At 38.4% G+C, this 72,089-nt stretch overlaps 3 protein-coding genes across 5 annotated transcripts; 1 reads left to right on the top strand and 2 right to left on the bottom strand.

The window, feature by feature from the left end:
- The first annotated feature begins 27,211 nt into the window (after positions 1 to 27,211).
- Positions 27,212 to 32,891, top strand: LOC113355268 (probable E3 ubiquitin ligase SUD1). 2 transcript variants are annotated; one of them, XM_026598091.1, is made up of 6 exons: positions 29,428 to 29,870; positions 29,951 to 30,268; positions 30,516 to 30,673; positions 30,770 to 30,933; positions 31,030 to 31,176; positions 31,481 to 32,891. In XM_026598091.1, exons 2-6 carry the CDS (start codon positions 29,985 to 29,987, stop codon positions 31,871 to 31,873), a joined length of 1,146 nt encoding a protein of 381 aa, XP_026453876.1. In that variant the 5' UTR covers positions 29,428 to 29,870; positions 29,951 to 29,984; the 3' UTR covers positions 31,874 to 32,891. The 2 variants fall into 2 exon arrangements, with proteins under 2 accessions (XP_026453875.1, XP_026453876.1); XM_026598090.1 differs by lacking the exons at positions 30,516 to 30,673; positions 30,770 to 30,933; positions 31,030 to 31,176; positions 31,481 to 32,891 and adding exons at positions 27,212 to 27,550; positions 27,697 to 28,299 and having other exon boundaries at positions 28,901 to 29,560; positions 29,670 to 29,870; positions 29,951 to 30,092.
- LOC113355269 (probable protein phosphatase 2C 34) lies at positions 32,470 to 35,193 on the bottom strand. Of its 2 annotated transcripts, none has more exons than XM_026598092.1 (6): positions 34,905 to 35,193; positions 34,447 to 34,715; positions 33,981 to 34,289; positions 33,495 to 33,612; positions 33,161 to 33,384; positions 32,470 to 33,058 (listed from the first exon to the last, which is right to left on the bottom strand). In XM_026598092.1, the coding sequence occupies exons 2-6, from the start codon at positions 34,708 to 34,710 to the stop codon at positions 32,864 to 32,866; spliced, it is 1,110 nt and encodes a 369-aa protein (XP_026453877.1). In that variant the 5' UTR covers positions 34,711 to 34,715; positions 34,905 to 35,193; the 3' UTR covers positions 32,470 to 32,863. The 2 variants fall into 2 exon arrangements, with proteins under 2 accessions (XP_026453877.1, XP_026453878.1); XM_026598093.1 differs by having other exon boundaries at positions 34,447 to 34,718; positions 34,906 to 35,193.
- Positions 35,194 to 65,533: 30,340 nt separating this feature from the next.
- On the bottom strand, positions 65,534 to 71,998 carry LOC113358980. The gene is made up of 6 exons (XM_026602684.1): positions 71,814 to 71,998; positions 71,350 to 71,703; positions 67,683 to 67,781; positions 67,469 to 67,552; positions 67,198 to 67,385; positions 65,534 to 66,405 (listed from the first exon to the last, which is right to left on the bottom strand). Exons 1-6 carry the CDS (start codon positions 71,996 to 71,998, stop codon positions 65,534 to 65,536), a joined length of 1,782 nt encoding a protein of 593 aa, XP_026458469.1.
- Between the last annotated feature and the right edge of the window lie 91 nt (positions 71,999 to 72,089).

Here is a 72,089-nt window from a genome sequence, read left to right as displayed (position 1 = left end):
TAGTTCAAGAATGCTAAACATATATCATCTCATGGAACAACCAACAAGGCCAATATTAATCGACATAGTTGTAAGGTGCTCAACATAAGATACACAATGGATCCTTCACGGTAAAACATAACAAAATGGATCAATGAAGATCAATACCGTGGATAACATACAAGGATCTATTATATTTTCCATCACAATTTGCATAACAACATAATAGACTTTTAACCTTGTCAAACAAAAGATTTCATCCTATTTTCCATCAAATAAATGACTGCATAGGCATAACTTTTGTAATTGTCAAAAGTCCATTCGTCCTTTCATCAATACGAATATCAATTTATGAACGACTTTACTTTTGACACAATATGGGACCTTCAAGTTCACTGACGCAAACAATACATATCCCATAAAAATATTGCAATACTTCAAAACAGATTAATACTGCAATAATATCATCCTCCAAATATTTTTAGAATTTAAAAACCAATAAACCTATAAAATAACATAAGAAGATGAAAACAAAAATAGCTATGTGTAGCCACAATCTTCGCTATTCAAAACACTAGTTATTCTTCCTACTAAATAAAAAAGAAGACTTACTAGGTATTGTAGATCTTTCTCACGGAATCTACAGAGAACTCCTTTTTGTTATTGAAAAACCCATTAATTATGAGATCGTTCGATTCCTCAAAATCTACAGAAATATCAGTTAACTCACTAAGTTCCCTTTTTAGATCACGCAAGGTATTCTTGGTTAGAGACAACCTTTGTCCATAGTGAGTTATTTCTTCCACATAGGAAATGATTCGATATTTTAAATCATTTCTCTTGCTGATGAAGTCTTTCACCATTTCTCTAAAATGATTATCAGCACGACAAACAATAAAGAGACAGTTAGAGAAAGAACTTTTTCTATTGATTGTAGACTTCTTTTTTATCATCCTTGAGGAAGTAATTCCTTTGCACAGATATACGTTGACTGCTTTTACTGCATTACTTTTGGAAGCACCTCTAGTTACAGGAGCCATGAAAACGTATGAGAAGAAAAAAAAAAAATAAGAAGATTTATAAGTGTCAAACCCTAATCCTTGACACAGTCTTTCACAGTCTAAGGATCCACAATCAATATCATTAGCAGGAAATTTCCTTAACAGCCATAGATACATACTTGAGCCACAAGATGCAGAGCGTCAACCTCTCAAGCTAAGAATGAGGATGCAGGCGTCTCCGAGCTCAACCAGAGACAAAGTGAGCCAGATGCTCCCCTTGCTTATCAAGGCTTGTTGCATAAACACGTTTCCTCCTCCTTATGATTCTGGAAGCATTGGTTTTGCACGACCTTTGATTATCCAGATTCAACTTTTGCATGTTCTCTTTTAGTTTAGAAATTCTTTTGTTCCTCTGCTTGAACCTCCAACACGTGTTTTGAACATGATTTACATTTCCACAAAATGAACAAATCGGAGATCCTTTGTCTTGTTGAAGTGCCTTCTGTTTATCACAACTGCCAGCCTTTGTTTTCCCAAGACACTTAGGAACATAGTTGACGATACCTGCAGTCTTGCTCTTAAATCCTAAACCATTAGTGTTTCCAAAGGATTTCTGACCAAATAACATTGCTGAGATTTTATCAGAACTTCCAGATAATCGTTGAAGATCATCTTTGAGAGTATTAATCTCTTTTTCCTTTAGAAAAATGGTCCTGGTGAGTTGATCATTAAGACAATCTATCTCAATATCTTTCACTTGGATTAAAGATTCCAGTTTCTTTAATAAAGCTTTTAATTGAAGATTTTCTTGAAGGACCTCTTTGTTCAAGAAATCGAAAATTTCTGTGTCAGACTCAATTTCTGAATCAAATTTTGAGTGTATGGAGGTTTCTGCCGCGAGAGCTGTAGATTTATATCCAACAGATGTATTCAAGACGTCGACACAAAGAGATTTATCTTCCATAGAATCTTTAGAAGAAATAGCTGACAGGGGATGTTTATCACATCTAACGCTTCTCTTTATAAAATCCTTGATCCTTTCTGTTAACAACGGTTTATTGAATCGATAACAAGATGAACAACACTCATCAACCCAAGATAAGTTAGAGGATTTACTTGTCTCGGAAACAGCGTTGAATGCAACGGTTTGGACATAATTTGGATCACGAATTGTTACCTGTCCACATGAGGTATTCGTGGAAGGAGTGTTGAAGTTGTTTCGTCCATTGATGGAATGTTTCTTAGAAACGTATCTCTTGTCTTCAAATACAGTTTCTAAGATATCCCAAGCTTCTTTAGACTTAGTGCAAGTAGCCACATAGTACTGAAGATCTGGGGTAACGGCCTGTCTGAGAGCATTTAATCCAAAAGAGTTTTGCATTGCAACAAGAGATTCTCCAGGACTATAACTACCAACATCCTTTGGTATAGATACATCGTCTTTTGCATTAACCGGAGGATTATAGCCTTTAACAATACATACCCATGTTTGAAAATCACATGCTTGAAGATAATCACACATTGCAACTTTCCATGCTGAGTAGTTTGAGCCATCAAAGACTGGTGGTACGTTAATAGAGATAGCACCTCTGTCCATAGAGTCAGATCGCCACAAACACGGACTTGTTAGGTCTTAAACGTGTTTGCCTGCTCTGATACCAATTGAAAAAGCGGGGGTCTAACAACACCACCCAATAATTCGATTAGCAATCTGTATAGACAAACTCCGAAATACTTTGCTAGAGAATCAACTAGACAGTCAGACTTAATCTAGATTAAAGTATCTCAAGGAGTCAATATCTCGCACTTTTTTTCATTTACTCAAGCTAAAGCAATAGCGAGTCTTTAATCAAACACAAGGAATAACTTGGACGGTACCAAAGACCAATATCCAAGGATCAATCAATATCAATCAACAACCAAAGGTTGGATTTCCAATTGATGATCTTAACCCACAACCTGTATTATTTCAATTATATAAAATATAATGCGGAAAAGAAATAACACAGACACCAGAAGTTTTGTTAACGAGGAAAACGTAAATGCAGAAAAACCCTGGGACCTAGTCCAGATTGAATACACACTGTATTAAGCCGCTATAGACACTAGCCTACTCCAAGCTAACTTTAGACTGGACTGTAGTTGAACCCCAATCATTCTCCCACTAATTCAAGGTACAGTTGTACTCCTATGCCTCTGATCCCAGTAGGATACTGTACACTTGATTCTCTTAGCTGATCTCACCCACAACTAAGAGATGTTGCAACCCAAAATCGCAGACTGATAATAAACAAATCTGTCTCACACAGAAAAGTCTATCAAAGGATAAATCTGTCTCCCACAGAAAAACCCTAGGTTTTGTTCCGTCTTAAGATATAAAATCAAGGTGAACAGGAACCAATTGATAATCCAATCTTATATTCCCGAAGAACAACCTAGACTAATCAATCACCTCTCAACAATCCTTCTTGACTACACAAGAGGTTTGTCGAGGAATCACAAACAGTGAGACGAAGATATTTGTGACTTCTTTATCTTGCCTATCGGAGAAATCTCACGATCTCAATCCAATCAAAGTTTATACTCGTACGATAGAAGATGCAAGATCAGATCACACAACTACGATAAAAGTAGTATCGGTCTGGCTTCACAATCCCAATGAAGTCTTAAGTCGTTAACCTGGTTTTAGAGAAGAAAACCAAAGGTTAAAGGAGAATCGACTCTATCGAGCGCACTAGTATCACACAGACGTGTGGGGATTAGTTTTTCACAATGCTAGATGTCTCCTTTTTATAGCCTTCAAATCAGGGTTTTGCCTTAGTTACAAAGCAATTCATATTCACCGTTAGATGAAAGCATGATTTAGATTCAAGCTAATATTTCTCAACCGTTAGATCGAAAACTTAACTTGTCACATACACTTAGGTAGACGTTTACTGGGTTTGTGAAAACCATGCCCAAACGTGTACGTGTATGTTGGTTAAACATAGTAACCCAAAAGGTTAACCATATGAGAAATTCATATTAACCTAGTTCTTCTTCACCATAACTAGTTCAATTGACTCAAATGAACTAGTTTGAGAGTTGTTCAATTGCTATGAGATCTTATGTAACTGCACAAGACACAATTGAAACAAAGATGATTCGATTCGATGAATCGGCTCATGAACTTTATAGCCACGGTTTGCATAAGGCATTCCTTAGTAATTTAAGTTTCATGTTCAGAGCACATCTTTAAATCATAACCACTTAAGCTCAAAAACAAGTTTGCGGACTTAAGGCAACCGGCTGAGTTTTCCAAACTCAGCAGAAAATCTTGGCAAAGAGACTTCCGCCAGTTCACGGACTAGGTTCGCGGACTAAACACGCAAACGAGTTTTTGGTAAATCCAAGCCGAAATTCACGGCAAGAGAACTTCCGTCAGTTCGCGGACTGAGTTCGCAAACTTGGCAAAGCGAATTCCTCCGGTTTCTCTCAATCAACAAAGTTTGAAAACTTCGGATTAAGGAATACAGGGTGTAGATGGTGGATTTTCGACAAAAGCTAAATTCGTAAACTCATAATTATACGAAGCTCTGATTCAACAATCAGACGTGAGTATCGAGACATGGGTCTCTCATCGAATTCTCAACGGAGAGTACTTTCTCTCAGAGTACATGTAGATATGCAGTCTCACGACTGGACAACGACATATCTTATGAATACTGAATAGTTTCGGTGATTATTTCTATATAGCATCACGATATGGACGGCTCCTAGACAACTTTCTCTGCTAGTATAGAGCGATGACGTCTTCAGGAACAAACAACAAGTTTACCCTGACTATATAAAGGACATGACTTACCGGCAAGCTCGTATCAGGATAATTAATGCTCCTAGACAGCTTGCTCTGCTAGTATAGAGCCACAAAGTTAATTATTCCTAATTGCAATCGCTCATATTCCATGGTCGAATCCACGACTGGTCCCATGGAATGACAATAACAATTGTTCTGATTCTATGATCGAATCCATGACTTGATCTCATAGAATAGCAATAACTATATTATCTCATTACTCCGATTTCATGATCGAATCCACAACTGGTCTCATAAATGGTAATAGATAAATCTTAATTACTCCGAATTCATCATCAAAAATATCCTAAAAAATATTAAAAAATTATGAAAACTCGTGGGACCGGGCCCAAGCCGGCCGGCCATGCCTCCACGGTCCCACATGCCCTTGTTTTAATTATTTTAATATTTTTTGCTTCCCTGAACTCATGAAAACTCCTTCAGTTCATGGAAACTCCCTAAATTCATCAAATTTCTCAAAATTCATGAATTTTTCATAAAATCATCAAAATATTATTAGGGAAACTCGTGGGACCGGGCCCTATCCGGCCATGCTTTCCACGGTCCCACACGCCCTTAGTTTTATTATTTTAATATTTTTTGCTTCCTTGAACTCATGAAAACTCCTTCAATTCATGGAAACTCCCAAAATTCATCAAATTTCTCAAAATTCATGAATTTTTCATAAAATCATCAAAATATTATAAAATTAAGGAAAAGGCACCACGGGACCGTGGTCACGACCGGCCGACCATGCCTTGACCACGGCGGTCCCACGCCTCCTCATTCCTTATTTTATAATTATTTTTCATCATCTCATGGTGTTTCCTCAGTTTCGTCGAAACCCTAATTTTGGCATATTTTCTCGAATGGATGCTCAATTGCACGCCAGAAAATATCAAAATTCTCAGGACTGAGACGCGGACGCCTTGGGGACACGAGCACGCTATCTTGACCGACCAAGATTGGCTCTTTGGCTCACGGAAGCCGGTCCCATCAATTTTCACAGTTTTGACCTAATTTGCACAATTGCTCGTATTAGGTCCAAAACTCTCCCAAACACTTTGGATTTTCATGAAGTGATCGTCAGGCGGTCACGGACAACCCAGGGCCGGTTTCATGACTCCATGGTCGGTCCCTCGCCTCGTCATAATTAATTAGGTTTTCTCACCTAAGACGAGCATTTTGAATAAATGATTAAACCAGCATTTAATCATTCTTCCACCAACAAATCGTCAACTCTTCAGGAGTTCTTCGTATTTGCTCACGTGAGCATATGGACAACATGGTTGATCCACGGTCCCATGTAGTCGCTCCCTCCTTCGTCCCATGGGAAATTCTGACGAACCATGAATTGATCATCAATTGATCAAATTAGGGTTTCTGAATCCAAGGATCATCATTCCAGATTCCAACCTTAATAATTTTACGACGACCTCATGGTCATTAATTATTAATTATGCTCGGTTCAAACCAGTATTCTAATTAATATTTTGGTACGCTGCCAATAATCCATCAGATGAGCAACACATGCTCAGACGATCAAATATTCATCTTTGCTCAAACAAGGAATATTGGTTCAACAATCAATATTCAACGATCCATCGAATGAGCAATACTTGCTCACTTCATCGTAAGAACTATACCTCTGTCTCATGACATGTTCAATTCATGAGTTTCAGAACATCATGTTCAACTCAACGACTACATGGACTCATCGTCCCATCAAACCACGAAGTCATCAATTGACTAACAAACCACGAGACGTCAATCGTGTCACTTGGGGGATATCACTTAGGGTTTTGGTCTGGCGGTCTACGGCACGTGTGTTCAAACACACGATGGAATGTGAGCAAGTCGTGCAATCAGTTGAAGGAATTCACGAGGTAGTGGGTGGAAAATCGACCAAGTCTCCACACGTTGAGCAACTGGTTTCAAACACTCTCCACTTCCCCACTCCTTGATTCCATCAACTGTCACACTTCATGGAATCATGGTGTCTACAATTCCAGCAATATAAATAAGTCTCTGAATCATGATTGAATCATCATCAGTCATCAATCTCATTCAAACTGACAACACGAGATCATCAACTCATCAATTGAGCAACTACTCTCAATTGAGCAATTTCAATCACTCAGAGCTTATCGTATTCAGAATTCACACACCCACAATCTTTGATTACCATTGATTCCACACATTTCTCAGCTTCCCTCCTACAGATCAACCCATCCTCTCTTGTGACCGAATTTACTCTGGAACGGTCATTGTCTTGATTTAGGCCGGAGTACTACAGATTGATCTCTCGAATCTAAAGCACCCCCTTTGCAGCGGTGCATCTGTGTGAGGTTTAACATTTCGCTCGGTTCGAGGAGTCTCCTCCGTACGGTCGTCTCCTCAATTCCTTAAAAACCAGCAAATCGTTTTTCCCCATCTACAGATTGGCGACCACAGTGGGAGATCATTCTCTCGGTTGCAATCTCACAATTTCACAAGATGGTTGATCTCAGGTCAGGTTCAGTTACAATCCTAACACAAACCGTGCTAGCACTAGCAACAACAACAATCGAATATCCCGGAGACAATTCCGACCTCCAACACTGATGGTGGTGACACTACTCCTCCTCACGCCGAAGGTCATCCACTGTCCGGACGACACCCTGAAGAAGTCAGAGGAGATCCACCGCCTACCATTGCTGATCTTATCAAAGCGCAGAGACTCTTGCAAAGAACCAGACTGACATGGCTGCTACACAGAAGGAGCTGTTAATTATCTCAAAACTCTTACTGACAAGATGTCAGAGAAGACTCAAGAGAAGGGAAAGGAGAAGGAGAAATCCTCAGACGACGGTCCTGAAGTAATTCCAATCCATACAGTAGAAGACGACGAAGTCCACAAAACTGCTGCAGACAACTCATCAGCGAAGGGATCATCGAATTTCATCACTCGCGAGGATCTGGAGCACCTTTTGGAGAACCATGGAAAAGGCAAGACATCGCATGACCATCGTCATCAACCTCCTTATCCTGCCTACGCAGAGGATTCCACTCCCCAAAGGTTACGTTTCTCCAACTTTCACCTTGTATGATGGAACTGGCAATGCTCGGGAACATGTCTCTCGTTTTCTCGAAGCCTTGGGAGAACATGAACATAATCATGTCGTCCGTCTCAAGGAATTCTCAAAATCTCTGAAAGGCAGGGCATACACCTGGTATAACAACATCACACCAGGGACCATCAACAATTGGGGAAAATGGTTAACGCATTTTACAGGAAATACTTCTTCGTGTCAGAACAAGTCACCCTCTCCGACCTTGGAAGAATGTTTCAGAGGGTCAGTGAAAATCCCAATGATTATGTGAAAAGGTTCAGAGTCCAAGCCCTGGATTGTCATGACCCAAACGTCACGGAGCAACAACTGGTGGACTTGTGCATCAATGGCATGCTCCCGGTCTACAGGGCCTTGCTAGAAAACCTTCGATTCCAGACTTTCTCAGAGCTTCACGAAGCTGCGAAGAGGTCGGCAACCACTGCACCCGCTCTTTTGGAAAGAGCAAAGTCTACAAAGACTGAAGATTCAAAAGACACTCGAGGAAGCAGGCGTCTGATCAACAAGCAGTATAACCTGCAACCTTCAACAAATGCTGTCGCGGAAGGGAGTAAGCGAAAAGCAGAACCACAACAAGCAGACTTCCTCCACCCCTTCAAAGACACACAAGAAGGAGAATTCGAAAATCCCTCCTCAGCATACGGAAGATCCAGAAGCACCTGATTTTCCCTGTTCAATGGAAGAAGTTAATGAACTACTCGATGCCTGGATTCAAGACGGCGCAATCAAATTGCCTTATGTCAAGAAGGAACCAACTGAAGAGGCCATGGAAAATCCTCGGTATTGTCGCTTCCATAGATACGTCAGCCATCCCACGAGTGATTGCAAAATTTTGAAGCGCATATTCAAAGAAAAGGTCGAATCAGGAGAGCTCAACCTGGGGACTGAGGGGTGCACAAAAACCCCCTCCCAGTCAGAACTTTTACCATCTCCGAACCTCCTGTCAAGGAAACGGTCCAATCTCTGATCGAACATGTCTGCGAGCTGTTGTATCTTTCGAAAGCTCAAAGGAAAGACATGTTTGCTGCACTGAACCACATCGTGTCCGGAAGACGTCCGCTGATCCAAGAGACTACCACCGGACCTTCAGCCACCGACACAGAAATGTATGACTGGGGACTGCTCACCACAGTGCACATTAAAGGAAATGAGTTCAAGAGGGCGTTCATCGATGTTGGTACCGCCGTCAACATCATCCCTTTGAAAACTCTCAGAGCTGCTGGTATTACTCGACGGGAAGCCACCCACGCTCCCATAGCAATCAGGGACCACGAAGGAATCTCCAGAAACGCATACGGCTTCATCACTCTCAAAGTTACGGAAAGATCGATCTGCACTGAGGCCAAGTTTTTCATAATCCGGGAAGACCCTGGATACGACATGGTCCTTGGGAGAACTTGGATTCATGCTGAAAGGACAACGATGCCTTCAACATCCTGTCATCGACAAGGATTCCGAGTCGGAAGACGAAGCAGAGGACGCACCACCGTTTGAGCATCTGGAAGAAGTAAAAACTCTGATGGGACTTACGCAGAACTTGGAGATAATCCGCACACCTTTGTCAGAAGGTTTCGAGCTCAGGCAAGTCTTATTCCTCCTCTTGCTCCAATATTACCAATGTTCAAATACGCTACTATGGTCCAGGGACTTCTCCCCATGAATAATTTAGCAGTCATCAAAAGCTACGAGTGGGTAACTTCACCTCAGCAATATTACACTCAATGGTTGGGTTCAGAACTTCTTCAAATCGGTCACTCCATCGAGAGGTTTATTGCTGAAGACTTGGCTAAGCATGATCAACACTATGCTGGATACTCTCTTCCCGCGAGTGTCCATACGGGCCACAATCGAGGAATTCCATCAAACAGGGAATTCCGAATCAGCGGAAGATATTCAAGGCACGATCGACCAAGCCTAACAAGTTTCATGAAGGGGACCTGGTTCTCAAAGCAGTTCAGCGCGGTCTTCATTCTACAAGGAACTCCAATTGGGAAGGACCATTCATGGTCGCTGAATCCGTGGCCGGAGGATACTACAAATTGACCAACACAGATGGCAGAACCCTACCAGTAATTCACGAAAATTGGCTCAAGGCGTTTATCTGAAATTATTGGACATTTAAGGTATTGGGCGTTTGAAGCACTCATGGTGTTGGGATTTAACATTTAGGATTTTCTTTCATTTGTATTTCAATTCCTCCAAAACATTTGCAATACTTGCAATCAGTATTTGAATTCAGCAATTTATCAAAATTCAGTTCATATTTCGTAAAAGAAAATCTCTATCAAATCTACAAGAAAATCCTCAACCATCAGTCAATCCAAAACCATCTAAATATCAAAACCCAAGTATAAACCTCACATCTCTCAGAAGTTCAGAAGTTCAAGAGATCAGCAAGAAAAGGCTTTCGCTCATCAGCATCCTTCAAGATTTGCAAAGCCGCCCTCTCCTTGTTCAACTCCTCGGTCAGCTTGGCAATCTTGTCCTCCTTCTCCTTCACAATCGTTGGAAAGGGTATGTTCTTCTCACATGAATCCTTGATAACGTTTATTTGCTTACGAAGCCATTTCACGTTGAGGCCAAGTCTTTCTGAATTCTCCAAGTTAAACTCCCAATCAAAGAGTATATCTGGAGTCACGGTATTCCTGGGTCTCGTATGCATATCACTCACGACACGCAAGATAACGCCTACTTGCATGATTAAAGCGTAAGCACGCCCAGGGTTCCTGTCAACGATCATATGGCCGAACTTCTTCCATATCGTCTCATACAAGCGTGCATATCCAATGGGAACGCTGAATCCACCGACCAGTTCATGATACGGGAGTGAAGTGTTAAAGGGAGGATCGAAAGCGACCCCTGCAGTTGGATATTCATACACTATTATACGGTTCTCGGTCACTGGAGGCTCCCACGACTAAAGCAACAGTTCCTTCGGTATTCTCCGCTGCTGTCTCGGTTTCTTCTATCACTGAGGCAACAACCATCTGGGTTTCCATAACAGCAGTAGCGACCTTCTCATGGCCTTGAAATACAGGGATGGTTGTCTCTTCATCAATAACTCGGAATGGTTAGGTTATCATCGTTGGCTCCAGTATCCTCAACTTCGGTATTTAGCACCTAATACGAAGATTACATGAGGTTAGAGTCACGAATCCAAAGGAGATTATGAAACACAGTATACCACAAGGAAATCATCAAGGTTCATCATACTACATTCAAGGCACGAGCAAATAACATGAAAAACACATTTTACGATGAGTCCGTCTGAAGAAACTGAACTCTGCCCTGTACTAGAGACGAACTGGGACAATCTACAAGGAATCAGGATGGGTCATATGCCATTCTCTTCGTATGGATGTCCTCTATGACATGTCAAAATTTCATGACAATCCGATGAACGAGCGGTAGATGTGGCCAAAATATCAAGTGATGCGCAATCTGAAAAAGTTCTGGAAGTCTCCTGGAAGTTTACTATTTCGCCTTTTTCAGCTCTGAACGTGCTCAAAACTTAAAAATTTCTAAAAGCTTGGAAATTTTCCGGGCTTGAATTTGCACATGCAGATCATCAAAATCCGACTCCGGACGAAGATTCTACAGCGTTTTACTAAAAGCTGGGTTCTGAATTTTCTGACGACGAAGTTCGACTAAGTTTTCATATATTCACATGGGTTCTCATTCATTCATTCACAAGTCAGCACTTTTATACTTCTATGAAGAATACAGGATATATACTTACTTGAGGAGTCTCCAAAGTGTCCAAGGGGTTGGAATTGTCCACATCAACGACAAGAGGAACATCACTTCCATCCGGTCCGAATCTTGGGAATTACCTCCATTCCCCTTCCCAGAGGATGATTGAGTTCCAGAATTCTCCATCTCCATGACGACATCCTCCTGTACACGTCCTTTACAATCAATATTTTCATCCATGAAGCACACATTTGAACATGTGAAGAAATACTTACAGTTTCTCGTCACTCAAATCAGCATTGCTTGTTCAGTAGCAGAAAATTGAAGACCTTCAAGACTTGATGGAGTAAAATTCTGCAACAAAATTAACAACGTTGGCTTCATGATTCTAATGCTTAGCAATGAAAGTCACGTGAGAAATATTGGGAACTCACCAAAGCACCAACTGGGGACTTTACGGTATTAGGTAACAACTTATAACCTTTATGCCTGCCTTCTCCGCCATGAATAACCGCCTCAGTCTCTGAGAAATCTACACCGATTCGAGGTCGTATATTACGACCGTCCTGTGGTGAAATCCAGTAATATAATCAGAATACAGTTCTTATAATTTCGTGAAGATTATATGAAGAAACATACCTGAGAGCATCCTGGAGACGACTTTCGTTTATCACCAGAAAGATACTTCAATCTTGGTCGACTGGAAATCATCTCAGCCGAAGGAAGATCCTTGAATGGAGGTCTGGGAAATCTTACAAAGCCACGCAAACGCCCAAGTTGCTGGTCCCAGAATTCTACATAACCTGGGGTTACATAGGCGAATCTATCAGAACCAGGAAACCAGTAGCTACTCCCTTCCACGTGAGTATGATCCAAATGAGTCCTGAGTTGCTCAACTGATGGCTTCCTTCTCCGTATGGTTGGAACACACTGATCCATACCCATTTGTCGAGCTGCTCTATCAATATTATACTCCTCCACTGAAAGCTCTCCAAACGTGACTGATAGCAAATGACCAGGAGTGCAACTCAACATGAAAGATCTTTCGCCATCACTCAGATGCGCACCAGACGTCAAACTCGTGCCTTCTCCAGTATTGAAAGTCATCGGCTGAGAAACATAATCAAGGACTGACACCCACGGGCGAAAATTGAACTTATATTCTTCATCTAACACATCAATAAAACGTATTTTAGAACGAGGCTGCTTGGTGGACCAACGCATGATCCTGGCATTATCTTTCTCAGGGAAAGTATGGAGCGCATCAGTATTCGGTCCTTGCAGAACATTACGTGGAGTAGGTGCATAATTCTTAAAATGCTCCCACATCAAAGCTTGAAGAAACATCGTGTTGGCATAACACTCAATCTTCATAGAGCCGTTCGACACACTGGAGTTTATAATCAAGGAGTCCAGGTTATAATACAAGGAGCCTAAGAATAAACTATCTATCGGAAGTTTCTCACCTTAATAGCAAAGGGAATCACAAAAGGCTTCAACAAGTTTCCACTGTCTTCAAAAACGTCTATGGGCAACCATAAACATAAGAAAGAAGCAATGAGTAACATACCGTTGATGGGTTTATCAGAAACCTCGTCTTTGGGCCACCAGTGTGTCAACCAGGAAGCATAGCATCCTTTACTACCAGCCTTATTCGCTTTCTCCGTTGTAGTTGTCAAGACATGAGAAACGACGGTCTCCTCATCTGAAAGATCCCCAGGAAGATTTCCCGTGATCGGAAGATGCATCAGAGCCGTCACGTCTTCCAAGGTAATGGTAAACTCTCCCCATCTACATATGAAAGTGTGAGTGGGAATGCACCAGCGAGCAAACAGAGCCACAATACCACTTGCGTCATGATAAATGAACAACTCTCCAGAAGCTTGAATAGCTCTCGTCACCTGCGCCTGGTCGAGCATAGTCCTCACATGAGGAAAACCCAACATATGCCTCGCCCAGCCGGCAAATTTCTCCAAAGGTCGTCGAGAAAGCTTAAACTCTATGATTGATGAGGCGAAGACCCCTCGTTCAAGACAAAATCGAATCACTGTCTTAGGAGTCACCAATTTCTTCTGAGTAACAGTTCTGGGATTTATCAAAAGACGATACACTGGGGATTTCAAATGTTGCTCAGCTCCTGGATATCTTTTTCAAAGAATGCATCATCTATGTTCGGGACATTCTTAATCCCAGGGATTTCGTCTTCGTCTCCCCCAACGGAAGTTTCATCCATGCATGTCTCATCTCTGGAGATACCATCATCAACGCACATCTCTTCCCTCGAGGCGTCGTCAGCTTGGGAATTGGACATCTTTGCTAAGTAGCTGAAAAGGTTCACACTACATTCTACTTCAGTATGCCGTCCAGATATAAATCAAGGAAATACAAGCAAAAATGGTAACTCTTAACTCTTACCTTTTATACTTCCACTAACAATAGTGATAGTAACTAGAGTTAACACCTCAAAATCGTTCGTCTCTTCGAAAACAAAAACAAAAAAAAAAAAAAAAAAACAAAAACTAACAAAAATGATTTTTCATGAAATCACGGACACAATTTTCATAATGTGAACATTCACACAACTGACCTATGAAGTTTACAACAATAAATATTTCATCATAAATATATTGTCTATCTTCGAAGGTTCCTCAAAACCCACGTTTCTGTTTTTAAAAAAGCAATTAATGCAACTTGCATACATAAACTCTCAAGGATTTTATTAATGAAAACAAACTCATGAAAATAAAATATATCATCATATTTTGCACAATATATGTCACGGCTGCATATATATAAAAAAATTATTTTTCCTTCGTATCGTCGTTATTTGTCTTTAAAACGAAGGTTTATTTCAAAAAATATTGTGAAAGCTCACATCTCATACATATGATAAAGTTTGTATTTACATGAAAGCTCATAAGCAAAATTTTATCACTGGACACAAGTTCATCATACATATTTTCCTTCGTGTCATCGTTATTTGTCTTTAAAACGAAGGATTATTCCGATTTCATGAAAATTCACTTCTTTTATGATGAAACCTTGGTATACATGAAAGCTCATACACTAAGTTTTATCACTGGACCTAGGTTCATATTAAAAAAATCTCTCCTAAATCAGGGATTATAGTTAGTTTTCAAAACTAACGATCGAACGAACATACGTTTTCAAAAACGAGGGTTTTTCATAAAACTCACACTAATATACACACATGTATATATAAACTCAAGCATGAACAATTCATGAAATCATAACATCAGCAAAAAAAAAAAATCGTGCACCTGTCGGGCCGGCCGGAAGTTGGCGACGGGGCTACGGCGTCGGTCGGACGGAGGCTCCGCGAATTTTTCTTCTTTCCCTGCGACGTGAAGGTGATGAAGTAAAGGAGCTCTGGTGTGGAAATAATAAAAAAAAAGGATTAATTCCCTTTTATATAATTTTATTTCCAAAACCTAATTTTACAAGGATTTCCTTATTGGGCCGCCCGCAAATCCTAACCGACCATGGACTCGTCATCCAAACCAGCGGTTCAACACCAATTTATGCTCATCAAACGATGCTCCAATCATGACATTGAAGCCTTCATCAAGTCGTGGTTTGCTCATGCTCTCTAAATCCGGTAACATCTCAACTTACGACTAAGTTCAATTACTGGTATTATTTATGGCCGGAAAATCACCATTTAATGCTGACTGAGGAACACAGCTTTCCTCAGTAAGCAGGGGACTTAATGTAGATGGTGGATTTTCGACAAAGGCTAAATTCGTAAACTCATAATTATACGAAGCTCTGATTCAGCAATCAGACGTGAGTATCGAGACACGGGTCTCTCATCGAATTCTCAACGGAGAGTACTTTCTCTCAGAGTACATGTAGATATGTAGTCTCACGACTGGACAACGGCATATCTCATGAATACTGAATACTTTCAGTGATTATTTCTATATAGCATCACGAGATGGACGGCTCCTAGACAGCTTGCTCTGCTAGTATAGAGCGATAACGTCTTCAGGAACAAACAACAAGTTTACCCTGACTATATAAAGGATATGACTTACCGCAAGCTCGTATCAGGATAATTAATGCTCCTAGACAGCTTGCTCTGCTAGTATAGAGCCACAAAGTTAATTATTCCTAATTGCAATCGCTCCTATTCCATGGTCGAATCCACGACTGGTCCCATGGAATGACAATAACAATTGTTCTGATTCTATGATCGAATCCATGACTTGATCTCATAGAATAGCAATAACTATATTATCTCATTACTCCGATTTCATGATCGAATCCACAACTGGTCTCATAAATGGTAATAGATAAACCTTAATTACCGATTCTATGGTCGAATCTACGATCCCATGGAATGGTAATGCTCACTTTATTATTCTGAATTCGTAGTCGAATCCTCAGCTGATCCTATGAATTAATAATAAACATCTTATTACTCAGTTTTGTGAATTATTCTCCACTGAATTCCACAATTAGTAATAAATAATCAACAACCGGGCGTCTGAGCTACCTCTAAGTAAGCCCCGATTCAAATGGTGAAGGTGTATTCAACGATGATACACTAACAGTCACCGCACGAACGAGTATTTCAAAAATACAACGAAACGATGAACCTATGCAAAATAGAGAAGAAAATAATAAATAATTAAAAATATTGACCAGGGTGCTGGGAGCACGGACACACCGACCGACCGACCGTGTCGTGGTCAATCCCACGCCAGTTTTATATTTTAATGCATTTTTATTATTTTCCATGATTTGATGAAAATCCTCTCTTTTATCAAATCTCCTTCGTCTCGAGGAAACTCCTCGGTTTCATGGTACTTCCATAAATCCATAAAAAATAATATAAAATTAAGGAAAGGAGTGTGGGGCGTGACCATTGGCCAACCGGCCATGCCTTGGTCCCAACCGGCCCCACACCACGGTTCCTTATTATTTATTATTATTATTATTATTTCTCTAATTTCATGAAAAAACTCCTTGATTTCATGGTATTTTTGCACAAATCATCAAATAATAATAAAATAATATAAATTATGAAAACTTGTGGGACCGGGCCTTGGCCGGCCGGCCATGCCCTAGCCGGTCCCACACGCCCCTTTGTTTTATTATTTTATTATTAGTTTTCCTTGAATTCATCAAATTCCTTGATTTCATGGTATTTCTCTCAAATTAGGAAAAATTCCCTCAAATCATCAAAATACCAAAAAAAAAAAAAATGAAAACTCGTGGGACCGGGCCCAAGCCGGCCGGCCATGCCTTCCACGGTCCCACACGCCCTTGTTTTTATTTTAATATTTTTTGCTTCCTGAACTCATGAAAACTCCTTTTCATGGAAACTCCCTAAATTCATCAAATTTCTCAAAATTCATGAATTTTTCATAAAATCATAAAATAATTAGGAAACTCGTGGGACCGGGCCCTAGCCGGCCGGCCATGCCTTCCACGGTCCCACACGCCCTTTTTTATTATTTTAATATTTTTTGCTTCCTTGAACTCATGAAAACTCCTTCAATTCATGGAAACTCCCAAAATTCATCAAATTTCTCAAAATTCATGAATTTTTCATAAAATCATCAAAATATTATAAAATTAAGGAAAAGGCACCACGGGACCGTGGTCATGACCGGCCGACCATGCCTTGACCACGGCGGTCCCACGCCTCCTCATTCCTTATTTTATAATTTTTTCATCATCTCATGGTGTTTTCCTCAGTTTCGTCGAAACCCTAATTTTGGCATATTTTCTCGAATGGATGCTCAATTGCACGCCAGAAAATATCAAAATTCTCAGGACTGAGAGCGGACGCCTTGGGGACACGAGCACGCTATCTTGACCGACCAAGATTGGCTCTTTGGCTCACGGAAGCCGGTCCCATCAATTTTCACAGTTTTGACCTAATTTGCACAATTGCTCGTATTAGGTCCAAAACTCTTCCAAACACTTTGGATTTTCATGAAGTGATCGTCAGGCGGTCACGTGACAACCCAGGGCCGGTTTCATGACTCCATGGTCGGTCCCTCGCCTCGTCATAATTAATTAGGTTTTCTCACCTAAGACGAGCATTTTGATAAATGATTAACCAGCATTTAATCATTCTTCACCAACAAATCGTCAACTCTTCAGGAGTTCTTCGTATTTGCTCACGTGAGCATATGGACACTACATGGTTGATCCACGGTCCCATGTAGTCGCTCCCTCCTTCGTCCCATGGTTGAAATTCTGACGAACCATGAATTGATCATCAATTGATCAAATTAGGGTTTCTGAATCCAAGGATCATCATTCCAGATTCCAACCTTAATAATTTTACGACGACCTCATGGTCATTAATTTATTAATTATGCTCGGTTCAACGACCAGTATTTAATTAATATTTTTGGTACGCTGCCAATAATCCATCAGATGAGCAACACATGCTCAGACGATCAAATATTCAACAATTCATCACATGAGCAACACTTGCTCAGATGATAATATTTGTCAAACCAAGGAATATTGGTTCAACAATCAATATTCAACGATCCATCGAATGAGCAATACTTGCTCACTTCATCGTAAGAACTATACCTCTGTCTCATGACATGTTCAATTCATGAGTTTCAGAACATCATGTTCAACTCACAACTACATGGACTCATCGTCCCATCAAACCACGAAGTCATCAATTGACTAACAAACCACGAGACGTCAATCGTGTCACTTGGGGGGATATCACTTAGGGTTTTTGGTCTGGCGGTCTAAGACACGTGTGTTCAAATACACGATGGAATGTGAGCAAGTCGTGCAATCAGTTGAAGGAATTCACGAGGTAGTGGGTGGAAAATCGACCAAGTCTCCACACGTTGAGCAACTGGTTTCAAACACGATCTCCACTTCCCCATTCCTTAATTCCATCAACTGTCACACTTCATGGAATCATGGTGTCTACAATTCCAGCAATATAAATAAGTCTCTGAATCATGATTGAATCATCATCAATATCATCAATCTCACGTCAAACTGACAACATCACGTCAAACTGACAACACGAGATCATCAACTCATCAATTGAGAAACTACTCTCAATTTAGCAATTTCAATCACTCAGAGCTTATCATATTCAGAATTCACAAACCACAATATTTGATTACCATCGATTCCACACATTTCTCAGCTTACCTCCTACAGATCAACCCATCCTCTCTTGTGACCGAATTCACTCTGGAACGGTCATTTTCTTGATTTAGGCCGGAGTACTATAGATTGATCTCTCGAATCTAAAGCACCCCCTTTGCAGCGGTGCATCTGTGTGAGGTTTAACATTTCGCTTGGTTCGAGGAGTCTCCTCCGCACGGTCGTCTCCTCAATTCCTTAAAAACCAGCAAATCGTTTTTCCCCATCTACACATGGTTATGTAATCTAAACTCTCATTCCAATCATTGAGACATTGTCAGAGGACGTTATATAGCCGTTATTCACAGACCGTTGCATGTCAGAGCAATTCTCAAAGTAATTGAAACTTTTCATGACATTCGTCACTAGGTGAAGATAAACTTGATCAAAGCGAAACGCTTTACCAACACACGATTTCGAGAAAAAGATAAGTAGTGAATACTCAGCTCGAAATGTCAAATGTGTATGATCCAGTCTATATATCATACGACTTTTTGTCTCATAAGAAGTAGGAGATAAAATAGATAGACTTTGAGTGATAGATAATCTCAAGTCTCCCCGGATAATGATTCAGGCTCTTGGATGCGGGATTTCTCAAGTAAAAATTGTTTGATGTTGAATCTACGGCTGAAGCTGAAGCTAGAGCAATTGGGGATGTTCTTAAGAAAGATGTGGAGCAAAATCTTACTTATATTATCATTGAGAGTGAATCGAGCGATGTTAAGGATTTAATTGGACGAAATCTGCTGGGAGGTTTGATGGTGATCCAAGGACATATATTATTTTTAAGGATATTTAATTTTATATTTCCTGTTTAGTCGCTTGTCTGTTTACTTTCCAACTGCAGTTATGTAATTTTGTTGCTCACACGCTAGCTCACTGGACTAAAACAAACGAGTCTCCAATTTGGCTTTTGCCGATTGTCGTGGAGGGTTAAATTGATGTAGGAAATACCATATAGTCCTAGGAATAATATATTATAGAGAGTCTAGTCCAGTTGACTCAGTCATGTGTCCGTTTAGTTCTTTTTCGGAAAATATATTATAGTTTGGTCCTAGAAATTATGGTTTGGTCCTAGGGTGATGTCATGGATGATGTAATTGTCATTGTGGGGTGACAAAAATATCCTTTTGGAACCACATATATACAAAAAATCAATAGAAAATATCTCATTGTCAGATTTACTTTCTCTTTCCTCTTTATTTTCAGATCTAATTTTCACCTCTCCATTTTTTTTTTTGCAGACGATGAACACGATGATTAATGATGAAGATTTGTGCGTTTTTTATTCTTTTTTGTTGTTGCTGGTGTTGTTGAATATGATGGAGACGATGAAGACGGAGAACATGATGATGAACGATGAACATTTGTGCGTTTTTCTTTTTTTTTTTTCTTGCTGCTAGTGTTCTTGAAGATGGTGGAGACGATGAGGATGATGAACATGATGATGAACGATGAAGATTTGTGTATTTTTCTTCTTTTTTTCTTGATGCTAGTGTTGTTGAATGATGAGTGCCAAATATTGTATATATTTATCCCTTTTTGTTGGCATTTAACTCATCTCTTGCGCATTAATTCTACATTTTATCCCATATTCTGTATTTTCATTGTTTTCAAGAATAAATATTTTTATTAATTAATTTTGCATTTTTTAGGTAATAAATAAAGTTCGGATGAGTCGCGGAGCGAAAAGAGCAGAAAAGTAGTGAAAAGCCGGGAGAAATTACGCAAGGAAACCGCGAAGAATGGTGCGCACAACCTCATTTTCTACACACAAAAGCGCCTCCGTTCTCAGCCATCAGATCAGTTCTCAGAAGCATCCGACGGTCGCTCCTTCATAGAGCATCAAAATCGGAAGTCTCTGCCAAGCACCACAGCGCTGAAATTCCAAGCCTTCAGATTAGATGGTAGTTGAATCCAACGGTCGCTTCAATGCCTGTGCATCAAATCCCGATGATTCCGCCTTACACTACAGTACCTAACTCCATCTGGTGCCGTTAACTTCGTTGCACCTCAGAATCCGACGGTCGCTTCACACATCCTTCCATCTATCCGTTCGATTCCACTCAGAACCAATGATCCAACATCTCAGATTCGCCAACATCTAAATTTGATATCTCCGCCTCACACCATAGCAACACATACCCTATTCCCAACCAAACAACCCCTAATCCTAATCCCATCGAGCTCTTCTTCCCCTTCTTCCCAAAAAAATTGCAGAGCTCTGCAACACCACCTCCCCTCTCTGCCATGCCGCCAACACCATCACCTCCACAGTTCTGCCACCACCACCAGTTCCATCACTGCCACTACCATCTCCAACACCCGACAACACCCTAGCCTAGCTATTTTCTTCTTCTCACAACCTCTGAAACCCTAGGTTTTGGGTTGAGTAAAATAGCTAGAAATTAGGGGACAATAGGAGCAGGAAGAGCATCAGAGGGACATCAAGAAGCATGGGTCGAGCAAATTTTGGAGTTTGGAAGCTAAATTTTGGGTAATAATTTAAACCCTAATTGTACTGTGTATTGAATGTTTTTGGGGAAAATGGGTGTAAACCCTAATTTGCTAATTTGGGTATAAAAGGGGATGTGTATGAGATGTTAAAACTTGTTCTTGGACTAGCCAAGTTTCCCCCTATTTGGGTTAGGTTTGATTTTAATTTTTGCTGCACTGTTAACCATTTGCATATTTTTCTACTTGTTCACTGTGCTGTGTATGATGTTGTAATATGTAATTGTCTGATGTTGTGTAATGGTTTGATGTGTTGTTAGTTTAATGCTCCTGTTCATTTGTGATTGCTTCCTGTTTAGTTCTAGGTGTTAGCATGTTCTAATTCACCACTAGGGTGAAGATGAAACCTTAATGCCACTGTGTAGGAGACTACAATTCTGGCCTCTCATCACTTTGCTCTCACATTGTATGTCATGCATACAGTGTAGTTAGGATCCCCCTGTGAATGAAAGTGCAGCAGCCCATGTTAATTGATTATGGTCCAAACCTCAGACTAGTTATGCTCTAATCAGATAGCTAGTACCTTGGGAGGATAATTTGGTTGCAATTGGAATATCCGACTTAGTCTAGGTTAAGAGGTGGAATCAATACCCTAGTTTGCCATCAACCTTCATTCTCATCCACAATTCCATCTTCTACTGTTTAACTTTGCTTTCTTGTTTTCTTTCATTTGTTTTACTTTCACTTCTCATTTGCTTTACCTGCACTGCTGCATTACTACTTGCATTTCTGCTTTGCATTTACTGCACTGCTGCTACAGCTCTGTTGCTACTGCACTGCTGTGCATTTTCTACTGCTGCACTGTTTTTCCTTCTTCTTGGCCTTGTGCTGTTTTGCTGCTGCTGGTGCCTGCTGCTCTGCCAAAGTGCTGCTGCTGCCCCTTCTTCTCCTGCAGCCAAGCCAATTCTTCTGTTGCTGCTGCCTTTCTGCAGCTGCTGCTGCCAATTCACTTCTGTGGCTCTTGCACTCCTGCTGCTTGCTTTGCTCTCCACTGCTACTTCACTCCTGAGCCCAAGTCCACTTCAGCCAAGCAAAGGCCTAGTTCAACCATCTGAGCCCAACTCACAGTTCACTTCCAAAAGCCCAGTTCATTAAGGCCCAAGTCAAATTCATTGTTAAGGCCCATCCCAATTCATAAGTGAACATCTGAGCACAAGACTCAGTTCACTGTAAGGCCAAAGCCTAGTGAACTGTTAAGCCCAAGTAACAGTTGAACTGTTGAGCCCAAAGCTCAAACCAGTTTCTAAAACCAAAGCCCATTTGCATTTTAGAGATAACTGAGCCCAAGCTCAGTTCATTTTATGTTTAACAAACCCACTAAGCCCAATCCATTCAAAGGGCATTCAAACCCAATAGTACATTAAGCCCAACACTTCCAAAGGGCTTCTAAGCCCAAAGCAAATCTAGGAATCCAATTAGCTAAAACACTTCCGAAACACACCCGATCTCTGTGGATCGACCCGTACTTGCACGAGCTACAACTGACGACCGTGCACTTGCGGTATTACTGTAGGCCCGTTTTCATTGCATCATTTCTACACACCTTTCCGGACCTGCCATTGAAGACGGGAGACGATGAAGATGATGAAGACGACGTAGATTTGTGATGAAGATGTTGTTGTTGAAGGTGAACTCGTGTTCTGTTGTTGAAGACGACGAAGATGCTGCTGCTGCAGTTCATTCCATAAATGAACTCTGTTTTTTTAGGTTTTTATATGGAGTTCATTTCTGGAATGAACTCTGTTTTTTAGGTTTTTATATGGAGTTCATTTCTGGAATGAACTCTGTTTTTTTAGGTTTTTTATATGGAGTTCATTTCTGGAATGAACTCTGTTTTTTTAGGTTTTTTATATGGAGTTCATTTCTGGAATGAACTCTGTTTTTTAGGTTTTAATATGGAGTTCATTTCTGGAATGAACTCTGCTTTTTTAGGTTCTTATATGGAGTTCATTTCTGGAATGAACTCTTGTATTTTTAGGTTTTTATATGGAATTCATTTCTGTAATGAACTCTGGTTTTTTTAGGTGATTTCTGAAAAAATAAATAGAATTTAACAGGAGTTCATTTTGAAAAATGAACTGCTATAAAAAAAAATAAGTACAAATTTACACGGAAGAGTATTTTTGTCCATTTAATATTTTTAAATAATTATGGTCCAAACATTAAAGGCGTTTTCCCAAGTGAAAACTACAGCCACACCCATTTTTACACTTTTCTCCACTGTAAAACCCACGGGCGCAAAACTTCATGCGCGCACCCATTTCTGAGAACAAAATTTCTCTGGCACCCATATTATTTATAATTAGTTTTCTCCTCTCGCTTCTTCTTCTTCCTTCAATCTTTTTTTTTCTGGATTTCTTTCTTCCTCCGTCTTCTATCTTTTAATCAAGGAAGAAGGTTTTTGTTCGATCAACATAAACCGATTTCGATCAGTCGCTTAATAACATCGATTTTCATATGTTTTTTTTTTAAATCCTTACGGTGATTAATATCAGATTTATTTATGTATATTCTTTTTGGGATCTCATTGATGTGGATCGACAAGGAAACTAAATTCTGGTTCGCTCGGTGATTGATAACTAGGCTTTCCCTACCTGGAATTTTGAGGATTTTGTTCCTGATGTGTTAGATGTTTTTATATATGTAGATGGTTGTTCTAGGGAAGTCTTGATATGGATCTATTGTTTATTAGCGACTTCAAGCAAGATGTGGGTATTGTGCTGGTATTGATACCAATTTTAGGGTAAACGACTGATTTTTTCCCCTAATTTAATTGAAGTAGGATTACGACAATGATTACAGTATCTTTTTGTGTATTCCCACTCACTACCGTAGCTGTGCTTCGCACTTCATGGCGTGTTCACTCTGTAATTGCAAAATAAGCATGATGTCGATGATATTGTTTCGTTATTGCTTTCTGATGAATTGCTCTTTTCTTCTACACAACGTGCACCTGTTGCCTGCTTGGCTGTAGAACCTATTGGGACATCACTATCCTATTTTTCTGAACAGGGTTCCATCACAAGACAATTCAAACTAAAGGAATTCGGGAGATTACCAGTAAAGGTGTTGTAAGAAATGTCTAAAACTTTGAGTGATTTGAGTGAATTTCGTTAAGGAGGGAGATTACCAGAGAATGAATTGTGTGTAAGAACTACGGATTCAAGATTAACAAAAGAAGAAATGGAAGAAGGAATTGGCCCATAAAATGAATTTTCAGCAAGACGAATGTGTGTGAGTTGAGTAAGAACTTGTTTGTTTGCAGCTGACTCGGCGTCTGAATCTGAGTCAACCCCTGACTCGGACCGAGTCAGCAGTCAGACCGTTTGTTTTCCATTTTGAGTCAGATCTGACTCGACATCTGACTCAGACATAACCCCTGACTCGGACTCATTTGAGTCAGGTAACAAAATACCCCTGACTCATGGGACCAAACCACTGACTCACTTATTTCCGAGTCAGATGAGTCAGATCTGACTCAAAACAAACATATCGACTCAGATCCAGATGAGTCAGGTGATTTCACTCAGATCCAGATGATTCAGATCCAGACGACTCAGATGAGTCAGGAGTAAACAAACATGGTGTAAGTGATGAAATGAGAGGAGAAAGAGTTCCTGAATAACCAACACGGTCAAAAACGATTGAAGTGATACGAGTTAAATCAGAGCTACAAGTGATTTCACAAATGAAATGTGTTCCTTGACACAGTGCGATTGTTATCCTATAGGGGCTGGAGGTGTAAATTAATAATCAAAATGGGTATTTCATTATGTTTCAGTGGTGTGTACAGTTAGGAGCTTCTTTGGTGTTCTCGTAGTAAAATTAATCAAAATGCACGAGACAAATTTTATCATCATTAAACAGATTTATTTAGCTACCACTTTCTGGATTTTGTGATTTTCCGTCTTCTTTCTATCATATGCTAATGTAGAATGTTTGGTCGTAATGGTGAAATAATCTGTCATGCATCCATGAAAATGGTGAAATAATCTGTTATGCAGCCATGAAAATGGTTGTGTAACCTGTTATGCATCTACAAAAGTTGTTGCATAACTTGTTATGCAGTCCAGAAAACGGTTGCATAACACGTTATGCAGCTACTTTTTTCTTAGTATTGAAACCAACAAAAAATAAGGTTGCATAACTTGTCATGCACCTACAATAATATCTACATAACATGTTATGCAGTCGTGAAAATATGACTGCATAATGCATTATGCATCGAGAAAATTGTTGCACAATCTTTTAGGCACCGAGAAAATAGATGCATGGCCTGATATGCATCCTTAAATATGGATGCAAATTGCATTATGCATCAATTTTTTATGTACACACTAAAATCAACCAAAACAATGGTTACATAACTTTTTATAGATGCATCACTTTGTTATGCAGATGCATAATTTGTTATGCAGTCGAGAAAATGGTTGCATAATTCGTGATGCATCTGCAGAATGTGTTATGCATCTTTTTTTTGGTAGCTGCATAATGGTTATGTAGTCAGTTTTCGAAATTTTGCCTAAAATGATGATCACCTCCGATTTTTTCGTGAAAAACAAAAATTTGATATTGTTGTTTGTACTCGTTGCGTAGCTCTCTTAAAAAGATTTCCAACGATATAAAATTTGTAAAATTCCAAGGCGCGGATTTTTAGATATGTTATATCCAAGTTGCGTTGCCAATTATACCCCTGATGCATAACCTGTCATGCGGATGCATAATCCACCATGCAGACATTTTTAATAATTTCATATAATTTTGGGTGTCACGGTACCTAAAATTAATTGTGGGTCTGATAATAAAAATATTATTTTTTTTGGGCCTGCGCCTAAGTTTCCCTTTTCCCAAAGAATTAAACAGACAAAAGACTAGGGGTGTAAATAATACCCGAAAATACTCAGCCTGCATGTACCCGCCTGAGCCCGCCTGTACCCGAAGTAGCCCAAAGCCCGTCATGGCCTGTCATGGGCCACCCGGCCTGGCCTGGATTAATTTATTGGACGGTCCCGGGCTTTGCAATTAATTATTATGCCCGTCTTGGTACCCGGCCTGAAAGCCTTCTATGTGTTATTAATCATTTAATATCCTCTTAAAAAGACTTAAAAGTTACAATTTTATAATTTTCAATTTTGTGTCAAGAAAAATAAAGTATATAGTTGTTTTTACTTATAATTAACCTTTTCAAAACATTAATGGTAATATATTTTCTTATTAAAAAGTTTATTGTACTCTAATTAATTATTTATTATAGGCTAAAATTAAAAATTTGACAATGTAATTTAAATATAAAATAATACTATCACTTACGGTATGCAATGTCAGAAAGGAAAGGATATTGTATTAAAAATAAGTAAATTTAATATCATTCATTTGAAAATTTAAACTTCAAAAAAAATATTCAAAATAGTGGCCTGTCCGTTCCGATCTGGCCTGCCCGTATAAAAAGCGGACTTTGGGCGGTCTTTGGGTAACAAATTATCTACTTTTGCCCGGTCTGCCCGGCCTGAATTTGTTTATGGGCTCACAAATATTAAGTCTGGCCTGCCCGGCCTGTCTTAGTTTTTGGATCGGGCGGCCCGGCCTGCCCGAATTTACACCCCTACAAAAGACCACCTAAAAAGGACCAAACGATAATTTTCTCGGAATTGATTAGGAAAAAAAAAGGACATGTGGGTCACTGGACCTCGACTAAAACTTTACTCCTTGACTTTATCAGTCGGATATGACCAGACATTTCAAATGAAAAGGTGAAACTAAAAGACAAATTACTGGGTACTGAGTCTACTGACTACTGAGTACTGAGCGCTGTACACACGAGCTCTTACCAACAGTGATAATAAAATAAAATGGTGGGAAAACAGCAGGCCAAAAGGGTATCCATTTTTCCTTCAAAAAAAACAAAAAAAAAAGAAAAAGAAAGAAAAAAGCTCCCACACACCAGTAGAGGGTCTAGAGACTAGAGAGTAATTACAGTGCCCTATTGAAGAACAGAAGTGCAGTGAGAGGCTGAAGAGAGACTAAAAATGGAAAGAGGGTTGGAAACCAGAGAAACTATGAGCACGAAAGAGGAAGTAGAAGAAGATAAGGAAGAAGAAGAAGAAGAGGAGAAGATTTGCAGGATTTGCCATAGCCCTGGAGATTCTGAAAACCCACTTCAGTATCCTTGTGCTTGTTCTGGGAGTATGAAATTTGTTCACCCAAAATGTCTCCTTCACTGGATGAAGCAACGCAACACTTTTGAATGCGAGGTTTTCACTCTTTCTCCCCTCTCTCTCTCAGATTCTGATTCAATTTCTTGGTTAGGGTTTTATTTTAAACTGTCCTGAAATTAGAAAACACATTGCTTTGATGAAATATGGGCTATTTTCTTATGTAGACTAATGGTTTTTTGCAGGTTTGTAAACATAAATGTTCTGTATATCGTGTTTATGCTGAGAATACTCCAACAAGACTACCTCTCAGAGAATTTGTGGGTGGGATTTCAGTGAAAGCATGCCTTGTTCTGCGTTTCTGTGTGAGATTTTGTTTTTCAGTTTTTCACCAACACCTTGTGGTACCCTTACTTGCATTTTGGATGTGGCGTTTGAGTTTAGCAAGTAGCCTTTCTGAAGCAAAAGAGTTATTAGTTCATAGTCATATGTCTCCTATGATGAACTGGTTGTATGGCATGGTAATCTGCCATGTTTTATATATGATGTGGTTGTTCGGCATTGCATTAATAAGAGAAGATGAAGAGGATGGGGAGGTTGGGGCTCCAGCACCAGGTAATGAAAATGATGATATTGCTGATGAAATTGGTGAAGATGCTGGGGAACCGCAAGCTATTGCTGGTGTCAGAAATGACAATAATTTTGCAGATTTAAGATTGTTGGTAAAGGGGTTAAAATTGTTGGCAGCTCGTCTTCTTCGGTATTTTCATAGAGTGATGATTAATAGCCTCAGGCTTGATGTTCCTCTACGAAGGACTGGTATATATATGGTCGGGAGTATCTTATACGTAAGTTTCTTTCCGTTTTTACCATTCTATTTACATTATTACTAGTACCAAGAATGTCAGCTTCAATTGATAATGCCATATAGTACAAAAATGCCATATAGATTTATGAGTTGCTTCCTAGGGACTCAGTATAGGTGCTGAACCAGAATGGAAATTTACCTCACTGGAAAAGTTCAAGATTTTTTCATGATAAGTTAAGCATATGCCATATAGTACAAAAATGGATATATCTAGTTCTATTATGGTGAATGATTCTGTTATACATTTCGGAAACTTCCTACTACAAAGAAGAATGACTTCAAACTATTGCTGGTTTATTATGTGAGCTTCTATTATCTTTGTCGGACCAGACATTGAGCAACTTGTACTCGCTTTTCTCTGAGTCTTGTATCATTGTGACCCAAGTATATGGTCTCACTTTCCCTTTCTTTTTCGCTTATCTCAGCATGAACGTTTTTCTGCATCCATCAAGTAATATGAGCAATTTGTTGCAGGACAACTAGAATACTTATGTGCAATTGTATGACTGTTCTCGCATCTTTTGTTTAAGGATTAATACATTATAATACTAAAATTATACTCTCTCTTGCTCTCTTTGCAGTTTCTGATCACCAATGTTGTGCTGATACGGGTGCCCTTCTTCTTAGGAAGAATTACTCTGCATTGTCTTTCATGGCTTTTCTTTGAGGCTTCGTCGATTTTCATGCCATTTATAGAATCAGCACTCTATATAGAAAATAACTCACTGAAGAATGCATCACATGCCGTTACAAATTTATCTGCTGAAATTCAGAATAACGACCTGCTTTCATGTGCTATAGAAGTGGTTGCTGAAACCTTGACTGCAAACAGTACTGGACCGGGAGAAGCCTTAAGCAATGTTGGCAAGCCACTTTTAGTGTACCGAAGCTCAGGCCTATATTTTGTTATTACTCTTGCTACTGGATATATGGTCGTTGCGCCTTTGGTCTTTGTTTGCCTTGGTATCCCTATTAGGACTGTTGCATCAAAGATACATCACTATCTGAGGAAATTCCTTACTACAATGATAAATTCATTCGTTTTGATAATTCATCTTGGGGTTATTCCTTTGGTGTATGGTTGGTGGTTAGATGTTTGTACCATTACAATGCTTGGGAAGTCAATTTCTGATAGGGTAGAATTTTTTTCCAAATTCCCTTTATTAAGCTCTTCAATGCATTGGGTGGTAGGAATCATATACATGTGCCAGATAAACATTTCTATTAGCCAAGTTCGAAGGGTATTATTCTTTAGCCCATTTGATGAAATTAACATTTTTGTTGTGTAATCACCAGTTTCTTGTGTAGTTATGTTGTTTGATGATAAATTACCTTTAACGAATTGTCCAGGTTTTGCATAGAGGAGTTCTATGCTTTCTTCATGATTTAGCAGATCCAGTTGACATCATTTTAGGTGTACTTATCGATGAGGTGCAAGTTAGTCAATTATTCTCCATTGCCGTTAATGGCATTTTGATAGTATTTCTAGTATATTTTTCCAGGTGTACTGGCCATCCGGTTAGCACCAACCATCTTCCCACTGCATATTTCGTAAGTGAACCACATTTTCTACTTCTTATTTCTGTTTGTTATGCCAAGTAATATTTAACCAGGTTATTTCGAAATTGCAGTGTACCTGATCCATTCACTGAGATTCCTGTAGTCATGCTCCTGCTTCAGATATGCTTGCCTTATGCTATTGAACTGTGGGGAACAGTGGAAGCTCTTCTCCATCAATGGGTTACTGCAGTTTGCAGTTTTCTTGGCTTAAATTGTTTATTGCCTTCTAGACCTGAGGACATTGGTGGGCAGGAGAAAGTGAAAGTAGAAAGGCAGCAGGTCGGATTGCACGATGGACTCATTGCTGGTCAAGATCCAAACAACAATATTTCCACCTCACAGAATTTTGATGGTGTGGAAAACTATACAAGTGATGCGATTGATAATGGGTAAATGATTTCAATTTTGTAACCTTTGTTTATGAGTTTGAGTACCTGAAGAGAATTTTAATGTCTACCATATTCACGTGTGGAATACATTCTGTCAAAAGATATTCATAGTGACTAGCATGTTCAGCAATTGCTTTGAAAATGTCAAATTTGGTGATACATGGTATATTCATGCGCCTCGTCCTGTATCTTGTGTTCTGCATCAGATTTTAGCTTACTTCTACTGGATTCTCTCGACTATTTGCAGCTATACTTTTGTACATCGTGTTGTGTTGTTGGTCGTTCTCGCGTGGATAACGTTGCTGCTCTTCAATTCATCCATGATAATAGTATCCCTGCAACTAGGACGTGCAGTGTTCAGTTCCATTTCTAATCTCCTAATAACTCATGGCAGCAAGTGCAACGGTAATGTACTCTCTTGTAGGCATCATACTTTCTGCTCATTTCATGCTTTTTAGATGAACTTTATTATTAACACTAAGCTTCCGGCTCTTTCCTTAGATCTCTATGCCTTCTTTTTCGGAAATTGTTGCATCTGGACTTCTTTCACTGGAGCAAGATACTTCATTGAGCATTTTAAAGCAGGGAAAGCGCATTTACGGTTCAGCGATATCTGCAAGTTGCTTTGTCTTATCGCGGAGAGTTGTGTTCTATCATCACTTTGGGTATGGGATTGATGCAGTAGATTTTTTCCGTTTCTTTCTTGGCAAATCCTAGTTAGGATCTGATTCCTAATGTTAATATTTGTCTTTTGGTTTCAGATCATTGTTATTCCACTGTTGATCGGGCTTCTGTTTGAGTTTTGTTTCATGCTGCCAATTGGAGCATTGGTGGTTGAAGCCCCAGTTTTACTCTTGCATCAGGATTGGGCAGTGGGGTTCTTCTTCTTTCAGCTGTGGAGGACACTGGTATGTGCTATAACTGTTCACCGTGTATCACTTTTGAATAGCGTCTTGTGATGCTTTAGATGGAGGTGCTCACGCTGAAAATGTGATAAACGTATTCCATGAGTGGGACAAACTGGGGTTGATGCCTAATTGATTCATCAAAAAAGCATCTCGAGCATGAAACTCTAGTATTTGCCTACATTGATATACACATAGCTCTCAAAGTCTTAGAATCCACTTAAATATTTAAAAAGACTTATAAAGTGACAAGTTTACATTGGGTGCATATCTCTTAGCATTTGTATCGTCTGATTTGCGTTTACAGGTTTTGCTGAACCATAGGATTGTTCTGGTGGATGAAAGTTGGCGGATTAAGTTAGAGAGGGTGAGAGGTATTGGTTTCGTGAAGCTTTCAGTGAATTGGATGCTGCAGGAGTTACTGATCCCAATCATTATGAATCTGTCAATGTCTCTCTGTTTTCCCTATGTTATTGCCAGATGGATAGTCCCCTCGCTCGGGTTCTCGCACATAGTGAACTCAACTGTCTATCAGTTTACTTGGTTAGTCTATGTGACTATAATTGTACTGTTTTCCTGTGCCAAAAGATTTCCTGTTTGGATCATCAACCTTCACAATTCTATGCGAGACGACCATTATTCTGGTTTGGGGCTGCAAAATTTTGGTGAAGCAGCATCGGAGTGCCAAAGGGAGATTTGATAAGTTGTTGAGATGGTTATCAGAGTCTCAAAGATACTAGTCTGTCAGATACATTTTGATTTAGCGTCATCAAGGAAGATACCCTAAAATTAAAGGTGAGCTGTTTAGCTGTTATGTTATTTTGTTTTCTCGGCAGGTATAGTTCTTTTGTTGACGGGGTAACTCTGAGAGAAGATCAACTGATTCAATTGCCTAAGATTTTTATATAGGCTCCACAGATTTGCTTGTAAATATTCAGTTGGGGTGCCTTGCCTAGTGAGTAGGATTTTGCTTCTCATTTTGAAGTTTTTTTCTTTTCTTTTTGTAACATATTGTACTAGAGTGCTGCAAAACACTGATTGTAGCAGGATATTGATTATATATAGCTTGGATTGGGTGTCGGACTTGGTAACTTGCGCATTTCTTTGGTAATCGCATTTTGTTCAGGCAAATTGGTGGTGGCATTCTTCTTTCTTTTCAGTAATACCTTGCTAAACCATTGAATTGCCCGAGACTATAATACGACATTACATCTTAGCGGCTAAACCTTGCACTGAAGCAGTAAAGCTTACAATGACGAGAAATTTTTTGGGGACATCAACATTTGGTAAATGAAGTGAGTGGAAGAGGGAATGAAAAAGGCAATCAGGGCAATTCCTCAATCACTCAGCTAGCTAGTCTTTAGATAGTTTTTCGTTTTTACAATCTGGAAGGAGTTCCCGTAGCAGCATTATCTGACCGCTAAAGTAAAATGCAGCAGAGAACATACATCATTAGTGGAGAAGCAATGCTGCATCTGTCGGAGTGAATACAGCAGACATTACAGAAAAGTCCGAAGTAGCGGAATTGCATTGAGATTGAAGGCCCTTTTTTGCCTTCTTACTGACACGGAATGGCATTGAGACTGAAGGCCCTTTTTGCCTTCTGAATAGTGACATAGAATGGGAACATGGCCCTAACCCAGACAATTGCCTAACCTAAAGCTTACAATTTAGTACAGTATTTGAGACTTTAGACTTTAGAGACGGTGGACGCATAAGGGTGGAAAAAAAGGCAAATAGCAGAAATATCATCTGCAGCTATTCCTCGTCTTTTACGTTTCCATGCGCGTGCAGCACATTCCACTATTCTTTTAGCTGCTTTCCGTTTATCCGGTGTTGAAGAAACAATTTGAACTGCTTCTTGATTTGAGATGACATCCCATACCTGAGTCGATAAGATCAGAGTCAAATTACGAAAATTTGCACCATTTTTCATATGAAACTCGGAACAAGAGGGAAATGAAATTAGAATGATTGTTATACATACCCCATCCGTGGCAAGGATAATGAACTGGTCTTTACTGGTTATACTCCTTTGTGTGACTTCAGGAACTGAAATAACACCAAAGTCTTTGACGCAGAAATCTCCCAAGGCTCTTGACATTGCTAATCCAGGTTTTTCCTCAGCTGGTAACCATACTCTATGCACACCTGGTTCATCGTCTAAGCAAAACACCCTTCCGTTGCATTGCATTATCCGTTCTGCCTCCTCTGAGAAAAAAAGAAGAAGAGAATTTAGATATCAAGACGGAAGAAATTGAATGACTTAAACTTGGACTAGAGTATGAGGTGAAACTACGAAGACTTAAGAAGATACTCACGTGGTATGTTTGGCTTGAAGTCCATTGTAAGCTGAACTGGAACCAACGTGCCATCGTCAGAAGCCGTTGCTAACACCGCACGAGAATCTCCAACATTCGATATGAAGATGTTGTCTCCCTAAAAACATCAATCAGGAGAAGCTCACTTTATCAGTTCCCATCCCGTCCGAACTTAACAAACTCATAAACGCTTAAGGATTTCCAATAAAGGAGCTCAGGAGGCTGCATAATCTATTCCTCAAGTATACAAAACGAAGTGAATTCAAATGGCTACACTGAGCAAAGTTGCAAATTTTCTAAAGATCTGTCTAAGTTTGAGGATCGGTTCGTATGGAATTCAAGGACTAACAAAAATCAAGTAGATGGCCTAGATTAGCAAAACACCTCATATCGGTCAACCATGACGACGGATTCACTGCTTAGCTCTAACCGAAAACGAAACAACAGATATACTAGAAGGAAGTGCAAACATGAACAACCGGTTACCTGTCTGACAATTGTCACAGCAGTGGTACCGCTGTTAAATGCATCTACAGTACGATGCTGCTTGAGCTCTCGGTCAACAGCAGCACAAGTTTTCAAGTATCCTTGCTTCCATATGTTGAACTGCCGAACATTTTTATCCGTCGTCAACTCAAACTTGGGATCATCTGAAGCTGCAGCAAGGGTCTCCTGCCAATTCCTTAACAATGATGATGGCATGGAATCCCTTACATGTTTCGATACATAGTGACCCCATGTACCATGCCCATCAAACACTCCACAAAACATCATATCTTCTTGGCATCCAAATTCCTATCAATCACCCAAAACAAGAAAAAACCTTATCATCTCATTCAAGCAAACAACCATGGAATGTGTTGCGGGTCTAACCGGTGACCGGAGCAAATCATGTTCACCGGCAAAACAACTAAATTACAAGATCAAAATGCTCAAAAGATAAAATTCGTACCTCCCATACTAGAACGCAATCCTGGTTCGCGGCTTTCATCCCTCTCTTAGAGTAAACGGAAGCGAAATTCTTGGAACCGCACGCATCAACGACACCCGAAGAATTCAGTATCAATTCATTCTTCTTAGCTTCTTTAATCATTGATCTTAACACCTCTTTCCCAACATCGTTCACACATTTCTTCCCTATCTTTATGTAAAATGACTCTGGCATTTTAGTGTTCTTACATGACAATCCACCAAACAGTGATGAAAACTTGCCCATTTGACCTGCAACTCAAAAATCATCATAAAATCCAAATTATAATCCAAAAATATACAAAATAAATAAATAACAAATAATACCTATCAACTTCTAAATCATAAATTCCTCATAGAAACAATCGAATTCTTACTGAAAACTCAGAAAATTCTAGTACACAGAGATGAAAAATGAAGTAACTTCTTTTCCTTGTGTACCTTTTTTTTTGTGTGGATATGAATTGTTTCTGCAAAATCTGAAGTACACACACAGAGCTGAAAAATGAAGCTTTTTAGATGAACTGAGACTAGTTGTTCATCAGATGCTGCTGAAGTACTACTTCAGATCTCTGACTCTGAATCTCCATTCTCTTCTGAATTCTTTCTCTTCTTTTATATTATGGTTAAACAGGAAGAAACCAAAATTAATTATTGTTAAAGAAATTCAGTATGCTGCATGTGTACTTTTCAAGCTATTATTTTAAGGCTCTGGTGCAATTCAGAAAACCTTTAGAAAAGTCGAGTCTCTATTTAATGGGGTTATGATTAATATTTAATTACAGATAGAGAGAGACTAATCTCAAGCTAACAGTCTTAAGATTACGTGATAATAGTATCATTTTTGGTTTTGTCGAGTACGTAAAATATATCCCACCGAACATAAATTAGACTATTATTTATTGACAAAAGACTAATCTCTGCTTAACGGCTATAATAATTACGTGATAGCTATTTGTGATATTACCATGATTCTCGGATTATGACATTCTGTTCAATAGAGTCCATTTCAAAGATTAGAAATTTATGGATGGTGAGCACATTAACATCGGGTAAAATTTTGAAAATAATTACGTACTCTACAAACAAGTCATACGGTCCCAATCCGTTTAAATAATACAAGAAAAATACAGCTTCTGACTTAATTAGTATTTCTGCTTCCAAAATCCAGACACCCTTTAAATTACGGCTCAATTACTGATGTGAGTATAAATGTGACTAGTAAGTTAGTATGTTCCCACTTGAGCAAAAAGCAAAGAGGTGTGAAAATCACAATTAGTTAGTAGTATAAAATTAGGGTTTGCATAAACCACCATTAAGATCTTTAATGTCAATGAACAGTGTCATTTAAGGAGGGAGGGAATAAGAATAAGTGGTATTAACATAAAGTAATTAAGGTTTTTATTGGTTGGTGTATATTAAATAAATGAATGGAGATATTTGTGGACACGTTTATATCTCTAGGAGACAAAAACAAGATTGTTGAACTTGACTACACAAAAGACTGAGCTGGTTATGGGTAGAAGCGCTATTATTTGGTAGGAACTGATTTTTTTTATGATATGAATAAAGTTGGCAAATCTTTTATCGTTTGGACTCAAGATCATGTTTTGTGACATAAAGATATATTTGGTTACTACTTTTGTTGGTGCGGCACCTGCATATGAAGGTGCATCAATAGTATCACATGTCATGTCAATTATTGATGGGGTAAATAAAACACTTTTGGACCAAATTTGAAACTTGAGAAGGTAAAAAAGGGTCTTGGGAGGATTTCTTAGGAAGAGTCGGTCTTCTGGCCAACTGAGCTATTTTCCAGTTAGTTACGCACTGATAGGTTGCGAGAAGAATGTGCAGGCCGCAACTCATTACTTTCATTGGACTGCACTCCGAGTCACCTTGCATGATAATTTTTTGTTTGGTTTCTTTGGTGACATACAGCTTGTTGGGTACAAATTTGGTGGCACCTGAGTCAGAATCGAATCAGCAAAATGGAGTCACTTATGACAACAACAGGGGGATTGGATTGGACTTTATACGATAGAGTTTCTTGTTTAGGTAAAAGGGTTTTTCAACTTTAGAAAATCATGGTGAGAAGAAAATGTATTGTTACCAATTATGGCATTAGAATCCATTACTTGACTAACAACATTACTAGGATTTTTCTTGCGTATATTCAGTCACTTACTTGTTTGACGGGGGCCATGGATGCATGCTTTTATTAGCTATTTTAGGTGGATATAGGCTATATAGTTATGCACAAATTGGGGTTAGTTCAAGCAGAATAAGTAGCCACGTGAAGAAGAAGATAGAAATTAGCTAGCTTTACAAATGGAATTTTGGTACTTCACACTGGAAAGTAGAAACACGTAGAGAAAACCTTGATGTTATTTGTTCGTGGCTTCCTTATTTCATTTCTCTAGTTACTCTTCATTCAGTCTGATAAAATTTTATTTAGGATGAGTAAAGTATATCTGTAAAAGTGTATATTGATGCAGTAAAGTATATCTCTAAAGTCTATCGTGATTTGTCGGACCGAAGATTAATCAAGCCGAATTATTTGAAAGGTTGGACCTAATTATACAGAGAATAGTTTGATGTGATTTTCTCAGGCTTGTCGATCTATATTTCATTTCCCTAATTACACTTCATTCAGTCTAATAGTTTTTCACTTTAGGTAATTAGAATGTTTCTGTAAAACTGCGTAGTGTTTTTGTGAAACTGTGTACTGGCGTTCATCAAAAAACACGTGCATTCTAGGAAGACTTATTGTAATTAAGTTGGTAATAACCGAAGAGTAATTAAGCCGAATTATTTGAAAAGTTGGACACTAATTATGTGCTTTGTCTAGTTGATCGACATGCTTGGAATCGCCAGGAAAAGGGTGACCTGTATATGGCCGTTTGTGTGCTGAAGAATATATCGACATCAATGAATGTAGACCAATTTGCATAATTACGCTTATTTACGTGCACAAGGAAGGAATCCTAGGTGATTTTCATAGTGTCGACTTTGGACTTCGGTCGCTGTTGTAGTACAGTGGGGTTGCACATGCATGGGACTGAGTGTGGTACCAATACCATGTTGAATTATTCAATATCATGAAAAACTCCAAAAATTCTAAGCTTCTACTTAACCCCATACAATCTGAATTTGAAATAACCATGCACTCATCCAGAAAAAAACCAATTTTTATCATTGGAACCCCATTGGGTGAGTCGATTACCACATTCTATAGAGGAAAAACCAACTACAGTAGATAATTACTGTATATGAACATAAATAGAAAACTAAAGTGACCCGGTGGTTTTCAAGCTTTCTCCCGTTAACAAGGCCGGGGATCGAACACCTGTAATATGTATAGCCCAAGATAAAACCCTTGTGATACCTAAATGCAATAGTATTAAGGACCATTTATCGATGTAATATAAAATAAATGAATAATAATATCAGGGACCACCGTTCTACGCAAAAAAAACAAAAAATAAATTGTTTAATCTTAATTTATTTGGTACCATCGAGTTTCAAACTCATGTTATTGGTATCGTCATCAATAAATTTATATAAAATTGGTCAATTAATCCAATAACGACAATTTCTGGGTGAAAAAGACATGCAAAATTTGATACTGTTTAAATGGACGAGAATGTAAATAGAAAACTAAAATGACCCGGTGGTTTTCAAGATTTCTCCCGTAAACAAGGTCGGGGATCGAACACCTGTAATATGTATAGCCCAAGATAAAACCCTTGTGATACTATAAAATCCTAAATGGAATAGTATTAAGGACCACTTATCGATGTAATATATTTCCATGGACACTCTTAGATGGACAAGGTCGAACAAGATTTACGTCATTTTTCTCCGCAAAATCCAAACGATAATGAATTTAAGTCTAATATTTTGATGGTATATTCTTCTTATAAAACTCTACATACATACAAAAAATGGGCACAATTCGAGATGTATAAAACCACCATCCATCCCTTTGAATATCAGCCGTTCAAAATTAACGGTTGGAATTAAGATTGGTAGATTGTCAGGTTTGCTATCTCGAATTGCATTCATTTTTGATAGGAATATAAAGTCTTATAATAGGAATATTCTAGGGATAATTAGTGCTTGGTACTCGGGTTTAGACCAACACTAGTGTTTGGTCTAACATTTGTCTAACGTTAGGGGTTGGTACCTGGACCAGACGCTGATCTATTTTGACCGTTTATGACCACATTTTAATAAAATTAATAAACTAAAAATATCAAGTTACAATCGTACCCCTAAGGTGAATATGGAATCCAACGGATTTCATAACATTATATTAAACCTACGGTGTAGATCAAATATCCATCATTACCCTATTTACTCTATTTATTCCTCCTCCATCATCTTCACGAACATATCTTCGCAACAGAAAAAGAAAAACAACCGCAGAAAGTGATTTTGTTTTTACTGAATCCAATTGATAAATTGGGTTGTTGATGAGTAATCTTCTCTCCGTGGTAAGGAATATCGATTGGGTTTTTAATGAACATCTCTTCATGGTAAAGAATGATTGATAGTTAGGGTTTGGTGTCTATTAGACTTGATATGTTCGTGAAAATCAAGGAAGATGAACCAGAGAGACAGAGATTGAAGAACAATTGAAGATTAATGAAGACGAACTAAGCTATGGGTCATGCAGAAGATGATTTATATGGCTTAGAAGTGGGTGTTTGATGATTTGAGAGAAGGGGATCTGAGATGTTGATGTTCATGAGTTCAGGCGAGATGGTTCGAAGGTTTGTTTGTTCAGAATCAATGAAGAAATTGGCAGCTGGAGTTTGAGTTAATTTTGAATTTGGCAGTAAGATGGTTTGATTTCGAATTTATGGTGAAATTAGGGCTTTTACAGCTTTGAGAAGAATGGGTTTTTCCTGTCTGTGTAATTGAATGTTGCAGCTGAGTTTGAAATGGAATTGAAGATGGGTTGATTTGAATTTCGAATTAGATGAGAGGAAAAGTCAGGGTTCTATGAGTCTATGGTGCAACCAGGGTTTAGGTTAATATTGAATTTGACAGTTAGATGGTTTGATTTCAGATTGATGTGATATTAGAGTTCTTATAGCTTTGAGAAGAATGAGTTTCATATGTTTCTTGTTTCTGTAATTGAATGTTACTGCTAAATTGAAGATGAGTTTCGAATTAGATGGTGCTTCTGTATTGATTTGATCCAATGAGTTGTGTTGGTATTCACAGATATGGATATGGTGGTGGAGGAAGAAGGTTATAATAGTAAATTTGTCTTTTAATTTCATTTTTTTAATTTAATTTTTTGTTTTTAATTTCTTTTAATAATTATTAAACAGAAGTTAAGACTTAACTTAGTCAACTCGGATCAACGTCTGGTCCAGGTACCAACACCTAACGTTGGACAAATGTTAGACCAAACACTAGTGTTGGTCTAAACCCGAGTACCAAGCACCAATTATCCCTTAAAATATTAGACTTAAATTCATTGTCGTTTGAGTTTGCCGGAGAAAATGGCGCAAATCTTGTCCGAGCTTGTCCATCTAAAAGTGTCCATGAATCATCCCTCATATAAAATAAATGAGTAGTAATATCAGGGACTTCTACGCAAAAATAACCAAAAAAAAAACTGAACAAATTGTTTAATTTTAACTTATTTGATGCCGGCAAGTTTCAAATTCAGGTTACTGGTATCGTCACCGATAAATTTACCACTCTACTACAATAACATCAGCAAACTGTTTATTTTATGAGCATCGGACTCCAAAGGCAACTAGTCTCGTATTTTACGTTTCATTTCAATATAATTAGGTTTGCAATATTTAGAAATCATCATCCGGTGAATCGTTTTCACCTTTGTCCGTATCCTATCATCGTCGGGCGGCATATAAAAAACTAGCGTGTAGACTACCAATCGACCAACACCTAGACGAGGACGAGACTTGAGAGGTCGGTAAGTACGTAAGACCTATATATAACTGGGCCAGACCCCACCCTAGAATAAGATCTTATTCCAGCTAGTCGCTGATATTATTCTCATTTTCTAGCTTACAAATACATATAGAGAGGAATTAAATACAAAAGTACGACCAAAAACTGCGAATATCATTTGTAGAATAAAATACGAGCCGAGTTCAATGACGAAAACGTGATTGTGATTCAAATCAAACTTCTTGAAATGTACTAGTTGTTTTCGTGATGCAAATATTCGGATTATATATATATATATGATCCTCTTGTATCGAGGAAATGAAGACAAAGAACAGGTGGATGAGTATATATATATATGGGCGGACAAGTGCAGTTGTTTAGATGATGATTATTGTACATTTAACTACTGTTATCGATAAATTCCACGTCATGCCGACGTGGAAGAAGAAAATGACGCTTGATTGTTAAATCAAAAGTCTAGTTGCTTACATCTAGGGATGCACATATCCTACCCATATCCGCCAATCCTACCATACCCACCAGTTTTTTAACCGTATCCTATCCTATCCACTATTTGGCGGGTAGAATGACGGGTAAAGATTTTCTTAACCGCCAGTAAACGGGTAGGGTGACGGGTATAGGCCATATCCTACCCACTCTACCTAGGGGTGCACATACCCTACTCCTATCCGCCAACCCTACCCTACCCGCCAATTTTTTAACCGTATCCTACCATATCCATTATTTGGCGGGTAGGGTGGCGGGTAAAGATTTTCTTAACCGCCAGTAAACGGGTAGTGTGGCGGGTATAGGCCATATCCTATCCACCCTACCCGTTGTGCATCCCTACTTACATCCAATGCGGTGAATTGGATTTGTATAATAGTCTAGTTGCGGCCATTGACTTGTGCCGCAACGGCATGTGCTTTGTTTTGTTCTCCTTCCCTGTGGCTGTCGACTGTTAATTCTCAACGTCTTCGTTTTAGTTCTCGGTTCAGTTGAACTTGATGTTTCCTTGTTATCTTTGCGTCTTAGTTTAAGATTTCTTTGCACGAGGAATTCTAACTGATTTTCTTGCTGTCGACGTTCTTGTGCGTGCAGTGGGTTGGGCATGCATAGGGTTGAGCACCCTACATTCATATGAAACCATCGCAACATAATCTGAAACAGGTCAAGTGATCTATTAAACAAAGACATGCATACAATCTTAATTAGTTCTAAAATCGAATTGAGATACAAATTCAGAAAAAAGAAAGGAAAAATAACCACAGGATCAGTAATCCTTATGGAACTTGGTAATCCCCGCCTATGCATGCACCAAAATGATGACTTAAGAGTTAAGTCTCATCATAAAGCTGTCAACGGGATAGGGTTAGGGTCAATCCAACCATAGCTTGTCAACCCGCGGTATAGAAGTCTGAACTGGCACATTTACACTACTATATTTTTATATTAAAAAGCGACAAACCTAAAAACTAATAGGTGTACACACAGATACAGTAGACTAAAATTAACAATTAAAATGCACCAAACCAAAGTTATCGAAGCACCACCTAAGTATTTATGTCTCAAACATGAGCGAATCTAAAAACAAAAAGCACAAAAGCTTAAGGAAAGAAACAGTGGAGATATGCCCTAAAGAAGTTAATATGGACAGGAGAATATAAGAAAAACACCTAGTAATACCGAAAAGGTTAATTTAATTTTATTATACTGCTTAAACTTGGTTCTAATTTAATCCCAATGACTATATCTATATAAATTAAAAAGGGTAAAAAGGTAAAAGAAAAGAGCAAATGCAGTTCAACTTGTTTGGTCGGGTTTGTCTGAGTCATTTCGCACAATAAACTTTCGCCATGTCAACCGTGAAAAGATGGAACGAATCTCGGAAAGAATACAAGAAATAGAGGTTCTTGTTTAGTTGTATGCCTGAAATCCGTTACTTCCTCCGTCCCAAATTAGATGAGCTAGTTGGTTATAAATTTTATCCCACTAATCAAGAGGATATTTCTAAACCTATCCTTTTAATTGATTATTGTTATTATAAAAAATATGTATAATTTGATAGTCATGTTAATATTCATTACGTAGGTGTTTTAAAATGCTTTTCAACGGTATAAAGTTTACGAAAAACCGTGGTATAGTTGGTAGATCTCTAAACAATACCTACAATTACAACTGCAAGTGCACACCGCCAATTGTGTAAGGTGCAAATACAAGTCGATCCTCAGGGACAAGGTGGGTGTAAGTTGAAACCAAAGTCTTACTACAACTGACTTAGAACAAAGAGGAACCAAAAAGTGGGGTTTTGTTGTGTCGATACGACAAGATATTGGCAGAGATTAAAACAGAAAGTAAATAGAAGTAAAAGATGCAAATAACAAAGATGTTAACACTGAGAACGATGGTACTAGGATTGTCAAATCCACCACTAACCCACACTATGTATTTAACTAATTATACTACTCTTGTCCTTGTAACAGATAAGGGTGAAGATTCAAGTCTACTCTGTAACTAAGGTGTTTCACCAATAGATAGTTCAATCGCAACTAAGGCATTAATTTGGTGCACTAACTGTCTAATTAAGCACAACTAGTCAAGGGGTTAACAATAGTATATCAAGCATGAGTTGCAGCACAATCAACACAGTTTTATTCTAACTACAATGGATGCCTGACATACACTGTGAGAGCAAAGTATTGAAGCACTAAGATTAAATCTATCCTAAAACAGTTTAAGCATTCAAGAGCAACACAAATAGCTTGAATAACATAGCAAAAAGCTAGGGCTTCATCTAAACCCTAGCAAATGGAATTAGAACATGATGAAGATGATTAAACAATGGTTTTAAACTAAGCAATTGATCCAGCTAAATTCAGATGATTACACAAATTGCACTAAACCGCTCTTTATAACCCAAATTTCTTACCAATCCTTTGAATTTGATAATTAGAGAATACCCACTCACCCAAAACGCGTTTTCTGACAAACCCCTCCCGCAATTCAACTCTGCAACTCCTTAATTTGATTTTTTTTCAGCTGTGAAGATAACCCTAGTTTTATCTCTATCAATCCTAGCTTCTAGGGTTACAAAAGCTAAGATGGAGACAGATATAGACTAGGAGGTTGATTGATGGCTAGCTGAGAGGGTGGCTATGCTCAGAGCTGGTCGGGGATGGAAGTGATGAAGGGAGGTGAACTAAGAGTTTTCCAGAGGCTGGAGAGAAGATGAAAATGATGTGAAGGAGATGTTTGGTTTCTGCTCGAATGGGGAAGGAGATATGAGGCTACGGTGTTAGGCAGGCGTATCAAGATTTGATGCATCGATTGGAGACGTCGTTGGATGTTGGGTAGCTTCTATCAAACGATTGGTAGATCTTGGGTTATCTTGGAAGATCTTCTTCTAGGCCCATATCTTCTTCAAAGCTAATATCTCAAGCCCATTTCTAATTTTGGGTCTTGCAAATAACATTTTTCACTTGCGGATGAGGTGCAAACGACATTCTTCACTGCCTTCTTAGCGAGAGCTTTGTTGGTTCTCTTCCGTATTCACCAAATCTCTGCTATTTTGGCTTCGAAATTCATCCAAGCTTTATTTAGTACCTAAAAACACAAAGTAAATTAGTAAAAGTATTTATTTATTCTATAAAACAATGAAAATACAAAATTTGGGATAATATATGATTTTAAAGCGCAAAAGATGAGTTAATTGCCAATAAAAAGGTGTAGAAATATGCAGTGTTTGGCACTCATCAATAGTTTATGAGATAAATCATTTCTAAGTTTTACTAATTATTATCTATAAGGGTATAATTGTAAGAAATACTGAGTTTTATGTAAGATCAAAAATGTTTCATCAGCACGTTTTGGTGCAAAAATATTCGCTCCAACACTCCTCGAGATGCGTGTGTATGGATTAAATCTCCGTCGTTGATTCAATTCCTCAAGAAATGAATAAAACTAAGATTGATGTTGACTGATTGATCTTCAACTACTGATTTAACTCCACAAGAAATCGTCGATGAAAATCTAATTGATGCTGAATGGTGGGGAGTACCTGCAAAAACACTATAATGCTAAAGTCAGAGAGAGTTTCTTAGCAGGTTTTTTTGGTGGAAAAGGATTAGAAACTGTATACCTTTTGAGTTAGGATTTAGCCTCTATTTATAGGCAGAAACTAAATCTAGCTTTCGGGGTTAATAGTTATCTTAATAACTTCCCTTATATGTATAAATCCAAGAAAACAACCAGATTCATGATAAAATTTGTTATTCCCTATAATATTTATCATAATCCTTATTTATATTAAATAATTATTATCCTAGATAATAATTATAATTACATGAGATAGTTGTCCTCTTTTTGTTAGGATTTTACAATTATCTTAAATTATTATCTTAAATAATAATTGTAACCACCTAAGATAATTATTCTCTTCCTGTTAGGATTTTGCAATTATCTAAAATAATAATTGTAACCACCTAAGGTAATTATCCTCTTTCTGTTAGGATTTTCCAATTATCTTAACTAATTATTATCTTAAATAATAATCATAACCACCTAAGATAATTATCATCTTTTGGTTAAAATTTTGCAATTATGTTTTAACAACCATAATTAACTTAGATAATTCGAACGACCGATATTTCCTTTAAAATATCATGATCTCCATTCTAAAAATGACACTTATCCAGATTTAAACTTTCTTGCTCGGAGAAAGGATAATTTTGGTTAGATGAATCAAACCATGGGTTTTGAAAGTTACCCATGGGTCTCCGGACTTCCACAATAAGCAAAATGAGTTTCCATAATAAACCACATAGGCTTTAATAATAAGCCAACTAAACTTCCAAAATAAGCCAGTTATGTTTCCATGATAAACAAAATGGGCTTCAATAATATGTTTCCATATTAAACCAAATGAACTTCAATAATAAGCCAACATCCATGTTGTAGTTGCAGGAAATCCCACAACACACCCCTTGTATTATCGTGACTATAATTTTTAGATCTAAACTTATTTGATATGAAAATAAAGATAAAAATAATGAAAACAGAAAATAAGACACAAGATTTACGTGGTTCGGTCAATATGATCTACATCCACGGGGTTAGGGATCTTCACTATGATTGTTTGTAATTACATATGGATTACAATTGAGACTCCATTAATGAGTATTTGGAGCTCTCTAGATCTAGTTTTTGGAGAAGAAGATGAATACAAAAGAGAAGGTTGACCTCCCTTTCTCTCTCTACAAAACGTGTCTCTCTACAAAGTGTGTCTCCCCTTTTCTTTTTTGATTCTCCTTCTTTCTCTCTCTTGCCTTTCTCTTTATATAGGATATTACATAGTGGATGACATCTCATATGTAGTAGATTACAACTCATATTATCTCAGCCTCTCGCTACGTTCTCTCAGGCTCTTGCTACATTCTCGCGAGATCTTACTATTGTGCTATATTTGGATCCTACATCTTGCCTCTTTTTCCTTGAATATTGCTTGAAGAGCGATCTTTAAGGAAAAATCCACCTTGTTGTAGTTGTTGGAGGAACGAGCGAAAGAATATTGGACTTGAAAAGTACGTACTTGCCTCTATTCTTTTGTGAAGTTCCGGAGCGTTGCGAAGTAAATAAGAAGTATCATCTCTTGAAGTATGCGAAGTATGAAGTATCCTTGATGAAGTATAAGAAGTACTCAATCCTCGAAATATATAAGAAGTATGAAGTATCCTTTGAGAAGTATAAGAAGTACTTAATCCTCGAAATATATAAGAAGTATGAAGTATGAAGTATCCTTTGAGAAGTATAAGAAGTATCCGTCCTTGATTGCGAATAAGAAGTATTGCGAAATTATACTCCACGTTCTCTGCCTCATGCAATGCTGTAATGCAAATAAGAATTTAGATTAGTATTCAACATTTCTTTTATCAAAAATTTTCATTTAATTTCAAGTTCAAATCGTTTTTCTTTGTTTTAATTTCCTTTGTATAACTTGTTTCGTCTCATCCGATAAACATCTTTCATGGAAATGATCCTAATGAGGTCTTACGCAGCCTGTTGATGGAAGGTCTTACTAGCCTGTTGATGGAAGGTCTTATTTTGCCTCCTACTACTCTCCGTGTTAGATATCATTCTCATTTGAAAGAAAGCAAATTTTCAAGAGAAATATATAAATTGATCTGTGCGAGATTTTTCTCGGTTTCTTTTGTAATTGTGCAATCTTTGTAATTCTGAAATTTCTGGAATTCTGCGATTATTTCGCATTTTGTAAATCAAATCAAAAATCTTTTTATTCTCTGCTAAAGAAATATTCTAGAGAAACATATAAACTGAATTTTCTCAGTTTTCTGTAATTTTGAAATCTCGCAATCTATGTAATTTTGAAGTCTTTGTAATCTTGAAATCTTAGTAATCTTAATTATCTTTGAGATCTTGAAATCTTTGTAATCGTGCGATTGAATCGCTTTTTGTAAATCAAATCAAAAATCTTTTTATTCGTTCTTAGTATAAAGTAAAATGTTCAAGGAAGTGGTACTTATCTTTCATGTGAGTCGATGTTGTTGTCAAAGAAGTGAATAAATGCCTTGAAATGTATGAATTTTGCGCAACAAAAAGAAGTGTGAGAAGTGAGACTTGAACCCTTGACCTGCTTCTTGGATTTTCTCGCACCATACCAACTGTGCTAAGACTATCTTGCGAAGTAATCAAAGTTCTTGCGAATTAATCAAATTCCAACTGTGCGAGAGGCACTTCTGTATAAATTTCGCGTAACAAAAATAAACATGCGAGAAGCAAGAATTGATCCCGCGACATGCTGCTTGCATTCATGCCTCCTGACCAACTGTGCAAGCTTCTTCTTTGCGAAATATCTCAGCGAAATTATCATCAACTTTCTTCTATGCGAAATAATCAAAGAAATATCTGTGCGAAAAAATACGCAGGTGTTGGGACTTGATCACACGACCATGAACACATTAACTTCGCAGATGACCAATTGTGCTGCCTCTTGTTTGCGAAATAATGAAACAATATTCCGAAATTATTCATTTTTTTGCTATCTGTAAAAAAGAAGAAAACTATGTTCGCAGGAAAATTCGAACTTGCGACCACGAACACACATACTGCTCTCTGGACCAATAGTGCAAGAACCTCTCTGCGAAATTAGCGCATAACTTTTTTCCTTATTCTTTTATTCTCCCATGCAAATGAGAAGAAAATGAAAAATATGTGTCTCTGCGAATTCGAACCCGTGACCTATTTGTTGTTCGCTCAGCCTTGAACCATCTGTGCGAATTTTCTGTTTGTGATTGAAATTGCAGCATCCGCCTCTTATCTTTTCTTCGTCCTTCCTTAACTTCTTCCACATTTGCCTTCTTCTCTTGAGCATGAAAATCTTCCACTGAAACTTCCATTTTTTCCTTAAATTTCACCACAACAACTAATTTTTTCTCTCACTCTTTTCATGTCTTTGAATTATTGATGATGTTTACTCCCTGAAAGTGTGATTTCTTCCATAAAATTACCATTTTTGAACCTAAACTTTGTAGATCTAGAAAAATATGAACAATAGCTAATCTTCATGAAAAGTTCTTGAACCAACAAGTTACATGAAGGATAAATCCTTTACTCGTCCCTGTTTCTAGCGCCAAAATGTAGTTGCAGGAAATCCCACAACACACCCCTTGTATTATCATGACTATAATTTCTAGATCTAAACTTATTTGATATGAAAATAAAGATAAAAATAATGAAAATAGAAAATAAGACACAAGATTTACGTGGTTCGATCAATATGATCTACATCCACGGGGTTAAGGATCTTCACTATGATTGTTTGTAATTACATATGGATTACAATTGAGACTCCATTAATGAGTATTTGGAGCTCTCTAGATCTAGTTTTTGGGGAAGAAGATGAATACAAAAGAGAAGGTTGACCTCCCTTTCTCTCTCTACAAAACGTGTCTCTCTACAAAGTGTGTCTCCCCTTTTTCTTTTTTGATTCTCCTTCTTTCTCTCTCTTGCCTTTCTCTTTATATAGGATATTACATAGTGGATCACAGCTCATATGTAGTGGATTACAGCTCATATTATCTCAGGCTCTCGCTACGTTCTCTCAGGCTCTTGCTACATTCTCGCGAGATCTTACTATTGTGCGATATTTGGATCCTACACATGTACAGCTTTAGTATGATACAAACAACACGCAAACAAAATATTTTCCCTTTTATTCCTTTTTTTCTTTTTTCTTTTTCCTGTTGGGTTTCTTTGTTGATGCAAATTTTGGTCACCACTTAAAATTGAGTGAGATACAACTTAGTACATACTTAGGTGACGGATAAGTCCGATTTCAGTCAGAAAAAAACCCAATTTTGCAAAAATGTTTTTTACTCTTTTTATTGAAAAAAGAAGGTTATATTGAAGAAAAAAAGAGTACAAAAATACAACCTAGGAACAATTCAACTTCACATTAGATATGTAGAATTGTATCCCAATGAAAGACAACTTGGTTTATGGTGGGCCCCGAAAAGGTCCTAAAAATTATCCCCGGCCAAAAACTTGGTGGGCCCGGAGATGTGTATAAAATTATGCGCAATGAAAACGGGGGCCTACAGTAATACCGCAAGTGCACGGTCGTCAGTTGTAGCTCGTGCAAGTACGGGTCGATCCACAGAGATCGGGTGTGTTTTGTAGTGTTTTAGCTAATTGGGTTCCTAAATTGCTATTGGGCTATGAAGCCTTTTGGCTTAAATTGGGCTTTGAGTACTAATGGGTTTGTTCACAATAAAATGAACTGAGCTTGGGCTCAGTTAGTCTTTGAAATGTAAATGGGCTTTGGCCTTAAACTTAGGCTTTTGATTAAGCCCACAGTTGGATTGGGCCTTAATAATGAACTTGGGCTTTGGTTTTAAACAACTGGGCTTTGGTTAAGCCCACAGTTGACTGAATTGGGCTTCAGTTTGAAGTGAGCTTTGGCTTGGTAGTGAACTAGGCTTTGGCCTTAACTGGGCTTCAGAAGAAGAAGTGGCAGCAGCTTGGCAGCAACAGCAGGGGAAAGCAATTAGCAATGCAGCAGCAGAAGCAACTTGACAGCAGCAACAGCAGCAGCAACAGCTTGGCAGAAGGGCAAGTGCTGCACAGCAGCAGCAGCAGCTTGGCAGAGGAAGAGAGCAACGCAGCAGTGGTGCTGCAGCAGACAACAGCAACAGCAGCAGCAGAAGGGAAGGCAGCAGCACAAGTGCTGCACAGCAGGGAATGCAACAGCAGAAGGGAAGGCAGCAGCACAAGTGCTGCACAGCAGGGAATGCAACAGCAGCTGCAGCTGCACAAGCAGTGCACAGCAGCACAAGGCCAAGAGGAAAGAAAAGCAGCAGTTAACAGGAAAAGGAGTAGCAGCAGGGGAAGCAAATAGCATAAGGCAGCAGTGCAATGCAGCAAGGCAAGTGCACAACAGCAGTGGCAGAATGCACAAGGCAGTAAATGCAGTGGGTAACTAAACAGCAACAAAAGGGAAGATACAACAGGGCAACAGCAAAAGCAAAGAACAAAACAAGATGAACCAAGGCCTAAGGCCAAGGGCAGGGTTGTGGTGAAGCTGACAGAGCAAGGCTAAGGCAAAGCTAAGGCAAACAAATAGAATGGGAAGAAAACTAGCTTGTTATGAGCACTAGTTTCTCCCAATGCTCAATCACAGTGCAACCTAAGCATACAACAAGAATGGCAAGATAATCAGCTTGCTATGAGCACTGATTTCTTCCATTGCACAATCACACCAATGCTTCACAGATACCTAGCCTAGCATTCCATCAATTGTGACAGCAAAACAAACATGACAGGAACATTAACAAACATCAACAGGAGATGAAAATAAAAACATTAACAGAAACATCACACTAAACAGGAATTAACAGAACATGAACATTAACATAAATAACAGGAGCATTAACAGAGCAGCAAATTGAACTAAAAAGAAACAACATTAACAGACATGAAATTGAAAAGTAAAACAACTGAAATTGAACTAAAGTTTAACTGAGATTGAACTGAAACATGAAATTAACAGAACTTGAAAGTTCTGGATGCAGGCTAATCCAAACATGACTTTACAACAACACCCACAATTCCCTTTTATACCCAATACATCAAATTAGGGTTATCACCCATTTTCCCAAAATCCCAAAATAAAACAGTATAATTAGGTTTACTGTTTTTTCTAATGTCATGGGTCTAATTGAGCCCATATCCCTACTCTAATCCTCTCCTGGTACGGTCCCAACATGAATTAGGGTTTCTAGAAAAACCCCCAAATTACAGAGAAATTAGGGCTTGAAATTAAACTCACCTAACATGTGATTTGACGAGTCTTCTTTCGACCCATTCTTCTCCTCAGTCTCCTTCTCCTCTCCATGTCTTCAATTGCGTCTTATAGCCTCACCTAGTTTATTGATTTATCACCTAGGATTTCAGTGGTGAAAAATCAATAAGTTAGATGGCTATAGAGGTAGGGGAGGTAGCTGATGATGTTGGTGAAGAAGTGATGGTGTTGCAGAGGTGAGGTGGTGGCTGGAAATGGTCGGGGAAGGTGGTGGCAGAGAGGTGGTGTCTCTGCAAATGTCGGGTGAAGGAGATGAAGTTTTGGGGCGATGGGTTGTTTGGGTGGATAATAGGATTCGGTGCTAGGGTGTGAAGCGGGAGCATCTGGTTCGATGTTTGGCGAGCTGAGCCGCTGGATATGGAGATGGTAGGTAGATCGGATGGTTAAGAGAGAAGCAGTTTGTAGCGACCGTTGGATGTGGAACACAACGAAGTCAACGGTGCTAGATTAGGTTAGGTGCTGTAGTGTTGGGCGGAATCATCGGGATTTGATGCACAGCATAGGAGCGACCGTTGGATTCAACTACCATCTAATCTAAGGCTTGGAATTTCAGCGCTGTGGTGCTTGGCAGAGACTTCAGATTTTGATGCTCTATGAAGGAGCGACCATCGGATGCTTCTGAGAACTGATCTGATGGCTGAGAACGGAGGCGTTTTTGTGTGTAGAAAATGAGGTTGTGCGCACCATTCTTCGCGGCTTCCTTGCGTGATTTCTCCCGGCTTTTCACTACTTTTCTGCTCTTTTCGCTCCGCAAGTCATCCAGACTTTATTTATTACCTAAAAATGCAAAATTAAGTAAGAAAATATTTATTCTTGAAAACAATGAAAATACAGAATATGGGATAAAATGTAGAATTAATGATCAAAAGATGAGTTAAATGCCAACAAAAAGGGATAAATATATACAATATTTGGCACTCATCAAATACCCCCAAACCTGAATTTTACTTGTCCTCAAGTAAAACAAACTAAGGAAATCCTAACTATACCACTGTCGCTGGTTCTCGAATGCATTTAGCGTATGCACTAAGCCTTTTAAACCACTAAGTGTCCCTAGTGGACGAGTTGAAGTCTCGTGAAGGTTTACCAGAGGTGTGCCTACAAAACCTAAGGACAAAATATGAGCTCAGATTCCATCAAATGTGACATGTGCAAAACAGTTAAGCTCACAGCAAAATGGAGATGTCAATCTAGCTATCGAAGGCACAATCCTAGCACTGATAACAAATAAAGACATGTGATAAGAGTGTAAAGTGTATCTACACATGTGTAAAGAAAGATCTGAAGTTATGACTACTAATCACCAAGAGATAGTTTCTCAGGCTAAGAACTGAGGTCGAAATCTAGCTAGCTGTCCGGACTTTACGAGAATTGTGAATGAGTTGGAGGTATTTCACAATTACTCGCGTTGTACATCAATGGCATACACCCTCCTTGCTTATTACAAAAACAACAAAATGACTCTTTACATGACTCTTATTTACATTGACTATTCTCTTTTTATTTTTGGAACAAGAGATGATGGAATTGATAAATACTTGATTTTTGATATTTTTCTGATTCTTTTTTTTTTTTTTTTTTTTTTTTGAAAAGGAAACACTTTTGATACAAACAAAAGGAAACAAAAGATTACATGACACTTTGCAAGAGGTAGCCCTTTTTGATGCACCCAGTTAAATTCGATGGTTGTCTTTCTTAATGTAACCTCCACCTTCTATCCCAACCAACCAAAGAACAAGCTAGTCAAGTTTCGTTCAGTATTCTAAAGTGATTGGCAATCGTAACTTCCTATCAAACACCTTGAAGATCGAGGCCATACATGTATTGGTAGATCGTGCGCGTGCAAATTTCTTATCACTATGTGAATTGTGCTAGAATCAGGGTGCCTAAATATCTAGACTAAGACTCCTAATAAAAATACATATTTGCACAAGAGTCAACATTTCAAGGTAAATGAGCTCCATTTTTATGATTTTCATTTTTTAATTTTTTTTTTTTGAATTTTGATTTTTTAATTTTTTTGGAATTTTTCAATTTTTTCAAAAAGAAGAAGGAGTTCGTTTTCAATTATGGCAAATTATCGTGGTATCTACTCTATACCCCCAAACCTAAACTAAACATTGTCCTCAATGTTTCAAAATATGGAAAGAATTAAAATGCAACATATGGAAAGGGACATGCTGAGTAGAGTAAAAGAGAGAGAATACCCGATTTCGGCGAAAGCAGAATTAAAACTCCGTTATTCAAGGCAAAAATCCAACATATTTCAGCCGAGATCATATTGGATTAGCAAAATATATACAAAAGGAACAAAAGGGTTTTTAAAATTTATCTACTGGATTATCTACAAAAAATTCACCATACACCAAAAGTCTAAAGAGTTGAGGATCAACCCAAAAGAAAAAGTGTAGAGACAAAGGAAGTTTCAAAACACTAAAATTGGACTTAAATGGGAGGGAGTGAAAAACCGAATGAATCACCCTAAACCTAAATTGTTCAACAGGTTTACTTTTAAGCACAAAATCTTTTAATTTTAAGGGTTCAGGATTCAAAAGGTCTAACTCATAATGGACTGTTTTCGGGATGGGCAAACATGCAATTTCCAACTGTGGCTCTTTAAAAGTGTTATATTTTGAAGCAAAATAGTCCAAGAGGACTTGGGAGGCACACAGTTCCAATCCTAGATTAGGAATTTTCAGAAAAATCGGTTTGACAATATTGGCACAAACCAAATCTAGGTTGGGTGGAAGGCCATCAGATTGTGACTTAGGTAGAAGAATAGGCATATCATTATCAATCAAATCAAAATCTCCTAACTCATCTACACATGTCACATCATGCTCACAATCATCAATCAAATTGGCAAGATTACAATCAGAATTATCAACATCATCAACAGATTGATTTTCATGCATCGGCAATCAGGGGAAACATCACATGGAATACTAGAAGAAATATCATGCATTAAGGTCGGGGCAGAGAAGCCTAATGTATTTGAACCCAAAGGTTCCATAACATTTTCAGTATAGACATGTTCTTCTAACATAACATCATAATCATCATCATCATCATGATAGGAATTTTGCAATCTAGGATAATTTTCAATCCTAAGGTCGGAGCTATTACAAGAATAAAACTCTAATTCATGAGGGTGACTCATATCATGTGGTGTTGTTCCTGTTTCCCTAACGGATTCCCATTGATGGGTTTTCTCTGCAATCTCGGCTAAAAAATTCCATGCATCATCCACAGATTTATCAATAAACTCACCATTACACATAGACTCAACCATGGTTCGAGATTTAAAGTCTAGTCCCTCATAGAGGATGACGACAAGTCTCCACTTCTCAATTCCATGGTGCGGACATTCACTCAACAAATCATTAAAACGTTCAAAATAGTGAAAAACAGTTTCCTCATCCAATTGGACAAAACAATTGATACTTTGACGAATAGCGATGGTCCTATGATGTGGAAAGAATTTTTGGAAAAATTGATTAGTGAGTTGTTCCCAAGTGGTGATTGATTGTGGTCTCAAACCGTAAAACCATGTTTTGGCCCTTTCCTTTAAAGAAAATGTAAACAAACGCAATTTCAGAGAGTCTTCGGACATATGATCAGGTTGCATAGTCCGACAAATTAGTTCAAACTCTCTTACATGAGTATAGGGGTTCTCAGAATCGAACCCTCGAAATATAGGAAGTATTTGTATCATGCTTGCATTTATTTTAAAAGGGTTATTGGTTTGAGGTAATACAATACATGATAATGGAATTTGTATTGATGGATACATGTATTCATGGAGAGCACGAGGTTGGTCCATTTTGAAATGACAAAAAGCCCACTATTTGGTTTTAATGGGTTTTCAAAAATTTGGTTTTTGATGGTTTGGATTTTTGGGAAAAATTTGGTTTTGGTGGGATATAAAAGAAATTTGGTTTAAAATTGGGAGCAAAAGAATTTTTTTTTTTTTTTTTACAAAACAGAAAATAAAATTTGGTTTTTTAAATGGGAGCAAGCCCACTGTTTGTCCTCTAATGGAATGGAAGGAAGGCTGCGGCCCACAATCGGTTACAAGCTCAGCTGGGTTTAAACCCAGAGTCCAAAATACAAGTCCAATGGAAGAATTTAAACAAGCCCACACAAAATAAATACAAGCCCACAAATTAAACAACAAGCCCACAAATAAATTATTACAAACCCAAAATAGAAAAATAAAAAGCCCAAAAAATTGGGTTAATTATTACAAACCCACAATTAAAGAAATTTGGAAGCCCACAGGTTGGGTTCTCTCAATGGAATGGGTTTAGGCTTACCTTTTTAGCACAGCCCAGCTGCTCTGATATTGTTGCAAAAACCCAGTTGGGTTTTGGTTCTTTTCCTTAGTGGCGTCCCAGCAGAGGAAAAACAGGTTCAGAACAGCAGGTCCAACAGCAAATGAAGTGAAGCAGATGCAGATGCAAATGCTATGCAGTGAAATGCAAAAATAGCTAATAAAACAACTAGAGAAAACAACCCGAGTCCCCGGCAGCGGCGCCAAAAACTTGGTGGGCCCCGAAAAGGTCCTAAAAATTATCCCCGGCCAAAAACTTGGTGGGCCCGGAGATGTGTATAAAATTATGCGCAATGAAAACGGGGGCCTACAGTAATACCGCAAGTGCACGGTCGTCAGTTGTAGCTCGTGCAAGTACGGGTCGATCCACAGAGATCGGGTGTGTTTTGTAGTGTTTAGCTAATTGGGTTCCTAAATTGCTATTGGGCTATGAAGCCTTTTGGCTTAAATTGGGCTTTGAGTACTAATGGGTTTGTTCACAATAAAATGAACTGAGCTTGGGCTCAGTTAGTCTTTGAAATGTAAATTGGCTTTGGCCTTAAACTTAGGCTTTTGATTAAGCCCACAGTTGGATTGGGCCTTAATAATGAACTTGGGCTTTGGTTTTAAACAACTGGGCTTTGGTTAAGCCCACAGTTGACTGAATTGGGCTTCAGTTTGAAGTGAGCTTTGGCTTGGTAGTGAACTAGGATTTGGCCTTAACTGGGCTTCAGAAGAAGAAGTGGCAGAGCAGCTTGGCACAACAGCAGGGGAAAGCAATTAGCAATGCAGCAGCAGAAAACTTGACAGCAGCAACAGCAGCAGCAACAGCTTGGCAGAAGGGCAAGTGCTGCACAGCAGCAGCAGCAGCTTGGCAGAGGAAGAGAGCAACGCAGCAGTGGTGCTGCAGCAGACAACAGCAACAGCAGCAGCAGAAGGGAAGGCAGCAGCACAAGTGCTGCACAGCAGGGAATGCAACAGCAGAAGGGAAGGCAGCACACAAGTGCTGCACAGCAGGGAATGCAACAGCAGCTGCAGCTGCACAAGCAGTGCACAGCAGCACAAGGCCAAGAGGAAAGAAAAGCAGCAGTTAACAGGAAAAAGAGTAGCAGCAGGGGAAGCAAATAGCATAAGGCAGCAGTGCAATGCAGCAAGGCAAGTGCACAACAACAGTGACAGAATGCACAAGGCAGTAAATGCAGTGGGTAACTAAACAGCAACAAAAGGGAAGATACAACAGGGCAACAGTAAAAGCAAAGAACAAAACAAGATGAACCAAGGCCTAAGGCCAAGGGCAGGGTTGTGGTGAAGCTGACAGAGCAAGGCTAAGGCAAAGCTAAGGCAAACAAATAGAATGGGAAGAAAACTAGCTTGTTATGAGCACTAGTTTCTCCCAATGCTCAATCACAGTGCAACCTAAGCATACAACAAGAATGGCAAGATAATCAGCTTGCTATGAGCACTGATTTCTTCCATTGCACAATCACACCAATGCTTCACAGATACCTAGCCTAGCATTCCATCAATTGTGACAGCAAAACAAACATGACAGGAACATTAACAAACATCAACAGGAGATGAAAATAAAAACATTAACAGAAACATCACACTAAACAGGAATTAACAGAACATGAACATTAACATAAATAACAGGAGCATTAACAGAGCAGCAAATTGAACTAAAAAGAAACAACATTAACAGACATGAAATTGAAAAGTAAAACAACTGAAATTGAACTAAAGTTTAACTGAGATTGAACTGAAACATGAAATTAACAGAACTTGAAAGTTCTGGATGCAGGCTAATCCAAACATGACTTTACAACAACACCCACAATTCCCTTTTATACCCAATACATCAAATAGGGTTATCACCCATTTTCCCAAAATCCCAAAATAAAACAGTATAATTAGGTTTACTGTTTTTCTAATGTCATGGGTCTAATTGAGCCCATATCCCTACTCTAATCCTCTCCTGGTACGGTCCCAACATGAATTAGGGTTTCTAGAAAAACCCCCAAATTACAGAGAAATTAGGGCTTGAAATTAAACTCACCTAACATGTGATTTGACGAGTCTTCTTTCGACCATTTTTCCTCAGTCTATGCTCCTTCATGTCTTCAATTAGCTTATAGCCTCACCTAGTTTATTGATTTATCACCTAGGGTTTCAGTGGTGAAAAAATCAATAAGTTAGATGGCTATAGAGGTAGGGGAGGTAGCTGATGATGTTGGTGAAGAAGTGATGGTGTTGCAGAGGTGAGGTGGTGGCTGGAAATGGTCGGGGAAGGTGGTGGCAGAGAGGTGGTGTCTCTGCAAATGTCGGGTGAAGGAGATGAAGTTTTGGGGCGATGGGTTGTTTGGGTGGATAATAGGATTCGGTGCTAGGGTGTGAAGCGGGAGCATCTGGTTCGATGTTTGGCGAGCTGAGCCGCTGGATATGGAGATGGTAGGTAGATCGGATGGTTAAGAGAGAAGCAGTTTGTAGCGACCGTTGGATGTGGAACACAACGAAGTCAACGGTGCTAGATTAGGTTAGGTGCTGTAGTGTTGGGCGGAATCATCGGGATTTGATGCACAAGCATAGGAGCGACCGTTGGATTCAACTACCATCTAATCTAAAGGCTTGGAATTTCAGCGCTGTGGTGCTTGGCAGAGACTTCAGATTTTGATGCTCTATGAAGGAGCGACCATCGGATGCTTCTGAGAACTGATCTGATGGCTGAGAACGGAGGCGTTTTTGTGTGTAGAAAATGAGGTTGTGCGCACCATTCTTCGCGGCTTCCTTGCGTGATTTCTCCCGGCTTTTCACTACTTTTCTGCTCTTTTCCGCTCCGCAAGTCATCCAGACTTTATTTATTACCTAAAAATGCAAAATTAAGTAAGAAAAATATTTATTCTTGAAAACAATGAAAATACAGAATATGGGATAAAATGTAGAATTAATGATCAAAAGATGAGTTAAATGCCAACAAAAAGGGATAAATATATACAATATTTGGCACTCATCAAATACCCCCAAACCTGAATTTTACTTGTCCTCAAGTAAAAACAAACTAAGGAAATCCTACCTATACCACTGTCGCTGGTTTCTCGAATGCATTTAGCGTATGCACTAAGCCTTTTAAACCACTAAGTGTCCCTAGTGGACGAGTTGAAGTCTCGTGAAGGTTTACCAGAGGTGTGCCTACAAAACCTAAGGACAAAATATGAGCTCAGATTCCATCAAATGTGACATGTGCAAAACAGTTAAGCTCACAGCAAAATGGAGATGTCAATCTAGCTCTCGAAGGCACAATCCTAGCACTGATAACAAAAAAGACATGTGATAAGAGTGTAAAGTGTATCTACACATGTGTAAAGAAAGATCTGAAGTTATGACTACTAATCACCAAGAGATAGTTTCTCAGGCTAAGAACTGAGGTCGAAATCTAGCTAGCTGTCCGGACTTTACGAGAATTGTGAATGAGTTGGAGGTATTTCACAATTACTCGCGTTGTACATCAATGGCATACACCCTCCTTGCTTATTACAAAAACAACAAAATGACTCTTTACATGACTCTTATTTACATTGACTATTCTCTTTTTATTTTTGGAACAAGAGATGATGGAATTGATAAATACTTGATTTTTCTGATATTTTTCTGATTCTTTTTTTTTTTTTTTTTTTTTTGAAAAAGGAAACACTTTTGATACAATACAAAAGGAAACAAAAGATTACATGACACTTTGCAAGAGGTAGCCCTTTTTGATGCACCCAGTTAAATTCGATGGTTGTCTTTCTTAATGTAACCTCCACCTTCTATCCCAACCAACCAAAGAACAAGCTAGTCAAGTTTCGTTCAGTATTCTAAAGTGATTGGAAATCGTAACTTCCTATCAAACACCTTGAAGATCGAGGCCATACATGTATTGGTAGATCGTGCGCGTGCAAATTTCTTATCACTATGTGAATTGTGCTAGAATCAGGGTGCCTAAATATCTAGACTAAGACTCCTAATAAAAATACATATTTGCACAAGAGTCAACATTTCAAGGTAAATGAGCTCCATTTTTATGATTTTCATTTTTTAATTTTTTTTTTTGAATTTTGATTTTTTAATTTTTTTGGAATTTTTCAATTTTTTCAAAAAGAAGAAGGAGTTCGTTTTCAATTATGGCAAATTATCGTGGTATCTACTCTATACCCCCAAACCTAAACTAAACATTGTCCTCAATGTTTCAAAATATGGAAAGAATTAAAATGCAACATATGGAAAGGGACATGCTGAGTAGAGTAAAAGAAGAGAGAATACCCGATTTCGGCGAAAGCAGAATTAAAACTCCGTTATTCAAGGCAAAAAAAATCCAACATATTTCAGCCGAGATCATATTGGATTAGCAAAATATATACAAAAGGAACAAAAGGGTTTTTAAAATTTATCTACTGGATTATCTACAAAAAATTCACCATACACCAAAAGTCTAAAGAGTTGAGGATCAACCCAAAAGAAAAAGTGTAGAGACAAAGGAAGTTTCAAAACACTAAAATTGGACTTAAATGGGAGGGAGAGTGAAAAACCGAATGAATCACCCTTAAACCTAAATTGTTCAACAGGTTTACTTTTAAGCACAAAATCTTTTAATTTTAGGGTTCAGGATTCAAAAGGTCTAACTCATAATGGACTGTTTTCGGGATGGGCAAACATGCAATTTCCAACTGTGGCTCTTTAAAAGTGTTATATTTTGAAGCAAAATAGTCCAAGAGGACTTGGGAGGCACACAGTTCCAATCCTAGATTAGGAATTTTCAGAAAAATCGGTTTGACAATATTGGCACAAACCAAATCTAGGTTGGGTGGAAGGCCATCAGATTGTGACTTAGGTAGAAGAATAGGCATATCATTATCAATCAAATCAAAATCTCCTAACTCATCTACACATGTCACATCATGCTCACAATCATCAATCAAATTGGCAAGATTACAATCAGAATTATCAACATCATCAACAGATTGATTTCATGCATCGGCAAATCAGGGGAAACATCACATGGAATACTAGAAGAAATATCATGCATTAAGGTCGGGGCAGAGAAGCCTAATGTATTTGAACCCAAAGGTTCCATAACATTTTCAGTATAGACATGTTCTTCTAACATAACATCATAATCATCATCATCATCATGATAGGAATTTTGCAATCTAGGATAATTTTCAATCCTAAGGTCGGAGCTATTACAAGAATAAAACTCTAATTCATGAGGGGACTCATATCATGTGGTGTTGTTCCTGTTTCCCTAACGGATTCCCATTGATGGGTTTTCTCTGCAATCTCGGCTAAAAAATTCCATGCATCATCCACAGATTTATCAATAAACTCACCATTACACATAGACTCAACCATGGTTCGAGATTTAAAGTCTAGTCCCTCATAGAGGATGACGACAAGTCTCCACTTCTCAATTCCATGGTGCGGACATTCACTCAACAAATCATTAAAACGTTCAAAATAGTGAAAAACAGTTTCCTCATCCAATTGGACAAAACAATTGATACTTTGACGAATAGCGATGGTCCTATGATGTGGAAAGAATTTTTGGAAAAATTGATTAGTGAGTTGTTCCCAAGTGGTGATTGATTGTGGTCTCAAACCGTAAAACCATGTTTTGGCCCTTTCCTTTAAAGAAAATGTAAACAAACGCAATTTCAGAGAGTCTTCGGACATATGATCAGGTTGCATAGTCCGACAAATTTGTTCAAACTCTCTTACATGAGTATAGGGGTTCTCAGAATCGAACCCTCGAAATATAGGAAGTATTTGTATCATGCTTGCATTTATTTTAAAAGGGTTATTGGTTTGAGGTAATACAATACATGATAATGGAATTTGTATTGATGGATACATGTATTCATGGAGAGCACGAGGTTGGTATTTTGAAATGACAAAAGCCCACTATTTGGTTTTAATGGGTTTTCAAAAATTTGGTTTTGATGGTTTGGATTTTTGGGAAAAATTTGGTTTGGTGGGATATAAAAGAAATTTGGTTTAAAATTGGGAGCAAAAGAATTTTTTTTTTTTTTTACAAAACAGAAAATAAAATTTGGTTTTTTAAATGGGAGCAAGCCCACTGTTTGTCCTCTAATGGAATGGAAGGAAGGCTGCGGCCCACAATCGGTTACAAGCTCAGCTGGGTTTAAACCCAGAGTCCAAAATACAAGTCCAATGGAAGAATTTAAACAAGCCCACACAAAATAAATACAAGCCCACAAATTAAACAACAAGCCCACAAATAAATTATTACAAACCCAAAATAGAAAAATAAAAAGCCCAAAAAATTGGGTTAATTATTACAAACCCACAATTAAAGAAATTTGGAAGCCCACAGGTTGGGTTCTCTCAATGGAATGGGTTTAGGCTTACCTTTTAGCACAGCCCAGCTGCTCTGATATTGTTGCAAAAACCCAGTTGGGTTTTGGTTCTTTTCCTTAGTGGCGTCCCAGCAGAGGAAAAACAGGTTCAGAACAGCAGGTCCAACAGCAAATGAAGTGAAGCAGATGCAGATGCAAATGCTATGCAGTGAAATGCAAAAATAGCTAATAAAACAACTAGAGAAAACAACCCGAGTCCCCGGCAGCGGCGCCAAAAACTTGGTGGGCCCCGAAAAGGTCCTAAAAATTATCCCCGGCCAAAAACTTGGTGGGCCCGGAGATGTGTATAAAATTATGCGCAATGAAAACGGGGGCCTACAGTAATACCGCAAGTGCACGGTCGTCAGTTGTAGCTCGTGCAAGTACGGGTCGATCCACAGAGATCGGGTGTGTTTTGTAGTGTTTTAGCTAATTGGGTTCCTAAATTGCTATTGGGCTATGAAGCCTTTTGGCTTAAATTGGGCTTTGAGTACTAATGGGTTTGTTCACAATAAAATGAACTGAGCTTGGGCTCAGTTAGTCTTTGAAATGTAAATGGGCTTTGGCCTTAAACTTAGGCTTTTGATTAAGCCCACAGTTGGATTGGGCCTTAATAATGAACTTGGGCTTTGGTTTTAAACAACTGGGCTTTGGTTAAGCCCACAGTTGACTGAATTGGGCTTCAGTTTGAAGTGAGCTTTGGCTGGTAGTGAACTAGGATTTGGCCTTAACTGGGCTTCAGAAGAAGAAGTGGCAGCAGCTTGGCAGCAACAGCAGGGGAAAGCAATTAGCAATGCAGCAGAAGCAACTTGACAGCAGCAACAGCAGCAGCAACAGCTTGGCAGAAGGGCAAGTGCTGCACAGCAGCAGCAGCAGCTTGGCAGAGGAAGAGAGCAACGCAGCAGTGGTGCTGCAGCAGACAACAGCAACAGCAGCAGCAGAAGGAAGGCAGCAGCACAAGTGCTGCACAGCAGGGAATGCACAGCAGAAGGGAAGGCAGCAACACAAGTGCTGCACAGCAGGGAATGCAACAGCAGCTGCAGCTGCACAAGCAGTGCACAGCAGCACAAGGCCAAGAGGAAAGAAAAGCAGCAGTTAACAGGAAAAGAGTAGCAGCAGGGGAAGCAAATAGCATAAGGCAGCAGTGCAATGCAGCAAGGCAAGTGCACAACAACAGTGACAGAATGCACAAGGCAGTAAATGCAGTGGGTAACTAAACAGCAACAAAAGGGAAGATACAACAGGGCAACAGTAAAAGCAAAGAACAAAACAAGATGAACCAAGGCCTAAGGCCAAGGGCAGGGTTGTGGTGAAGCTGACAGAGCAAGGCTAAGGCAAAGCTAAGGCAAACAAATAGAATGGGAAAGAAACTAGCTTGTTATGAGCACTAGTTTCTCCCAATGCTCAATCACAGTGCAACCTAAGCATACACAAGAATGGCAAGATAATCAGCTTGCTATGAGCACTGATTTCTTCCATTGCACATCACACCAATGCTTCACAGATACCTAGCCTAGCATTCCATCAATTGTGACAGCAAAACAAACATGACAGGAACATTAACAAACATCAACAGGAGATGAAAATAAAAACATTACAGAAACATCACACTAAACAGGAATTAACAGAACATGAACATTAACATAAATAACAGGAGCATTAACAGAGCAGCAAATTGAACTAAAAAGAAACAACATTAACAGACATGAAATTGAAAAGTAAAACAACTGAAAATTGAACTAAAGTTTAACTGAGATTGAACTGAAACATGAAATTAACAGAACTTGAAAGTTCTGGATGCAGGCTAATCCAAACATGACTTTACAACAACACCCACAATTCCCTTTTATACCCAATACATCAAATTAGGGTTATCACCCATTTTCCCAAAATCCCAAAATAAAACAGTATAATTAGGTTTACTGTTTTTTTCTAATGTCATGGGTCTAATTGAGCCCATATCCCTACTCTAATCCTCTCCTGGTACGGTCCCAACATGAATTAGGGTTTCTAGAAAAACCCCCAAATTACAGAGAAATTAGGGCTTGAAATTAAACTCACCTAACATGTATTTGACGAGTCTTCTTTCGACCCATTCTTCTCCTCAGTATGTCTCCCTCACCTAGTTTATTGATTTATCACCTAGGGTTTCAGTGGTGAAAAATCAATAAGTTAGATGGCTATAGAGGTAGGGGAGGTAGCTGATGATGTTGGTGAAGAAGTGATGGTGTTGCAGAGGTGAGGTGGTGGCTGGAAATGGTCGGGGAAGGTGGTGGCAGAGAGGTGGTGTCCTCTGCAAATGTCGGGTGAAGGAGATGAAGTTTTGGGGCGATGGGATTGTTTGGGTGGATAGGATTCGGTGCTAGGGTGTGAAGCGGGAGCATCTGGTTCGATGTTTTGGCGAGCTGAGCCGCTGGATATGGAGCGGGTAGGTAGATCGGATGGTTTAAGAGAGAAGCAGTTTGTAGCGACGTTGGATGTGGAACACAACGAAGTCAACGTGCTAGATTAGGTTAGTGCTGTAGTGTTGGCGGAATCATCGGGATTTGATGCACAAGCATAGGAGCGACCGTTGGATTCAACTACCATCTAATCTAAAGGCCTTGGAATTTCAAGCGCTGTGGTGCTTGGCAGAGACTTCAGATTTTGATGCTCTATGAAGGAGCGACCATCGGATGCTTCTGAGAACTGATCTGATGGCTGAGAACGGAGGCGTTTTTTTGTGTGTAGAAAATGAGGTTGTGCGCACCATTCTTCGCGGCTTCCTTGCGTGATTTCTCCGGCTTTTTCACTACTTTTCTGCTCTTTTCCGCTCCGCAAGTCATCCAGACTTTATTTATTACCTAAAAATGCAAAATTAAGTAAGAAAAATATTTATTCTTGAAAACAATGAAAATACAGAATATGGGATAAAATGTAGAATTAATGATCAAAAGATGAGTTAAATGCCAACAAAAAGGGATAAATATATACAATATTTGGCACTCATCAGTTTACAGAAAAATCCCTAAAGACATTCTCATTAGAAAACCAAAGCATAATAGTTTGTTTTATCACCAAAACTAGCTCATCAACATCCATTGCTCTTCCTCCAAAAGCTTTGTTGCTCATCTCCTTCCACAGGTGCCACATAACTGCATATAACACCTTCCACCAACTAGCTCTACACCTTCCATTAAGATTGTTAAACCTCCATGATTCAAAATGACTTTTTACTGAGTTGTAAGTAACCTAGAATACCTTAAAAGCATTTATAAAATAGTTCCACACTTCAGTTGCATAAGAACAACAAACACAGAAATGAGCTGATGTTTCCTCTGTACTTCTACAAAAGAGACATTTATTATCCTGCATTTCCACACCCCTATGCTTAAGCATACTTCTAGTTGGCAAAGAATCATGAAAATTTGCCCAGAGCATAAAGCTTACCTTAGGTGGTATATTCTTCTTCTACAATTTTTTTTCAAAATCCCAATCTGATTCATCTTCCACCTTCCAATCATAGCGTTTCTTCAGTGTGAAACCTCCCATAATGTCAATATCATATTCATCTTCATTTAAACTGTGAATTGGGCCCAGTTCATTGCATAAAAAATCCCATTCCATCTGTTCTTGCTGATTTAATCTTCTTATAGTCTGACACAACACCCTCCCATTCACTATCATATCTGACACAGAAGCAATTTTGTTTCTACATGCTTTATAAACAACTGGATATCTATATATCCTTAATTGGTCCTAGAGAAATCCAGTTTTCCAACCAGAATCTAATGGATTTACCATTGTTCAGTTTTACAGTCACCTTCTCCTACAAAATTTTTGCAGTGTTGAGGATATTCTTCCACATACTTCTACTTTGATTTAAAGCATCATCAAAAGGCATATGCACATCCACCTTGTTGTTGAATTTTTGCTGAACTATTCTTCTCCACAGAGCTTTCTTCTCCTTTGAATACCTCCATATCCATTTAGCCTTCAAAGATTTGCTTGTAACTCTTAAATCTTTTACACCTAAATCACCCATGTATTTTGGTTTACATATTTTAAGCCATGACACTCAACACATCTTTCTCCTATTTTCCTTAAAATCCCACAGGAAATTCCTCATAAATCTAGTTAATTTCAGTTCAACCATAGCAGGCATATGAACTAATGAAAGGAAATAGACTGGCAAACTAGGCATACAACTCCTTATACGCACCAACCTGCCAGATTTGGATAAAAATTTCTTCTTCCAAGTTGCCAGTTTCACCTCCATTCTATGAATAACCTCATCCCACACAGAAGCACACCTTGCAGTAGCACCAACAGGAAGACCTAAGTATTTGATAGGTAATTTCTCCACCTTACATCCCAACTCCAGAGAAATATCTTCAATAACATTATCAATATCTATGCTTATCATGGAACTTTTCTCTAAATTCAACTTCATGCCTGTCAATAACTCAAAAGTAGTTAGAATTAGAAGCAATCTTCTTACCTCATCTACATTTGCATCCAAAAACATCAGTGTATCATCTGCAAATTGCATCTGAGAGACCATAATACCATCTTCAGCCACCTTAAAGCCATGAATTTGATCCCTCAAAACAACATCATCAATCAACTTAGAGAGCACCTCCACCACTAACAGAAACAAGAAAGGAGATAAGGAATCTCCTTGTCTTAATCCTTTAGAAGGCTTAAATTTATCTGTAGAACTTCCATTCACCAAAATAGATATGTTTGATGTAGATATACACCACTTCATCCAACCAATCCATTTACTGCCAAAACCATGCTTCTCCAAAATTCTAAGCAAAGACTTCCACTTCACATTATCAAAAGCCTTCTCCATATCAATTTTACACACAACTCCTGGCTTCTTAAATTTCAGTCCAAGGTAGTTAATATCGCGTATTGGTCTCGTATCGGCCGGGTCCGATACACCTATACAAAAGATAATATCGGTTTTTATCGGTGATACATCATTTAATATAGAATTTCAAATAATTATAAAACCATAATAAAAAATAATAAGAATCATACACATATCTTAAATTTCCAAAATACAAGGTGGTTTATTAGCCAACGTTGTGATTGTTGTCCCATTATGCTGGTAAATCTTTTTTATTATCCTTTATATTTATATTTTATATATCTCTGCCTTGCAATCGAAATATGGTTTCCATCTTATATCCTACCATATAGTCATTGATTTTATATTATAAATATATTAGGGATTTTTACATTCTCCAATTAACATTGTACTTGTCTGTAAATACTAATGCATGTTGATGAATTTTTTTCACGAAACCGATATTATCGGTGTACAAGTAAAACCGATATATCGGTATGTACCGGCCTGTATATCCCGATAATATCATTCCGTCTTTGTATCGCCGATATTTTTGATATCGTACAGGTATTTCCGATATACGATAAAAACGTGTAATATCGTCCTGTACAACCGATATTGACTACCTTGCTTCAATTTTCTGTCAATACATTCATTAGAAATCAACACTCCATCAAGTATCGGTTTCTCTTTAACAAAATCTCCTTGAAAATCAGACACCAACTTATTCATCACCTTCTTAAGTCTATTTTCCAACACTTTAGACAAAATATTATAAGCACTGCCTAATAAACTCAAAGGTCTAAAATCTCTTGGACGACAAGAATCTTCCTTCTATGGAATCAAAGAAATGAAAGAGCAGTTCATCCTCCAATCCCATATACCTTTCCTATAAAATTCCTCCATCAACCTCATAACATCATCTTTTAAAATGTGCCAACAGTGCTTGTAAAAACTCATAGAGAACCCATCAGGTCCTGGAGATTTGTTAGCACCAAATTGTTTTACAACACCAAAAACCTTTTCCTCTGATAACTCATTCTCCATCTCCATCTTCTCAACCTCTTCCAAACTTGGAAAATGAAAATTGTCTAAAGAAAAAGATGTATCACTTTTCTCAGAAAACAATTCTTCAAAATAATTCTTCATTTCCACCTTAATGCTATCTTGATAAAACATTCAGCTCCATCTATCTCCAATTTCACAATTGTATTCCTCTTCTTCTTAGCATTTGCTATTCTATGAAAAATAAGAAGAATTAGAATCCCCCCATTTGAAATCATTTTGTTTTGCTCTAGCATGCCATCTTCTTGCCTCCATAGCTTTTATGTTTTTAAGTTTAAGCAAACAATTCAATCTATCCTCAAACTGTCCGTCAGATAATTTGTGACTTTCTTCCATTTGATCAAGCATATCTATCTTCTCAGTTAACTCAATCTTCTCCTTCTTCACAGACCCAAACTCCTTCCTGCTCCATTCATTCAAGAAGAATTTTAAATTCTGCAATTTCTTAAAGAAAACAAAGCTAGGAGTCCCCTTGAAACTCCAATATATTCCACCATTCCTCCATCCTTTTCAAGAAATCTTTATGCCATAACCAACTGTTTTCAAATTTGAAATAAGGCTTGCATTTTAAGTTAAGTTTAGTCATAAGATCAGTTCCTGTGGAATGAATAAACTTTAAGTTTGTTCATTTTGATCCCACTATGGGATGAACAAACATGGAAAATGGATGTTCAAACCAACAAATCTGTTGGTTTGAACATTGAATCGAAGGAACAACCGCGCGTCTTAGTGCATGACGGGCGTCATCGTCACTGACGCTGGCGCTCAAAATAAAAACACCAGCGACCGAACCCTAGACGCGCGGTCTTGTCTATGTCGCCCGCGTCATTCATGATGACGCCAGCGGCTAACCTAATGTCGCCAACGGCTGCATATGAACGGCTGGGAAATCTTGTGATCCAACGGCTACATTTTCTAAAATCTATAAATACAACTCATTTCAACTCCAAATTCACACATTCTTCATTCTCAAAGCAACTACAAAAATGCCTCCCATAGTTCGAGTTCGTGCTGTTAGATTCACTCAACAAGAGGATTTAGCTATTTGTAGATCCTTTTTTTTTTCACACACAAGATGCTGTCATGAATAATGTAGCTGAACTGACGATTACTTTCTGGGAGAAAGTTTACCGAACATTCACTGCTGAAACGGGGAATATCTACGGGCGTGATTCTAATGGATTGCATCATCGTTTTAGTGTAATTAGTATGAATGTATTGGAGTTCATGGCTTTACTGTTTGAGAATCACAAAAATAGGCACAACAGTGAAGCCGAACATGAAGTGGAACCCATAACTCTAGCGATGTGGCTAGTAACTCACGGGGGTCGGCCTTTCGACTTCCATGCTTGTTCCAACATTCTTAGGGTGCTCAACAAATACAATCCCCTACTGTTTCAGAATTAGGACGCCTATGTAGTACTTGTTTTAATCTAATGTATTTCTTTTATTTCATGTATGATGTTGTTGTTCAATGCAGTACGTTTTTATTTATGATATTAATATTGATGGTATAATTTTTAATCCAGGAAATATTTAAATTTCTGACGTAAAAATGTGAAGATAATCGTAATAACATAATACCATAGTGAATCGATTTGTCCCACAACTTCAATCAACCCACTCCACCAAAGAACACCTGGGACATTCCCAGAAATGCCTTCCACATGTGTCTTCTTCAGAAGAAGTCCGCAAATGCATAAAAGTCATACAACCGGGCTTTGAGCATGAACTGATTCTCTGTGGACACTGTTTGTATTCGTGATCGCCATATCCATAATGCTTGCAGTGTTATAACTCCTTCTTCATTTTGGCCTTAAGTTTGAAGTTTTTGCAGAGTATTGCAATTCTTTATTCTTCTTCTTTTTTAATCTTCATAGCATCATCTAGCATATATGGTTTCTCTGGAAAATTGGGATCTTGACATTGCAAATACCTGAGCTTTTCCGGTTGTGATTCAATCACCATTCTGATGCGTGAACAACCTTCCCGCGGACACTTTGAATACATCCAAGGACATTGCATAAGACTATGGTTATCCATGAAACATAATGGACAAACCTATTTTGCTTCGATACATAATATTTGCTTCGCTTTGCCTTTAGAAAACATGGTGGATGATGGGAAAGAAATCGGTTGGTGTGGCTTAGAATAAAATCTAGTGGTGTATTTATAATAAAAGTGGGCGTTGGTAATTCAAATGGGCGCTCAAAGTAAAGTCGCGGGCGATTTTCCTACAAACTCCAACGGATAAATTTCCAACTTTCTCTCTCGACCTATAAATTCCCTTGCGCTCCCATCTCCAAATCACATTTTCTTCTTCTTCTTCTTCTTCTTCTTCTTCTTCTTCTTTTTTCCTAAATCTCTCCACCTTTACAGAAATGTCTGTTAGAAATCGTGGTCCCAAGTTTACTGAGGAAGAGGACATAACTCTATGCAAAGCATATTTCTTTCATAGGGTAATCACTGTTGTCCTTTGTGAACACAATAGTGGACGTAATTTTTGGGATAACGTTTTCTCAATGATTGTCTCACTGACGAGAAACCCAGGAAACCGAGATGCTCGTCGATTGCGTGCTCGTTTTCAATCTATTAGTAATGTACAACAACCATTTGTTGCTCTTGTAATGGAAATTGATCAAGAAAAGTTCGTAGGTGTAACCGAAGATGAAGTGATCCAAACAGCTATTAAAAATTGGGAGGATGCTCGCGGTGAACCTTTTCCTTACGAAGGGTGTTTTAGAATTCTAAAAGATGGTCCATCTCAAGCACATCGTTACTGCACTTGAATGTCGCTCCCAGTATTTATAATGGAATAAGATATTACTCTTGTTCGATGTTGGTTACATCGTATGATGAGACCAATGAACCATGACCATTTCTGGAAAAGAGTTTTTCGACATTTTGTAGCATCACAGAACGAAACCATAAGAAACAGTAAGAGCCTAGAACTAAGAATTGCTTTCATCACTAAGGAAGTCAAATATTATACAGAAGTCTTATGGATGGTTCACCGCAGCAATTTTGAACTTTCCGGCGAAGAACTGGTGAGTATATTATTCCTTTGTCATTTGTCCTCATGTACTCAACTGCATCATAAATATCTGAACTTGTTGTTTGTTTTACGTAAAACCATTGCTCAGACCAAGTTTACTGAAGAAAGCGGAAGAGAGTTTAAGCATTTTGAATGTTACGAACTCTACGGAGAGAATGTCGTTGGATTTAATGTAGTTTGATAAAAAAAAAATTAATTAAAATGTAGTTTGATGTTATTGTTGTGGTTTATTAAAATGTAATTTGATGTTATTTGAAAGTTTGAATTATAATAAATTTCACTTAAGATGGAAATCTATTTTCATTCATTGATACCATTTCTTTTACAAGATATAAACGTAGGAAATAATAAAACGTACTAAAAACTACTTCAATAAAAATCGAGTACAAGTTTTGGCCTCCTGTTTATCTTCATTTGACGTATCTTCCATTCAACGCGCTCTTTCACAGTTTCGCCTTTGTTTTTGAATTTTTTGTTGTTAACTTTCAAAAATGAAACTCTTCCTTGCCTTTTAGCGGAACATTTTCTAGGAGCAACTTCTAAAAACTTTCACTTCCCTCTTACAATTTTCAATATTTTTAAAATTCTTACATATCTTAGAAACAACGGCTTCCAGTTTTGCATCGCAAAAAAGTGTGATCGCTTTTTCAACCATTTTAGAAGAGAAAATTCAAGAGAAATGAATTTGGTGTGAGTGAATTGTTTGAAAATGGTGGTAATTTAAAGAAGTAAAAAGTGAATTTCGAAATTTTAAAAACTACCCGTTGGCGTTCACCTACAAAACGCCATCGATATTCTTTGTGACGCCGCGCTCGTCATTCCAGCGCCAGCGTTCAGCTTTTGGACACCTGCGCTTGGCCTACTGACGCCAGCGTTTTTCTCCGTGTCGCGTGCTTATTTTTCTGACACCCACTACTTTTCCATAGTGGAAAACTTTGTTTGACCATCCACCTGGTTGAACAAAGTATTGGATTTGTTCATTCCCATAGGAACTGCTCTAAGCATAATTGGTTTGTGATCTGATATTACTCTAATAAGAGCAATCTGAATAACATCAGGAAACAACAAATCCAAATCAACACTTAACATAAACCTATCTAACCTGCATAGCAATGGATCCACTTGCATGTCAGACCAAGTAAAAGCACCTCCAACTAAAGGCAAATCCACCAACTCCAGTGACAAAATGAAATTTTTAAGAAACCCATTATTCCTTAAATCACATTCACCTCTATTCCTCTCCTTATGAGACCTCACTGCATTCACATCCCTGCAAAACAAATAGGACCATTCCACCAACTCCTAACTTCCTCCAAGTCTGCCCAATAATCAGCTCTCTCATTATACCCACATGGAGAGTATATGTTACAAACAGCCCACCTAACATCATTTTGTTTTGAGTTCAACACAGTAGTAATAGTGTTATAACCCATTCTCTCATCTTCCTTCTCCAATTTACTCTTGTTCCAAATTGTAAGCAGTCCACCACTGCTACCAATTGATGGAAAATGTAACCAGTCAAAATCATCATCGTACCACAACTGCTTCACCAACCACCTATTCATCTTCATAATTTTTGTTTTCTGCACCATACACACATGACATTTCCGAGAAAAAATCAAATCCTTCAATGCATTCATTTTATCAAAAGAATTT

Source organism: Papaver somniferum, chromosome 3, assembly GCF_003573695.1.
Source record: "Papaver somniferum cultivar HN1 chromosome 3, ASM357369v1, whole genome shotgun sequence".
Lineage (NCBI taxonomy): Eukaryota > Viridiplantae > Streptophyta > Magnoliopsida > Ranunculales > Papaveraceae > Papaver > Papaver somniferum.
This window is presented reverse-complemented; position numbering and strand designations above follow the sequence as displayed.

Bases quoted from the DNA above. Each gene is read 5' to 3' on its own strand.
- LOC113355268 (XM_026598090.1), top strand. From the start codon at position 27,326: ATGGAAAGAGGGTTGGAAACCAGAGAAACTATGAGCACGAAAGAGGAA. The intron at 28,300-28,900 runs GTAAGTTTCTTT...CTCTCTTTGCAG, and splicing joins TGGTCGGGAGTATCTTATAC to TTTCTGATCACCAATGTTGT. The intron at 29,561-29,669 runs GTATTATTCTTT...CGAATTGTCCAG, and splicing joins CTATTAGCCAAGTTCGAAGG to GTTTTGCATAGAGGAGTTCT.
- LOC113355269 (XM_026598092.1), bottom strand. From the start codon at position 34,710: ATGGGCAAGTTTTCATCACTGTTTGGTGGATTGTCATGTAAGAACACT. The intron at 33,613-33,980 runs GTAACCGGTTGT...TGATGTTTTTAG, and splicing joins CTGTGACAATTGTCAGACAG to GGAGACAACATCTTCATATC. The intron at 33,059-33,160 runs GTATGTATAACA...TTATCGACTCAG, and splicing joins TTATCCTTGCCACGGATGGG to GTATGGGATGTCATCTCAAA.
- LOC113358980 (XM_026602684.1), bottom strand. From the start codon at position 71,998: ATGAATAGGTGGTTGGTGAAGCAGTTGTGGTACGATGATGATTTTGAC. The intron at 67,782-71,349 runs GTAGTGGGTGTC...TGAATGGAGCAG, and splicing joins AAGTTTTCCACTATGGAAAA to GAAGGAGTTTGGGTCTGTGA. The intron at 67,553-67,682 runs GTTTGAGGATAG...TATTTTTCATAG, and splicing joins CACAAATTATCTGACGGACA to AATAGCAAATGCTAAGAAGA.